Here is a 70715-nt window from a genome sequence, read left to right on the forward strand (position 1 = left end):
GATATGCTCTGTCAGCACTGTTGTTAAAATGTGCAGTTTTCTATGTAGGCTTCTACATTAATGTGGTCTGTCGGGTTTCTATGAGCTTTCCAACTCATGAAGTCCTTGCACCTTCATAGTTTGATGTTAGTTTACATGAATTCCCATTTGCGTGAAAATGGGGAAATTCATGATAGTTAATTCTTAATTATTTCCATTTGAAACACTGAATTTAAACACACATGTAATTTTCCGACACTCGGTCTCTCAATCGAAACAATGACAAAAGACTTTTGTTTTGTGATCTTGTGAACAAGCATGGGATGATGGGATTTGTCTTCACCACCACTGCCATCATTGCAGTCACGTTGTCCTTGTTAGGTTAGGTTTGTTTCAGTGTTTGTCATTTTTCAGGTTTTTACCGGGAGCCATAGAGGTCTCCTCTCCAAAACCAGTAAATACAATGAATAAGTGTTTCGCGTGAAAAATCAGTGTTTCTCTGACGGACGCGGGACGTGATTATAAATATCTCTGCTTCTCTTGAAAGAAATGCCTCAACCAGCGCTTTGGTTAAGGTTAGGCATTGACCTCAAGTAGTTAGGGTCAGGATAGCCCCTTGGTCAGGGTGTCGCACCTGAACTAATCAGGTTACCGGTACCTGGGCTAGCATGGATGCCTGGCCATAGCACTGGAATGCTACTGTGGGCATGTCTTGCTAAGGAAAGCAGTGGGATTCACAGTAACCCATCCCGGAGGGGCTGCAAACCGAGCTGCCGCTAACATCTGCTCAGCTTGTTTCTTTGAAAACTTCAGATCCAATCTGATGTTGGATGACTTAAATTATTCATCCTGTTGAAATGTATAGTTAGAAACCACCAAGATCAACCAAGAACACGTGTTTGAATTTGACCGGCGGCCCTTTGTGCACGTCGTCCCCCTCTCTCTCTTACTGCATCTCTCTCTCTCTCACGGCAAAAAGGCCAATAAATAACTAGAACAGAAAACACCCAGATCTTAACAGTACATTGAAAACTGTGGCTTACAACTGATAGACTTCTGGGAGATGCTGACGCCTGTGCTAAGAGGATATGATGCCGTTGACTGGCAAACAAATGAAACATTACCTTGACTTAAATTACAGATTTCTCTCGTTTTGAAAATTGTCTGAAACTTTTAGAATAATGTTAAAACACAACTCAATACAAATATATAGCTTTAAGTACAATAATTGTTAGTGAATAATGATGTTTGTCTTTCCATAAAGTAAAAGATTATTTTCCAATTTGTAAGCATTCAAGTCTTCTACACTGTTGGAGTTTCAGTCGGACTCTCTGATGGACCTCCATGACGGAGGTTGCTAGGAGATTTTTACGGAGCTCATCAATGAACCGCAGCTCAGACTTGTGTCAGCATGACGTATGATGTGTCATTTGTCACATTTGCACACACTGAGATGTTTCAGTGTGCAGCGTGGCCTCGTGCTCAGGGGTGTTTCAAAAGTTATTTAACATTACCAGCAGAATGAATCCCACAGAGTGAATGTAATGAAGCATAAAGGTGAATAAACAACCAAAACACTGCTGCGGAAAAGAGGCTGAGGGTTCTGACATGATCTAATTCTTGTATCTTGTAGTATTTTAAGATATTGACTTGGAATATCAAACTGGGAACGATGATAGTGATAATGATAATTTGAGGGTGAATTATCGGGCAGCTCTGTGTTATTAATTGTAACCTATTAGAAGTATTGTTACCTTAGCTGCTATATCTTTGCTTTGACTGACACTTGTTGAAGAACCAGGACAGACTTAGCGTCTTGGTTGTGTTGTCAGGAATGTAAAAAGAAGAGAAAAGCATCCTTCATTTTATCCTGTAGCATGTTATGCCCCCACCATCAGTCATGATGAGTTTAGACACCCGCCACACTTACCACCTCTTTCATTGGCTGAAGTTGTCATAGTTTGCTCTCCTTTTTTTTTTCTCCTTCTTCTGGTCTCATCATTCCTGGACTGAAAGAAACAAATGAGTCAAAAAAGGGTCGAATCAAAAGCATCTAAAAAACTCTTCTTGAAAAATCTGAATGAATCTAATAGTGCAGCATATTTACAGGAGCATAGTTACAGTCCTCTTTAAATGTTATTGTTTTAAATGCACTCCTTTTACAAAGTGGGTGGCGTCGTCAATTATAAAAAAAAAGGTTCATATTGATTTGCTGGATGTTTCTTGTAACTTAAGTTAAAGTAAAAATCCCTTTTGATCTCTTTAATTGTGAGGCCACGTTAAGTTAAGCAGTGTTTTTACGGTAATTATCTTAAATTGGTTGCTTGAATATCATCATCTTAAATAATCAGTGAAACGCCTCCACACACTAAATAGGATCAGATGCTGTTCAGCATGATAAAACACATCAGTGAGTGAAGATAGTTGGTTCTTTAACTGCTTACAACAACAACTAAAAAATGTTGAGTTGAATGATTTCCTCTGGCTCGATCAAGTCCATGTTCACCTGTAGCTCCTTATATCCGTCACATTGTGGTGCCTCAACTGACAGCATCTCTTTTTCCACTCCCTCTCTCTTAAGGATTCATTAGTCCCTATAGACTCCAGCAGCCTCAACATATTGCACCATTCATCTAGTACTTATGTGTCATCTGTTATCTATTGGACTGGTGTTTATGGTGGGCATATGAATGATAATCAGGCCTTTTGTGCGTCCATAGAGGTGCAGCAGGATCCGCGGTCTGTGATGTTGCCTCAGGGGGAGATTAGGAGGGGCAGCCGGCCCTCTGTGTCACGTCGACAGTCACAGCGCCCATCCACGGCCTGGGCCAAACCCCACTGGGACCTTAAATCCTGTTACACTGTCAGCTAAAACCATCATTTGTATTAGAGATGTGTGGGTGTTTAAGTGTGTGTACATATTAAGTGAGGGGGGATAGTGTCTTAAACTATGAATTATTCATACCAAAAAGAAAAGGAGATATTGACTACATCTCCATAAACAGACTGCTCTCTTTATGTCATCAGGCACGAGATCTTTGGGTATAATTGCATAAAAGCCCCTGAAATTGTGCTTCTCCAACAGCACAGCAGGCACTGGTCAGCGTTATCATCAGGGATGAACTTGAGTGATGGCAATTGTTCCAACTTAATATCTTATAAATAATTTACTATTTCAAGGGGATTGCTTTCTCCCTATCAAACATACCCGTTAAGAAGCTTTACCAACCCACAGCTGTATGCTAGTAACACATGCAGCTCTTTGGCTTGAGGGGGAAACACCGATATGGATGTGATGATGTATTCTCATCATAAGTGGCTATAAATGTATATATTTATTTATTTTTTTAGCTTGAGACCAGTGCAAAAAAAATGTAATAGCTTTGAAATAATAGGAGTGGGCTATTTCCCTCGATTATTTATCTCAGTAACAAGTGATTATGGAGAATGAGATTCTTTGCACTTCTGGCCCGCGCCTCCAGAGGGAGGTCAAAACTATTTGTCAGTCTCCAGTTGGGATTGCAAATTAGGATGAGCCTCCCTGCGTGACGACCCAGGAAACCTCTATTCCTATCCACGGGGTGACTGCTGTACATAATTTGAAAATTAGGGCCTTTGATAACATCTTTATGTTAAGGAATACATCAAGCTGCCACCAGCCGATCCACCGCTGTAAAAATAATATTCATTTTTTAAAATATCTGCATTGTTTCGGCGCTGAAAAAACACATTTTACTTCTATCATTTTGTATTTGAGTATATAATCTGACACAGCCTTTATGAAAAGAATAGTGCTTTAACGTATGATGAAAACATGTCATTAACTTATTACCTCATTAAGAACCGGAATAAAAGCCATAGATTTGTATTTACAGGTTTCACAGAGTGCAACAAGATTGACAGCCTAGTTAATGGCTAATTCCTGGCATGGAATGAAAGGGCAGACTAATAGAAAATGAAAATGGCTCTCGCAGATACAGCAGTCATTCGGGCAGATATTTTGTCTCGTTAAAGGGTTTAACTGCTCCTAATTTGTACCTACTTTAATGGCGCAGCCTAATTACAGGTCTGGCCTTTATGGAAGATTAGCGGTGTGAAGCTGAGCACATTAGGCCTCTTTATGAGGAGAAAAACAGATAACATCACACCCTCGCGTGGGCATGTTTTGGAGCTGAAGAGCCAATTCGCTGGACGTGACAATTTATGGGAATATGCCTAAACGACATAGAAACCTAAACAGACGTCAATATTCCAGTAATAAAACAGGCTGACCTCGATCTACTTCAGTGCACAGAGCATAAGAATACAGAATCCAGGTTAAACACATGATGTCGCTCTGCAATAACTCAGATGCATCTGACGTTATCTCAAGGCAATATAGCTGGGTCTGTTTTCTGACGTCTTATTGATCCTCAATTTTAAGATGTCAACACACTATTTTCAGTGTTTTAGAAAGAAGAAACCTCGCATTCCACTATTTACTGGCACATTACGGGTCCCGTCCCTTTGAAGGTCTTGTTCAGAGCGCCTTAAAGTGAAAGAAAATGTTTTCCTATTACTTAATTCAATCAGAGCGAGAGGCGGGGGCTTCACGCGCCGCGCGCATTGGGCTCCTCATGACAGAGTCGCCTTTGTTGCGTCTATCCGCCGCTGTCACACACTTTAATTCGACTCTCTTTCTCTCTCATTGAAAACCCTCCACAATGACATTCAATAAGGGCCGCAGAGTGAAAACCTGGTTATTTTTACATATTCTTTCCCCGACTCGGCAGGGGCCCGAGCAAAGGAATTAATCACTGCTCTTTAACAGCACTGCCTTCAGGCAATGACTTGTCCCTTTTTTTGTGCCCAGAAATGACACATTAACCTTAAAATGGATATGCATAAACTTTACATTCAGCTGTTGCGTTTATGTTTTTTCGCTCAACAGTAAAGTAGCCACACAAGTGCAGAAGATCCGTCACACAAATAACCACGGCGACACGAATACGGACGCGAGAGTGGTTGGCGTTTATTCAGGGGGGAAAATAAAGTGGCGAAAATGAAATGCATGTAAGCCCACAGATAGCTGACAGCAGATACCTTCTCATAATGTCACCAGACACGATGAACCACCAGTCTTAATGAAATGATGGGATATGATGCTGTAATTTAGCTGCATGTTATGTACAGTCAAGAGTTGTAAACCTATCTGAAAGTTTCTCCTCGTCCCGGTTATACAGACCCGACCAAGATTATACACATGGCCTAACAGGCAGCTTTGGGTCTAAGACGCATCTTGAATACACTGGCTTTTCCCGAATGTGACGGGAGCGAGTTTAAACTGTGCTCTATGATAAAATGAGAGTGATGATAAAAGGGAGAATGGGCAGTGCCGCCTCTTGCGGCGTGGGTGGGGCTGACAAGAATAGACTACATTATGCAGTTCATTTAGTTAACAAGTGAAATAATGGGGAAGCGTGCAGTGGGAATGCCGAGAGAAAGGCACAAAACCCTATTGAGAGCTACTTGGCCGCTTGCAGCGTAACCGTCACATGGCCGAACCGAGTCCGCGGCGGCTATTTAAGGAGGCGCGCTGCGCCTTCAGCACCACTTCGCTGTCCACCGTCCAGAGGAGAGCACGCTGACACGACCGCGCGCCGGCTTCAGCTTACCACCGCACCGCCAGAGCAAACCAAGTCCGCAAACATGCCGAGGTCTTTTCTCGTGGATTCCTTGATTTTAAGGGAAGCCAGCGACAAAGGGATCGAGAACAACCCACCGATATTCCCGTACGCCATGCACTCGCCGCACCACCCGCACGGGCTGCCGGGCTCCTGCCACTCCAGGAAAGCCGGGCTGCTGTGCTTCTGCCCGCTGTGCATGACCGCGTCCCAGCTGCACCCGTCCCCGCCGACGCTGCCGCTGCTCAAGGCGTCTTTTTCCCCCTTCACCTCGCAATACTGTCACTCGGCTCTGTCGAGGCAACACTCTTCATCCAACAGCCTCGGCCACGGACCGGGGATATACCAAGCTGCGTACTCGGTCCCAGACCCGCGACAGTTCCACTGCATCTCCATCGGTGAGTAGAGGCTCTTTGAACGTGTGCTCGCCTTGGCAAAGCCACTATTTCCTACGTGTTTTCAGACAAATCGCCGTGGCTGACAACTTCTCTTTAATTTGTTTCCCCAACAGAAAACAGCAACAGCAAACTTCAGAGCAGCAAGCGCATGCGCACAGCCTTCACCAGCACACAACTTTTGGAGCTGGAGCGAGAGTTCACCTCCAACATGTACCTGTCCAGACTGAGGCGCATCGAGATCGCCACATACCTGAACTTGTCCGAGAAACAGGTGAAGATCTGGTTCCAGAACCGCAGAGTGAAGCACAAAAAGGAGGGCAAGAGCGGCGGCCAAAGGACTGGATCACATAACTGCAAATGCTCGTCAACCGCGAGATGCTCGGAGGAGGAAGATGATGACATTCCCATATCTCCCTCCTCGTCCGAGAAGGAGGACGTGGACCTGTCCGTCTCCCCCTGAACTCTCCCACTCCCCTCCGAAAGATTTTGAATACAGCCAAAAAAAAAAGACTGTCCCCGTTGTGTTCAGTCGTCTGTACATAGAAAGAGAATATTTAATCAGGGAATTGCCCTGAGTTATTGTATAGCTGTATACATGTTGTACGTTTGTATGTAGTTTTTTTCTGAAAACGGTCCATTTGTTGTTGCCAATCCGATGAGTGTGGTAGGCATATTTGTAAAGACGACCCCCAAAAACAATAGCAGCATTGTTTATTAGTGTTTTGGGGGAGACAGTATTTTGTATACATGCTGACGGCTGGTTAGATTCATTCTTCGCGGATGGAACTGTGACTTCAAATATGGAAAGCTGGAGAGAAATCCCCCCAATGTCACATCGCTGAGATCACTCTGCAATTATATCTTCAGTGTAATTGAAACAAATATTTATTTATTTAAAAATGTTGATACTTAAATAAAAAATATTTCTGAGCGGCAGACTGTTGTGGGTTAAATGATTCGGTCTTTGCGCACCACCGAGGGCGCACAGTGGCGCACGTACACCCAAGGTTACCAGCAACTTGGACATTACATTATATTTACAGAAGATACTGTTAGAATCAGATCAAGTGAAATACTGTGTGATAGTCTTTGGTTAACGTGAATTACACCTCCACACATGGAAACTCTGGCTGCGCCTTAGTGGCAACATGCGCAGTTATTCTATTTGCGATTTAAAATATCATTTTCATCTCCGACATTAGACTACAGCTGCTATGGACAAGGAGTGTTTGTTGTATGGGGAGAAGACCAAAAAGTAATTTACACGGTTCATAATGTTTGCTCGGAGCCAAAGGGAAATTCAGATGGATAAATGGACTTTTTTCCATCCCACATTCCCAACATGCACCGCACACTTCCAGACAAACAAAACGCGCTTGTAGGAGGCAGCTGGACTCCATCCTGGCCGAGTAAATCAAATGCTCAATAATCTTTATCTCTCAAGGGTGATAAAGACTTTGTTATGGGGTCCTTTTATATACTTTCCCCGGGGGACACTCAACCCAGATATCACTCTCTATCCCCTTGGAGCTCTTTTCAAGTTTCCTCCCAGCTGAAATGATCCGTCTCGTGTGCCTGAGTTAATAATCACAGTGGGTGTATAATGGTGCATCATGAGTGTGCACATCTTAAGATATCGATGTAACATGAAAACAAATGAGGAACAGACACAATGTGGTGTCCATGACCCATATGGTTCTTATTGTTAACGCACCAGAGTGGTCAAGTTTATCCTCGGTTTTATGAGCTCCAGGTGTCTGAGACTTAGCACGAGCCTCACCAGCTCGGCCAATATGATCTTTGAAAAAAAAAACGTTTTATAAAATTAGTAGTTAGCATGTAATGTGATATTTTATGACAAATTATTAAATCCACAAAATGAAATAATGTGCCAAGTAAAATAATGCGCAGCATCCTGAAACTAAAATTCAGTATTTTCTGTAAAATACTTTTGTGAGAAAAGTAAAAGAGAAAAGAGTGTATGTGTATATTTTCACTCAAGTTAAAATAATATGTCATCTGATCACTAAAACATCCCCAGAAAGACCAAACCAGAAGTTTAGCGTATAATTCCATTTCCCCGTCCATTTTACGCACCACCACAACGGCCCTCTGACTGAAGCTTTGGCCTTAAAAAATATGTTTATTCTGTTGAATAGTCTTTAATTTATATTTGCTTCCTTGGGAACGTATCTCTATACTGTTTTAAATAGAGTAAAAACACTCAAAGTGCGTACAGCACATTATCTGCATCAGTTTGCCTTTTTGGATGTGAGGTTTCACTTGTACACTTTCATTGAATTGTTCCCTTAACCATTTTAACAAAACTAAAATATTTGCATTTGTTAAGATATGGGATTAGACTATTTTGTTAATTGCACCATAGAGCCCCATTTTGCTCACAACGTCCTCTGCAAAGCGCCCTTTATCCATTCAATAGCCTGGGGGTATGCGCCCTGGGGGAGCTTATACGCTCGCTGCTCCAAATGCTCAATTTATTTATTCTTAATTTTGTGCCGATCAATTCATTGAAGCAAAAAGGACTACGGTGTCTTTTTAAAAAGAAGAAAGGGGAATTGTGGACGTAACCTTGACGGAGCTGAGGAGAGGGCTCCCCTGACGCTGGAGAGCCGCTTGAGTCAACAGGCGCCCATCTAGCAGACTCGCCCTTGTCTTTATTCTGGCTAATTTTTTATTTACGGCTTTTCTTTGACATGTCTCTTATCTATCAGATTAAAAGAACAGCTTGTAACAAATCAGTCTGCACGATTTACAACAGCATTAAAAGGGGACAAAGGGAGCAGGCAGTCAGTACCTGAGAGTCTGGTAGACGGCGCGGCGCTGCAGCTGATTCGATGGTTTGAAAATACGCACGAAACAAAATACTTGAATCCTGAAAAAGAGCCTTTGTACGTTTCTTTAGAAATCAAGCAATTCTGCATGACAAAGGACAATTAATAAGCCGTCTTTTCACGACCAGCAGCTGGTTTCCCCGTCAAGGAAAGTTGGAAAAAATTCAGACTGAATGCGCGCAAAAGCCCTTTGCGCGCAGACAGCAACCCAAGGTGACCCATTTGGCACAGTTAAAATAACCAAGCCGAGGTAAAAGCGAGGGAACTGTCAAAAACATTTAAGCTGAAATATCTTGAAATTGCAAATCCCTTTATGTGGAGGGACGCTGCCGATGTGGGTTAGTCGTACAAAGGAGGTGGTTAAGTTGGAGAGGCTTTGGAAACGGACACGTGGCTTCTCAATGAGAGCCCTTTTGGAACCCGCGTGGCTTGCTGTGGCACTGCACATTCAACACTTTAAACGTTTCTAGCGTGGTAAATGTGTTTAGTAAACCCAAGATGTTAACCTACAAAACCTTTATGAAATAGTTTATGAACTTTTAAACAGTAAAGTACATTTATAACGTGTGTGTTTACACATTTCACAGGACAAACACCTTCTTCCCAGGGCTTCCAAGCTCACTTGCAAATGTAGAGTACTAAGTTATTGTTGGGAAACGGGAGGCTATTTTCAAGGGGATGTTTTTTAAACAAGTATTTTATAGTTGAATGCACTTTTATCTTCATATTTCAGAACTTTATGGTGTTTGGGGGCGTGTTTTATTTAACGTGCAGCTGTTTTTAACCCCCCCAAAAAATGTAAGGACATACATAATATGAATATTGTGTTTTTGTGTATGAATTGAAAATGGCAAATGTTTTACTTTTGCAATAACACCGGTGCAGCAACTACATATTAATTTAGTTCATGGTCTGTATAAAAGTGTTTTTTCTTCTACATTTTGGCACAGCTGCACCCAAACAAGTCGATGGACTGGTAAACAGTTTGAGTTCCTTTGTGGTTAAAGTGGTAAAAATGGAACAGCTACGTGTTTCATTGTGCAGCATGTTAGGGTGACAAAGTGTGTCCTGCCTACTGAAGTGGCAGCAAAGGAAACCGCTCGGCACCGCATTGAACTCCGACTGTTTTCTGCTGCAACATTTGAACCCATTCAGCTGTATATAATCTGTTTAACAGCTAATCAGTAATGTAAGATGAAGGGCCGGCACGCAGCCTCAACTTTTCCACACTTTCCCCCCTTCCTCTCTTCCTCTAATTGAATATTCAACGCGCGCACCGCGCTCTGCCTTTTTCAGTGTGCTGGAGAATGCGCCTTTCTAATTCTCGGCCCATACACAAGCGGTGTCAAAGGTCGAGAAATAATGAACTGCATACTTGGAAGTGACCTCTGCAAGCGTCAAACGCCGCTCCAAAGCAGATCCCGCGGGATTAGAACTGTGGTTGAATAAAATAAGTATATAAACTGACATGTGGATAACATTACAGTGGACTTTCCCCCACCATTGTTTGACTAGTGTCACCTCCACACAGTCCGCGTGTTTACCTGCTACTGATACATTTACTATACATTTAATTGGACTGTAGACAGTAAAAACATAAAGATAGTGTCAGTTCCTCTCTATTAGTGTATTAGTTACAACACACACTTGTTGTGCGTCATCATTCGTGAGTCCTACTCTGCATATAACCTACATGCATTGCAATACCGTATACTGTATTTCGTGATTTATGCCGTTTAATAACTGCAGTGTGGCCGTTTGGACTGTATTGTGGTTTCGCGTACGCGCACCAGGCAGTTAAAGGTAACGATCTATTTTGAAAAGGACGGCCGAGACACAAGTGCACGTCTGGTGAAGGGAAGCTGCTCGCGCGCACGAACCACGTGTATACGCGTGCACTGCACACGCGCGTGTGTGGATGAAGAAAGGGTGAATGTCCCTTCGTGGCTACAGAGTAAGATGAGTGTTCGGGGCCGTTTCTGGGTCGAAGTACGCAGACTCGCAGCGTGTCCGCCGGGTTAGTGGCTCGCTCAGAGGTGCAGTGTGGAGCAGGGGCGCCATCTGGTGGCAAACACCGGACATAGTGGATTTATACGGACCTGCACAACCACACTTTGGAGAATTTTGACAAAGAAATAGTAACAATAACGCTGTAGCCTACAGTGTTATTTCTGCAAACTATCCCAGATAGGAACACAGTAGCTTCTCTAGGTCCTATCCACAACACATGGAACCGGGTCCAGATTACACTACAGCTTTCTACAGGAAAGCAAATGATATAATACGTTGTAAGACTGTTATTGACAGGTGGACTAACAAACTGGACAGTCACTTTTTGACTGAACATAAATTCTACATGCGTTGGCTCAAATACTTGAAAAACTGAGACGAAGCATAAGCAGAGATTTATAGAAGGAGATGAAGGAGGAAGAAAAGACACGTCCAGAGGAAAGTTAAAAACCTCATAGGTTGCTTGTATGTTTTGCCATTGTTTCACTTGGCAAAAATACTGCCGTCAGTAACAAAGCTCATATTTATGGTGAGTAATCTTTGTGAGTATTGTAATCATTCATTCAGGTCAAAGATGAAGAGAATTCCTTTCAAATGACGCTAACAATGCCTGATACCTGTTTTTGGTCGCTGGCAGAACCACTGACTCGTCATTTTCATAACTTTTTATTCTCGTAACTTTTGGTTGTAACAAAACACTCAAGTGTCATATGTACATTACTTCAGGTGCCGCCATCAGATCCTCTCATCTCTCAGTTCTCTTGTTTTTCTCATGAATACAGACGCTTCATTGTCATTTTCAATATCAACAAGTATACAAAAGTTACAAAACAAATTCAACGACGCTTATATATCTCATTTCTCAAAACATTTTGGAATGAAACACTGAAGTCATTCATCCACTCCACCCACACTGAAGTATAAAAAGCACTTTGACCTCAATAACATCCACACTTATAGAAAATACACCGTAGCCTCCCGAAACGATGTCATGATCATTGGCCCTAAAGCTGAATACATTAGATCCCATGTTTGTTAAATGCAAAGAAAAGAGACAAATCCCGGAGATCACCTGACTTCCACTCAAACACCAGGAATACAGTCAGCGTGCACAAAGTCAACCTCCAGTCTACTGTCAGCAGAGCAGCTGCAGGGTTTTACTTCACACAATCACATACTCTTACTCTTGTCTGCAACACTGCTTCTAATTATTGCCAAAAAAACTAATAACAACAGAAAAATGGGCATAACAAAACAAAGCAATTACAGAAAATAAAGATACACATGATTTAAAGTTCTCCTGTGGGTAAATACTATCAATTAAGTTTGTGATATATTTAAATCAGAAAAAGGAATTTCCTTTTAAATATTAGTTTTAAAAAATCACATTGATATCAGCTTATCAATAGCTACATACAGTATATATGTATCAAGTTCATATCATTTGTATGTTAATAAAGGAATAAATAACATATCTTCATCTACATGATCAAAATCATGGCCGTTTAACTGTTTAACAGTTTCATTGTCAGATCTTCGGTTTACCTTTTTTTGTGAACTTTTACTGCACACTTCCTGTATTCACGGCCCCAAAATAAATGCACTGATATGAATATTTATGTGAAGAGGTCGTTCAAATCATTTGAATATGCCATCACGTCATGCTTGGCGTGTTTGTTTATTTAACATGACTTTATTCTGATTCTTCTCAAACTGGGGCTCGAATCCAGACATAGAGTAACTGTTTTCCAGTAATCCCAATAAAGGGTTTGGTGCTCACCAGAAACAAGGTGAGCTTTTTATTTCCACAAGAAAGTTATTTTAGAAAAGGACGATGCTTTTTTTTAAAAGGCCACTAAATAAGAGAAGAGAATAAATACATTTAATGTCAGCTTTTTGGGAATATTTCAACCACATCTTCCTGAGAGGATGGAGCTTGCACATTGTGCTATCTCCGTAGCAACTGAATAAACATGTTGGAACCTCCTGAAAAAGCAAGATGACCTCGAGTTAAGATGTCCCTTAGTTGAGTTTTGTAGAGTTTACTTGTTTTTGAAATCCTCAGCTTGGGCATTGGGGAACTGAATTACTATTTTCTGATATTTTATAGACCAGCCAAGGAATCGTCTATTTGAGAAAAAGAATCGGAAGTAAAAATCATCAGGTGCAGCCCTAGATCTCAGTCAAGCTTAAATGGCTTTCACATACATTATGGCTTCCTCAACTCTTTCACACTGACTTCAGAACCAGAAATGCTTTAATCACAGCGAACACAACGCTGTGATTTACATCATCTTCCTTTCGGTTTCCCTCGTATATCTATTTACACACAGCCAGTCCCGTAGTCAGTGAAAGCACCTCCAGTCACTCGATCTGTCTGTGGCTCCTGCTGTCGAATATCATCGACCTCCTCTGGGGCTGGTAGAAGCAGCTGGTTGACGTTTCCAGTCTCTGTCCACTTTTTGGAATAGTCATTTTGTTCTGGAGGGCGATCCCCTCCGCCATCTCTTTGGAGAAGACGTTCCCCGCCGATGAGTCGTTCAGGCTCCTGATGGACGAAAGGAGCTTTCCGTCGTCTCCCGATGGAGGATAGTCCATGATGGGAAAAGGAGGGCTGAGCAGGATGAGACTTTGAGGCCTCTGTCTGTTCCTAAAGGAGGGTCTTTGTAATACGTTCCCCCTGTTAGGTCTGGGACAGTCTACAAACACTTCCAGACTGGGCGCGTGTCTCCTTGTGATGACTGGCAGCTCTGGAGTAGACGTGGTCTTCACAGACTCAACATGTTTGGGTTCAGGCTCTTTATTCTCCAGCTCCTCCTTGAGGTCTGACATCATTGGAGGAGGTGCAGCGTTGCTTTTCTCGCCACTCATTTTCGGATGCTCCTTTTCTTGCTCCTTCGCTGGGTCGAAATGCTTCTCCTGTCTGGAGGGAGGTATCTGACTGTACTGCACCTTGGGAGGGACGACGGGCACGGCCTTGGCCTGGCACGTTTTTATCATGAAGGCTGTTCGCACCGACGACACGCTCACCGGGGCGGAATTCCGCCGCAGAGGCGCCTGCCGATCACTCAGGAACAAATCCAACTCTGAGGGCAGCCTGCTGTTCACAGATTCAGAGGAGGTCAGCAATCCTCTGTGACAAGAGGAGAACTCTGATGAATTACGATTTTGCTGATTAGAAATGTCTCTGATGCATCGATGCCCCAGGTCTAAGTTGAGTGAATACGGTCTGTGTTTAGAAAAGCATTTTTCCTCTCTTCTGTCCGCCTCATAAGACATCTGTCTGTAAAACCTATGAGATGATACTGTATTCTTCTGCTTTGCTGCGATGCATTTACCTGCCTGAGGTTGTGCTGTGTTACTGCTGTTGACACTGATCCCTGCTGGCAAATACGTCCTTTTAGTATCTGCTTTGCTGCTGGTGGTCTGAGGAATGTTTTCCACGCTCTTACCGAGCGGCTGTTTGTTGTCGTCGACTGAAGGAGGTGAAATCTGAGTGCTGAAGGGTGAGAGCTGTTTAAACAACTCCTCCACATCGGGCGAGTGGAGCGGACTGGTGACCCACTGTTTGGTGGAGCTAAAATCCTCCCAGGGCTCCACTAAGTCCAGCTCCTCTGAGTTTCCTCCGCATCCTTCGTCGTTGTCGAGTCTTGGCAGCTCCGAGGTGCGACGTCTCTCCTCCAAACACACAGACAGCCTCTGGATAACCTCCACCTCAGGAATGACCTTCTTCTTTGCACCATCACAGGAGACGTTTCTGTCTCCTTGAGGAATTTCATGTTTCTCTGGTGTTTTGACGGTGTCATCTGTCCCTGAGAAGCCTACAACCGTTGGAGTATCCTCTATTGTCAAATGATTCATAACTTTATCCAAACAGGTTTCCTTTAAAGGAAGGTAGCACGGTTTGTTTAACGGTGGCACTTTTAGATGCAGCTTCTTCTCTTTTTCAGCCACCACGTCAGCGCGGGCGCTGTCTGTGTTTTTGTGAAGAGAAAATAAGATGTCAGACTCTGAGGGTTGTTTCCTTGCAGAGTCTGATCCAGTGGTGATGACACGAGCACTCGGAGAGGTATACGAAGGCTGCTCCCTAAATAACAAAGTCAGAGACGGAGAGCTGCGGCTCCGTTTGGACTTAACATCCATTGTTAACTTCCTGCCCTCGAAGGTGCTCTTGGAGTCGAACACGGGTTTGAAAGTCTCATCCAGCAGGTCGATTTCAGGTTCGGTTATCTTGAGTTCTTGGTGGAGGTCGGACCACAGTTCTTTCCCAGTAGAAGATCCCTCGTCCTGGGAATATAAATGAGAAAACAAACAAAAACAGAAAGGATTATATGTGATCAATATGATTCCATCATTCATTTACAAACCAAACACAATGATATGCTTTGTTCTGGTTTGAGTCAAATATATGTGGACAGTATTCACAGCTCAGATTACCTTTCCAGAAATCATAGAGCGTTGGATAAAAGAAAACTATGTAAATATAGGATTACAACTCAGAAAGTTCCTTTTTGTAGCAGGAATATTTAGGATTACAGTTATTTTTACTTGTAAATCCCAGTTATATGACTTCCTTTATTCCTGAGAATTTAATGGACCAGTGATTAACCTGAGGGCACCTAAAACTAAAACAATACTGATACCATGTTCGGTTTTACTTGGTATGTTAAGCCATTGAACTTGAAGTACATGATTTACCAGTGGCAGAGTTATCTGCTGGTTGTGCGCTTCTTTCCCAGGAGATGGCGCTGTGTCTTTGATTTCTCTTGCATTTGTGAGGGACTCTGGTTCCAGTTCAGAAGTCTTCATCCCTCCTTCTTGCACCACTTCTTTCCCTACATCTGGATTTGAAAAAAAGTATGTTTTTTCATGCATCCTTTTACACATGTAGGACTTTGAAACGTAACAAGCCACTTTGAAATGTGATCACATGTCCTCACCCTCTGGCAGGACTCTGGAGTTTGCCTCCTCTGTGTTTGTCTTCTCTGTTCCTTCCTGCTTCTTGGGTTCCAGTCGGGACAAAGTGTTGCTCTTTCCACCGTTGCTGCTCTGCTCCGAGCTCTCTTTGCAAGGTTTCAGAGCAGCTGCTTTGTCCTTGGCGGGCCCCCTGCACGGCGTGCTGTTGGAGCTGATAACTGCCGACACACGCAGGGGTACAGAAACGGCGAAAGGCTCAGATATGTTGACGGCTCTGCGCTGATGCCGCGGTGAGGACTCCAGCGGGAAGAAGCTCCCCGGGAAGGAGGGCCGAGAGGAGCTGTTGTGTGAGGAGCCCGAGTACAACATCCTCCTGTTTTTCGGAGAGGTGGGCTTGTAGTCTCTGAGGTCATCGCCTTTGAACACCTTCAGTTGCTCTGGCAGTGTTTTTTGAGGGGTTGCTGAGGCATCCGGTGAGCCCTTCTGGTCCATGCTGGAGCCCCAGCCACCTGTTGCCCCGCCGGTTTTGGTCCCTTTAAACTCCCAGTTTTGGTCGTGCTCACTCAGGTCATAGAGCGAGTCAGATCCCAGCGTTCTGGATTTTACATCTGAAACAAACATGCTGCCGGATCCACCGGCTGGACTGCTTCCTGCTCTGTCATCATCTGCATGGTAAGAAAATAGCTTTACACTGTCACATTCATTCACTCTCACATTCATTCACTCTCACATTCATCATCTAGCTCCTTACCTGTTGGTAAGGAGCACAACGACTCCATGCTCCTGGATGGACGAAGAGCTGCCTTTTCTGTTGGAAAAACAATGACATGATGAGGCTTTGAGTGAGTTCAGAAGTTGTACAAAACATCTTGAAATAAAACGTGTATCGTCTGTTCATATTGTAAGGTCAATGATGGACACTCTACCTGTCCCTTGTGCTCTTATGAACACACTGCCATTCCGGCTCAGCTTTCCCTTTGAGTCCACAGACCGTCCCAGGTTGAAGATGGACTTCCACTTCTTGGATTTCCCAGAAAACTTCCTCCTAACGGACAAACAGAGATTATTAAGCCCAGTGCTATCCGACAGAAGGGATACATACAGTATTTCAATGGACTGAATCCAAAGCCGTCATACTTGCTGTCTGATAGGTCTATGACGGTGTGGTAGAGCGTGGCAGTGCTGGTATCAGGCAGGCTGTTCTCTCGCTGGCGTTCTTTATGCACAGGATGGTTCGGACCTAAGGAACGGGCCTGGGCTTCTTCCAAGCTCATCAGTTTCATCGGCCCACCCTGGCCACTTATCGGGAGCGTGGCGTACTTCTCCCCACACGTCACACTCGGCCCTGGAGAAGTATAATAAGTCCGCGTTTTCAGTGGTGAATTAGACCAGGGGTTACCAAAGTGGGGGTCGCGAGGCACCGATGGGGGGGTCGCAAGAGAATCTTACTTTGACTGAGATGTTCTTCTGGTAAGTTTGCACATGACAGCAACAATGTTACACTCATACGTTACATGGAGATTACTTTGACTTCAGTATCCTGTTTTTATCGGATCTATCTGTTTGTTTATGTAAAAACATATCGTGGTTTTCAGGCTGTTCTGTTCAGGCTGTTATGCCGTGTTTTGGATACACGCATTCTTATGTTTCAGTCGCCTCCGGGGTATTGGGGTCGCCAGTCTCTGTCACCGTTATTTTGGGGGTCGCAGACTGAAAATTTGAACATTTGTATGCATTTCTGTCATACCTTCTTTGGGTTTGATATGCACAGCATCACTGAAGATCTCCTCTGTGTGGTTTAAAATGAACTCCACCACTGACTGTTGTATCCGCACCTCCTGGAAAGCCATGTCTCCGTTACTACATGACGACTCGATATCTTTAGATCTAAGAAAATCAGAGATGAAAACAAGAAATGTTGAGATGCTTTACATTTATCCATATTTTCCAAAACCTTAAACATGAATAGTAAATTAAAGGAGCTAATGGATAACGTGTTTGAAGCACATCTGTGAAGCTAAACTCACCTTAACAGATTTGGAGCCCAAACCAGGGCCAGGTTACGTGTATGCATGTTTGTTGTGGTGCTTAAGGTGGCGAGGTGGGCCAAGTGCTTAGTGAGGTACTCCAGAGTCCTGAGGAGAGTGGACACACACCTCTTGTCACATCTTTCTCAACATAATTTGTAAAACCTGGCTCACAGGACTGCTGCCAGTTGTGATAAGAGTGTAAAGGGCTGGACTTCACCTGAAGTGAGGGGTCGGCAGTTCCTTGATGACCCCTTGAATGTGTAAAAGTCTTTCATGATCCCCCTGGATCAAGACAAATTGCTGCATGCAGAAAAGAAAGATGATGTGTTGAGTTTATGATTTTGGTTTAGAAAACCATAACATGATTCTGACTTCCAGTAGATACTTAACCCCAAGCATTTATTCAGTTCTCACACTCTGCAGCGCTCTTGAAATTCTGTCTGATGATCTTTAATGTGTCTGCATGCATAACATCTAACATCTGTTTTATCCCAGATCAGCAGTAAACACGGCACTAGCTGGTAAACTATGATCCGGCTCCATCAAGCCTCCCAACCAGTTATCTACTAAACAAATGTAAACCGTTTTAATGGTTTTAAACCGGAGTGCGTGCACTAATGTGACACACACTCATGTGATTGAGGCCCAAACAGCTGAGCATATTAGCTGCATTTCTTAGTCATGTGTGAGTTGGTCAACACTTGCAGTTGTTGAAAGTTCCTCCTGTGCAGTCTTCTGCCATAATGTGTAAAGGCCAAAGCACAAAGTCTAAATGACATTCTATCAGTCAACCTAGTGCCAAATCAACAGGTTTCATTTAAGACACTCAACTATTTAAAAGGTACAGATCCTGCTCAAGATGTTGTTAGGAGGTCATTCCTTCCAGGACAACTTAGCAAGAAAGAGAAACCTTGTTTTTTTTAAATATATCGCCATGTGAGGAACTAACTTTTCCTAAAACACTGCAGTACTGGGGTTTCAGGCTCAGCAGCACCACATGTATGAATGCCAAGGTATGCTAATGGCCGTCAAGGTACACAGAAAGTGACTGAGAAAGCATGAAACAACCACAGTTTAGTATTCCTTCGCTCCTGCTCCTCTCTAACGTCTCTTTCACAGCTTCTCATCCAGAAAACGCTTCGCTCTGGTATAACGTAGAGGTTGTGTCATCCACCGTTACCAGCTAAATTAGAACTGATCTCATTTAACTTTGAATGTTTTTGCTGTTGCTTCATTACAAAAGGACCAGAACCAAAATGGTTTCTTTGGCTATAAAGTGCAACATAACATGTTATATTATTTGTCAGAATAACCTGAGAATCACACAAAAAAAACACATAAAATATAAAATGGAAAATAAATCAATCTTTTACAATTCGTTTTGTCATACAATTTATGATTATAGGCAGCAAACTACTACTGTTAAGAACAGAGATAGTGAATGATAATGAATGATACTTTTGATTAAATTACACTAGACAGCATGTTGTTGCTTTCAGTCGTCCTGTATTCTCCAGGGAAGAGATGAAAACAGCTGATCAATAGTGAGCCAAAGCGATGTAGGCCTCACTCGTGAAAAATAATAATGAATAAGTTCTTAGTGCTGACGCAACTATAGTGAGGGGCCGTGCAGAACAAATAGTGCTCATCGGTGTTGGGGGTTGCCTTTCTGTCTGTTACTAATTACTCTTTGTAAAGCATGAATCTGCTATAAAAACACTTCAAGGACTCACAGGATGGTTTTGTTTTCCTCTTTAGCAAAACTGTAAATGTGAATGTACTCACAGTGAATTTGCTGTATAGCTCGTATGTGAGCAGAGGATTGGGTAGCTCCCTGAAGAACAGCTTACATAAGGAACCCACACAGTGGATGTCCTGGAGGTACACTTCCTTTGTAAGGTCAGGGCACGCCTCGGAGCTGAATTCCTGCCTGTACACACACACACACACACACACACACACACACACACACACACACACACACACACACACAGAGTTAGCTGAATGGTTTGATTGTTGCCACAACTGCAGCATGTGGCATGTTCGATTGAAGTCGACCAACTTTGTTGTGGCAAAAATAAAACATTGCTAACCAAGAAAAAACAACATTATGTTAATTGAAGAAAACATCCATTCGGCCCGCATGGATTAAGGAAAAAGAAAAGTAGCTGCACAGATGCTAATTTATGGGCATGATTTGATATAATATTTGATTTAAGGTAGCTTTAATTTTTAAATTAACAGGGCGTATACACACCAGTAATTATAGAGAATACAAGGTTCAAAAATCTTATCAGCTCATAATATTTCATCCGACATGATGTCTGATGCCTTAAAGAGCATTGAGTACCTGAGACGCTGGATATTTGAGGTGACCCCCGACAGTCTGTAGATCCCGTCCACAATCCCATGCTCCTCAATAAACTCTGCACATTTCTTCAGAACCTGAGGGACTGAAGAAACTGTGTTGGTCATGTGCTTTTATTTTCTGTCATATTCTGGACGATGATCACATTAAATCTCACAAGCAGAAAAGGAAACGACTGTAACTCTCATGCTTCAGTGGTAACAATGCATCCAAGCGTGACTTCATGGTATATAGGGTTTGTGTTTTCTATTCCTTAGGGCTGCTGATTGTAGGTGGACTTTGACAGGAAGTTAAAAATGGTTTGTTTGTTTCAGAGGAAGGTTGACACACCCAGTCCTTGTAGCTGGTATTACTTACGACATTTCCTCTAATAGAAAACGGCTTTAGCAATCTTACCACTGACCTATACAGCTTTCTGGACCACCTTCTCCACACAAGTGTGTTTACCTGCAGTTTAAAAAGAAAATCTGATTCATTTTTCCTCTAAATCATGTGCTTTAGTTCAGTCTGACCGCAACTTCACTTTAGCTAATAATGAAAGTTTGATTACAAATCAGCAAACCCGTCATGATTAGCTGTCTTTTACCCGTGAAGGTGGAAGTAACAGACCACAGATGAGAGGAAATCACATGGCGACTCCTCCTGGCTCCGCATTAATCTTAAATAAGTGCAGATATTAGGATCCAAGTTTGACCTCTAAGCTGTGTGTTCCACATCCTTTGAGAGTGCCATACGTTGCCTTACATTTTTAAACATTTTGGCTATATGAATTTGTTTATTCCACGATGTCTCAGTAGTAACTTATCCTAATGGCATTTCATTTTAACTTCCCTCTCATGTCCATGTCTTGTTGAGTACAAAACCAAAAAAAAAGAAGAAAACCATCCTCCACAAAATAAAAGAATAATTTCGGCAATGGTTCATTCTCAGTAATTGCTGCAGACACCAGGAATATGCCGTTTAAATTCTCATCTATTTGACTTAATTGGACTTTCAGTGACATGCCTGTGGTCAAATGCAATTCTGGAGCCTTAATTTAGCGTTTCTCCGTCTCTGCACTGAGGGAGGATCTTCTAGTAGACTGGCAACAAAAGTACCGTTTGGACTGAATTTTAAAGGTACTTAACGATGACATGTTAAATTAAATCACGTTGTGTGGCAAAGTTACAATTGGACTGTCAACGTATGCAACAGAGTCAACAGATGCAAGTTGTTTGTTCCTACAATCATGTTAAATGTTCCATTAAACGTTGAAAGTGCAGCTGCTGCTCAGTGTTAACAGCCCTGCAGGCTTTTTTTGGTCAGGTTTTATGAACGTATTTTATGGTAACATTGGTGTATGTTGATGTTAAAAGTGCAGGTCATAAAGTTGAAGTGGGATGATGAAGGTTTGTGTGTTCCCTCCTCATGTTTGACTGATTTAAAGTTGCTTTTCTGAAATTATTGTAATTTTAAAATATCAACATGAAATAGGCCTAAATGTTATTACAAATGTGTGAATTTCATACCTCCTTTTTTCTTTCTTTTTCTTTTTTTTTTTTTACATCCAACGCATTCATCTTCTATATATATATCTTTATTATATCAGTGTTCAATCATACAAACGTGAAGGTTCCAGACTATTATCTCTATTTAAAGACTTTTTGTGAGTAGAAATGTATAACTTTGCATTGTCTTTGTGGGCTTAAAAAAGAATCAACATTCTGCTGGATTTTCTGAGGTTTTGTTGCATATTTGGATCTATTTCAACACTTAACTTATTCTCTAATTCCCTGCTCACAGATAGATAATAAAATAACTTAGTTTTAATGGTTTTAATTTAACATCTCCTTTGTGTCTTGCTTGCGGTTCTATTCAAACACAGTGACGATGTCACCCTCTGACCAGTCTAAAAACACAACATGTCTGCTGGACATCCACGATGGAGAGGTCTGACTCAAACCTCCTCCCTCACTTCCTGCACGGAACGCTCCGCCTCACACAGTGTCCACTCCAACAGGTCTTCCTTAAACTTATCCTCAATACCGCTATTCATGTGCCTCTGCACGTGGGATCTCTTTTGACATATCATGGTGCTCCCCCACCCCTCCAGAAAAAATACCACAGATGACCGATGACCAAAAGAACGTACTATGGAGAAAGGGATAAATTAAGATAACGAGCCCGACACAGTTTTTCATGATACATTTTGTTTCTCTTCTGTTTTTATCTCGACTCATGATTTCCTCTCATCCATGGGCAGCAGCACCGCCCAGCCGTTTGTCACACACAAAACCAGTCACAGGAACTATAGTCACTGTAGGAAATTGACACAATAAAATTAAGGGCCACACCCTAAGTCAAAAATGACCATTTAATTTGGCCAATGTGTGAATGAATGACCTTACTACAGTGAATGTAAAACACGTGAATACCTGCTATTAATATATGCAATCTTTGAACAAAGTCTGTATTTGTTATATGGAGACACGTCTCTCTTCTGTTTGAATTTTACCACATAATGTGTATGTAAAAGTTATATATCATAATCTAGAAAACGACTTATTAACCTCAATTTTCAGTATAAATGTTATTCTGTCTGATTCAAGTAATCAATGAAAGAAAGTGTGTGTAGTTTGAAGAAGCTGCTAGAAAGGAGTATTAGATTTTAAAGAAGGCTAAATGAAAAGTTTACCATCCTGTCCTGAACTCTGGAGATGTTCTATCAGGTCACAGCCGAACGCATTTTCATTTCCTTTCTTTTTGGACTTCAGCTTAGTCCCTTTATTCTTCATGTGGCTCCAGTTAGTAGTCCCGATGATTAACACAAACAGATCCTTGGGAGCACGGCGATCGATCCATATGACCCCCGACAGAGGTTGAGTTAGTAGGTCAAAAAGAAAAGCAGCCACATAGAAATCCCAGCAATCGGCTCTGAAAATTCCACATCCGCTCACATTCTGACTAACCACGGTTAGAGGCTGAGAGCAGAAGTGACGTCACATTTTGACTTTAAAGTCCTTTAGATTGTCACAACTTGAAGTGATGATCAAAGAAAAGTCATGCTACGACTGCTGCCTTCCCGGGACGTGGCAGTCTGCTGCTTTATCTCTGAAGGATTTGCAGAAACAGCATTAGAATCGGTTGGTTTCCTGTTTTTTGTTTTTTTTTACCCCCAGCCTGTCTCTCTCTCTCTCTCTCTCTCTCTCTCTCTCTCTCTCTCTGCTGCTTTTTATCTCCTCCTCTTTTCCTTCTTTCCACACAGTCTCCCCTTTTCACAGGCTTCTCTGTAGCCGAGGAAGCATATCAAGAGGGGCAAATTCCCCACAGGAACATTAGTTTTTTATTTTTAATCTGGTTTCAACTTTGACGTTTATAGAATATTCTATGTTTAGAGATGGACTCGTGGCAAGAGGTCTTTGAAATGTTGAGACTGAAAAGAGGAGGGAATTGCTGGAGGGGAGGAGAACAGCTGACTTCTGTTTCTCTCCTGGTTTAGGAATTACTGACCTCTTTTATCCATTTTTTTTTCATGTGCCCAAAATTGGAGCTAACGGGAAAGCTGCTCTCTGCCTTCCTGAATGCTCCCAATGTATACAATTTCCTGTGCAAAGAGCCCGGGCTGGAAAACAAAAACAGACGGGTTCTGAAGGAAGAGGGAAGTGGGAGGTGACTGAAGCGAGGGCCTGAAGGGCACAGATGGGAAATGGGGGGGGTAACACACATGGTTCTCGTTACTAACCGCAATGCGTTTCATGTTTTTCTCCTTTAAACTTCCTTCGTCAGACCTAATCAATAAACGCATTAAACGTTCAGCCTGTAAGTCTTGTACTACAGTGTCTTTGCTACTTCCTGTCTTGACTAAATGTACAACCTCACACTGAGACACATGTACATGGAGAGGAAAAAACTCCCCGGAAATGATGATATATTCCTCATATCTGTCGCCTTTTAACCATTTCACATGAAACATTACAGATCCTCAAACTGAACAGCTTTCCCTGAGGTGATATTTTAAAACCTGATGAGTAACTGCAGTATGTCCACTGACCACAGTGATTTGCATTGGAGACATATTTTCCAATAAAAATAAAAAAGAACTCGGCAGAAAAGATACTCTGTTTGTAAACTTTGGTTTGTTGCTTGGCACACACACACACACGCACACACACACACACACACACACACACACACACACACACACACACACACACACACACACACACACACACACACACACACACACACACACACACAATCTATTCTTACTCATAACTGCGCAACAATTGTGGTTCCCAAAGTCACATTTCTGTCCTGAAAGCATATGAAAGCTTAGCATACGGCTCTAACGGGGGATTCAAGCTGTGAAACAACACTGACCAATGAAGTTGATTTAACTTGTTTGCTCACAGTTTTCCTTTTCGACAGATACAACCTTATTATTCAATCCAATATTCCTTCCCTTTAGCTCTGTTCTAGTCTCTAACCCTGGGAAATGTTTTGTCTCTTTGGCTCCTAGAAATGGTCTTTCTAATGTTTAATGCTGGGCAGGTATATAGTGTACAGTTGGTGTATCATCAACCCTGGACCTTCATGCTGGTCTTGAGGGTCCCACTATAATGCTGGGCTGCCCTGAAATAATTTGATGGCCAGGCATAACTTTAATTTTAAAAAGTAGTTTACTTTCCATCCAATAGATAAAGCCTTTTTTAACAGCGTGAACCACCATGATCCAAGTTTCTATTAAATCTAAAGCTCAGAGGCATTGCTTTTCCATGAATATTGCTTTGCTCTTGTTTTTGCAAATAAATATATGAACATCCCACTTACACATGAACACTCAGGTGAGCGTTAACTATATTTACAAGCAGCAACAATACAGCACACTTCTCCGGTGTGCTGTATTGTATATACCAGTGGCATTTGAACGTATCTAAGTGGACTAGTTTGTGTTCCGTTCTGCAGAGTTGATCATTTTGTGCTAAAAGTGTTTTGTGAATGTTGCATGTGATCTAGAAGACTAGGCTCGGCCTCAACAAGACAAAGCTTTCTTTCTGCACCATAGGAAGAGGAGATGACATCATTCTGTCCATACAAAGCCTCAGACACCCCGCTCTTTCTTTGCACTTGTAAAAAAACAGAAAAAAGTCTATGCTGAGAAGATATTTCATTGTATCTGAATAATAAGAGGTTATTCTTATCCTTACGTTTAGCACATGTCCTTTATGTCCTCAGAGAGATGCAGCGCTGTTGTATTTCTGTAGAGGTATTGTTGGGATATCGTGCTGACAAAACAGCTTTTTAAGGGAATGTGAGCAGCTAATTTGATTAACCAAGTGTTCAACTTAATCCAAGCAATTTTACAATTACAACACAACTGGCAGCATACATACTTGTGCATTCGTATAAAACTTATGGAGAATTTTAGTTCAGTCTTTTGTTGTTAAATCAGGGTAAAGAAAACTTGTGTGATTTGTAATCCATGCTATTCTTCCTGTTTATTTATGCGTGTGTGTGACGTCTTCTCACACTTCAACCAGACTTAAATAGGTTGTTATTTTGTTACATTGATGAATTAAGGCTACTGCTGCGCAAATTGCGGGACAATAAAACCACTCTTTCCATAGTAAACAAGGAGAAGAGACCTCACTAGAAGTGTTTCCAGTAGTGGTTGTTGTGCTTTCAAGGCCCCGTACTGGTCAGATCTACGTACTGCAGGCTGGTGCCATCTTGGTTACATGCAGCATACTACTCCACTCATACAGTAAACATAATCCCATTTAATCCAGTAATGCAGGGAATGATCTATGGGGTTAAAAAGGAGCAGGGTGTTTATCCTGAAACCATGTTCAAGTGCATATTCTATCTGTTGAACCAAAGTGGTTGTGATGTTTGGCCGGGAACACATAAAACCACAAGACAATTCATAAGAAAATACTATTTATTATTCAAGTGTTCTAAAGAGAAAATAACCCTTTTAGAAGTGAAATGCATAATCTTGTTCTCTACCACCATCTGGCCCAAACAAAACATGACAAATCATCCCAAACGGACATGCAGACATTCAAAATAAATCCACCAAAGGACATTCGGAAAGAGTTAATATGGCGTCACTTTGAATTTCATACAATGATTCATATAAAGTACAAATTTAATTAAAAATGTCAGTGAAATTTTTGATGCTACGATATTACCACGATTTTCTTGGTTGAAATCATTTTACAAAACCTTATTGAGAAGTTATAGTTATGTAGTTACATGTTTACATGTAAAAGTTTACAACCCACAGTAGAAAAACGATCCTAAAACATACATTCATTATTGAGATGCGACCATGAAGTGAACAGACGACCACCAACAGATTTAGATTTTTAAAATGCATAACTCTCATTGAATATGATCTTCTTCATAATGGCTGCAGCATACATTGTACATTATGAAGGGTTGTTCAGTTCACTGTGTGAAGTTTAGAGCAACCTATTATAAAACTCTACTCTAACAGTTATGAATATGAAAATACAAAGGAATGGCTCAAATAAGCTGTAATCAAATTTGTCACAATAGTTAGTAATATTGCTCAGTCTGGAAAGATGTATTTGCTGATCAGATAATAAAAAAGGAAAAACATATGGTAGTTGTAACATACCAGCAGCTACACTACCTTCAAGATATAAATTAAGTAAAAAACATCACTTATTGAACAAACCGATATGACTATTTGCATGCAATGATCAAAACAAGTATGCTTCACATCCGATAATTATATAAAGTTATATTGATCGGTCACTACGATTACCATTTAAAAATGTTAAGGTAATAAATAAAAACCCACCACCCATTACTTCCTGCTTAAAAATCAAGCTACTCTTCAAGACAAAAACATTGTTCGTCCGAAGATGTTTAAGGTCATTAAGTTCTGGAAATGAAGCCAGTTGACACGCAAGCATTTTATAATAATAATAATAATAATGTAGCCTGATTCTAGAGCAGCCGGATTCTAAATGACCAACACATTATCAATTTTCACAATAAGATATTTCACTTGATATGATCCCTCCATATATTATTATTGCTCGGTGGTTCTTGATGTTTTCCCTCTTTCTGCACACAAGGTTCATCTTTTGTCTTCTTTACTACAAACTATATTGACCTTCTGCATGACCGTAATATTACCAGCAAGTATTAGATGAGGAAGACCTCAGATATCTAGAATATAAAGATTACTAGGATTTCATTCATATGTTCACATTGTCCTCCATTAACAAACACCAGCAGTTTGGCTCTTTGTCTGTGGTTTTATTGTTAATGTCTTTACCAGAAAACATTACTGGGACCCCACATAATGTTTTATAAATAATAAATAGAGTATGTATTTACTAGTTTTTTATTTGGATATTAATCACTGTGCTTTAATGCTGGATAATAATAAAATATGACAAGTCTTTTTTTACAGGTAGTGTAGCTATTGTAATTATAAATGGATAAATTAAAAGTAAATCAAGGCCTTGTTGCTGTTTTATATCTGGGATAAAAACAAACAATCAATGCACATTACTCTTATGATTGATCAATTTAACATCATATTACCGTCTACAGTTTGTGAGGCGAACATGTCCGTGTAAACAAATCTATTAAGCTACCAGTCGACCGTCTTGTTGCTTTGAAGAGTCCTGGAATCAAACCTAAACATTAACTCAATTCCCTATAAACGGCTGTTCTCGGTTATCTGCGATCTGATTTGACTTCTGAGAAATATGTGAGGTCACGACATGCTATGTAGAAATATTAACGGCCCTGCACTAACGGAAGCATCAGAAGAGAGTTCAATCAGTCTGTGCCTCCCGGACAGTCCTGAGACAAGTTCCAAGTAAGTGACAACGCCTGGGTCAGAGGGGCCTTTAGTCAATGCAGCAACAGAAGCACACAAAACACACATTGTGCATGATTTGTAGGTTTTTATGTCAAAAATTAAATGTATTCAAATAATGAGTTGCAGCAATTTATATATTTGACCAAAGCCAAATGAATTGAAGGGAATGTTTTTTTCTTTGAGCAGGCTGTTAACAATGTGAAGAAATGAAATGAAGGCAGCTTGATATGCAAAGAAATGTGCAAATATGTAGTTTCCAGCTGAACATAATTCTAATATATTAACTACTCAATACAATGTGCATTCTGTGTGCTTCATATGGTGTCTTATACACATGTTGTAGCCTTTCTGCACTCAGTAGCCTAAAGACGCAGTAGAAAATATATCATAAAACAGTTTTTGGTCACAGCTTCCTGTTTGGAATCCCAGCTCTATGGCTTACCGATGTCCACAGTCACGTTCACATAAAGAGGCAGCCTCTCCACTGACATAGTCTTATATGAGCAGCTGTTGAGCCCGTCCTTTCTCCATACCAGTGGTGTTCGTCCTAACAACCTCATCCTAGGAAGCAACCAGAAATAATAATACGTCAGGAGATTAAATCTGCAGCACTAATCCGGGTGCATACATTTAAATGACCTATAATGTGCTGAAATAAGCATGACACCTCTTCATTTACTGACCTGTCTTTGTTTATTTCATTGCCACTGTCCCGTTTGTGAAACACCATGGTGTAGCGAGCTATGTCAGCAGGCGGCCGCACTATCTTCATTTTCTGCAGCTCAACTCTGCGAGACAGCAGAGCCACATGTGAATGAATGAGGGAATACGCTCCATTTGCTCCAGATGTCATCAATAGAAACACACAACACTGTCGCTCGTTCCTGTCTCACCTGATGCGAAGGTCATCATCTTCTCCGCCCCAACCCCAGTACGTGTTTGAGAATCCATTCACTTGAAGAAACTGGTCTTTGGTCATAGCTGTGACTCCTCCGAAGTAGCCTTTGTAACGCAGCCTGAGAGTGGAAGAATATGAAGAATCTTAGTTCAAATTCTGTATCAGAGCTTTGAAGATAATATCCTCGTTCATTCATATAGGTAGTATAAACATAAATATGACTCATGACTTGCAGTAAATGTACTCGTAGTTGTATACTTACTTGTATCCTGTGGCGTTGCGGCCGACCACCAGGTGTTTGGGCTGCTTGTCACAGAAGTATAAATTGTGATCATTTTCAGGAACCAGGTCCACATCATGGAAGATGAAGCAGTCCCAACTGTAGTCTTTCAGTGCCTCCAAATACCCGACATTGAGTAATTTGGCACGGTTAAAAGTCGCATCACCAGCCTTAAAAAAAACATAAAACACAATAAAAATCACAATCTGCTGTTTTTTAACTGAAGATTTCTAACAGATAGGAAGGTTGGAGTACGGGGTCACAACAGCTGCAGCTCAGAAAATGCTTTCATGCTACTTGTGTGGGACAGTTATTGAGTAGCTTTCATTGTGGCAGTGATGTCATCACATCCAGGCTATTATAGGAAAATAGACGGCTTAGCAAGTCAATCTGAAGGAGTTTATTGGGCTTTATTCTGATTTATTTTTACAAGTAACCACCATGAAAGCCAGACACTGCCTCCGTGGAACCAGATGATCAGAGGAACCAAAACATGATAAAGCATTTCATAAAAGGATACATATGAGGCTCTACCAGGCGTGGACCATATATTGCTATTATATTGATATTGAAATATGGTGTGATCGTTGTCTTTTCCTGTTTTGAAAGGCTGCGTTACAGGAAAGGGATGTCATTTTTTGAACTTACCAGACTGCTCTAGCTGTTATTTTCCCTCTCAGTCAGTGTATCCACATTACTGATGATTATTTATCAAAAAGCTCAATGTGTAAATATTTTTGAAAAAAGCGCCAATGGCATAATATGGTTGCAAATTTGACATCGAGGTATTTGGTAAAAAAAAATATTGTCGTTTATCTCCAAATAAAAAGCTCTAGGCTGTATAAATGTGTCTAAACACTGCATTCAAACTATAAACTAATACTTTAAACAGTGCCTCTCGTTATAACCTTACTGATAATCATTCTTCTTGTGCTCGGAACATTATTTGGTTGCAGATGATTTGCCTTTGGCATGTGAAAGTGTTTTGGTTCACTGGTTTCTTTGTTTTCAGTGGCGGTGTTTCCGTGCATCGCTGAACATGAGTTGTTGCTTTCATGACTTTAAAGTCACAAAGTGTTTTTCAGCAACGCACTGATAGTAAAACTGCTGCCCAAACAGATCTCAGTTATTTAGAAAAGAAAAAACAATTAAGCAACGAGACAGTTTGACATTTTTGTCATTTGAGATAATACGAGAACATGAATCCATTTTGCTCTACATAATATTTCCATAATATTTCCCAACATTTCTTCAATTCTTCATTGCTCTATTTTTCACCCGATGAGAGCCCTGATTAATTATAATCATATTCTATATTATCTATATTCTAAATCAATATTTTTTGTACTACAAGCACAAGCTGATTTAATAAAACAATGCATGATCTGGAGCCTGTATACCTGCTGGATGACATAAATGGCGTAATGTAGCTGCTGCCTCTGCAGAAAGGGGTGCAGGTGATGCAAGAGGTAGAGGAGGTGTCTCTCTCTGCTGCGATGAGGGATGAGGATCGCTACGCTCTGCTTCGCTGTGCAGTCGGAGGGCTTGTACTCGCCTTCAGCCACTTCTTTGTTGTCATTCTCCACATCCTTCAGTTTCAGAGAGGATTCAAAGGCTAGCTTCACAGCTCCCTCTGTGGACATTAGCACAAAAGACAAGCTGAGTGTTGGTGATCATTATATGACGATCATAAGTTATGACTCATAACGCAGTAAATATAATCATTTCAAACAAATAGTTTAAACCTGTAAACGACAGACAGTTCACAAGTATTTTGAGATTACTCTGGAGGTTCATATACAACAACTTCAGCATGTACGCCCAGATTAAGATCATCTATAATCATGCATAGCACAATCAACCTTTACTCTTGTTTTGATAAACTAATAATGTTCAAGGTGACATTAAAGGTTAATGATCGGCACAGAGCTTTGTCTAGTTTATTATTAGTTATCTGCGCTACTGTTCTTTCATCTACATGGCCATGGAGTCAGCAGACCGGTGATGAATTTAAAACAGAGCACAAAATCAAGGATAGATTTAAATTAAAAATGTAAACCCCATCAGCCAAAGCAAGAATACACACAGCAAGTGTGTCACCTCTTTTCCCTGCACTTTGCATATACCTACGTAGCAACGGTGACTCCTGAGGGCAATCGACTTCTGGCGGTGGAGTATTTAAGTGAACGGGTGCCGCTGTCCAAGTGTCGAGTTTCTCCCTCAGACTGTCTTCTTTGACAAGAGTTTGTGGTGAGGTGGCCGAAACGTGACCGAATTTCACCGTTTCCCCTGAAAAAGTTGTGATCCACACCAGCACCGACAGAGAGACAAGGAGCAGCAGAAAGTATTTCCCCCTCCGCAAAGTCTTGCACACAGGCGAGCAGAAGCCCATAGTTGTGTGACTGCGCTGATATGAGAAAGTAAAAGTGCTTTAGACGCTTGTTGGTCCTCGTTCAGGAAATTTCCTCTGTGCACGACAGCCGCGGTTTCACTATCCAGTCATCCCATGGTGAGGAAACATGCTGCCGAACTATACAGACAATCAGGTATATGATCACTGTGAATTAAGGGAAGTTACTGGTGAAAATCCATCGTTGAACCCTCAAAATCCAGTTTCAGGAGGTGAGGCCGAAGTTCTCCAGGAACTGTGGATTAATAAGGAGAGAAAGGATGTTACCGCCATAAACTGGCATACATCATAATCGAACGTATAGGTTATCCTTTTAAAAGAGATATCTCCATTCCATACAACTGACAAAACACACCTGAGAAACAAAACCAAGATACGGGTTACGTGTTCAGGTTCCTCCTTTTCTTTTGTTTGTATTTAGAGCCATTTATTCTGTTACACCCTGCACTGAAAGAGCTTCCTGAACGGTCGTTTTACACCCGGTAACTAGGTGTAACTATACACCTGTCTTTTTGTTTTCAACCTTGATAAAGGTTAGTGTCACATTGCAGAGCCTCACCTTTCTCCTCACTTGTACCAGTGTTATTGACTGAACTTAATCGACTGACTGATGAAATGATCTTCTCCAATGACTGGTTTCGTCTTACCAGTTATTCAGTTCACGACTACATTTTAGTTGTTGGCCATGAATCCCAACAATATACAAACACAAGAGGATAATTAAACAGGATGCAGACGATCAATACAGCAAGGCAAGGTTGTAAATCAGAGCAGTGACGTAGAACACGTGAACCGTTATATCCATACATGTTCACTGGCAGGTCTTGCCTGTTGTCTCGTAGACGAAAAAGACGAATTTCTTCCATTTACCCGCAAAACGCCTCCCGAGTTGCCGTACATTTGGGGGTACTGACAGTGACGAGCTAACATTGGCTAGCTCTGGTAACGCCTACAGTTATACACCGTTATTAGTGCCACATTAGACTCTTATTACAGGATATATATTACCTTTTACATCGCGGACGGCTCTTTCTTCTCCCGATGTTTTAAAACAGCAACGCTCAAATGTATGATGCGACCCGGCAGCAGCAGCTCTGCGCGGACAGTTAGCGTAGCTGCTGGCTAGCTGACGAATGCGGATGTAAGACTGTAGAGTTACTGTACAAAGTGCTGTAAAAGTTAAACATTAGCATTGATCTAAAAGTCGCACACCGGCGAGCCCAGCCTCACAGTGTGACCTTATATCAGTGAAACGCCGTCATTTCCTGATCTAACGTTAGATAACAATTGGCACATCTTACCTTTGACACAAGATAACGTTATTATCGGTTATCGACCCGGGAGCAAACAACACGGTGTCAAGGCAACACGAATACACAACACGTCTGCAGCTGCTGGGTGGATTTCATACTAAAAGCTTTCGCGTCGGGCTGCGACAAATACATAACTCTTGTGTTTCTTTTTCGCTTTGATTTTGAAGGTAGTATCAACAAACAGGAAGTCATTGTTCTTTGCGTGTCTTGTAATGGATACTTCCGTTATGTTGGATTTCAAAGTAAAAGTCGTCTGCTGATGTTTGAAAACGTTACATTATATTTCTGAATTACATTTTAACAGTATTATTTGCAGCGCTAATGAGGCAGTTTATATAGTGGCGGGGTGGCCAGGCTGGGACCATTTCACAGAAGCATTTTTTTCTGCGTAGCAACCCACTGTAGCTAAAGTCACTTTATTTTGGGAAGTAACTCTTAGAATTTGCATAAAGACCAAGTACACAATAAGGACTCATGACATGTTTTTTTATGCAACCCTCAATTGAAATAAACCGAACTCAAACATTTGTTACAGTTATGTTTTTTTTTCTTTTAATTGGTGACAAAGCTCACAAGATCAATTCGGCTACATAAGATAATTACACACAAGACAAACTTACAGAAGTTGCATTATTTTGCATACTAGCATTTGGCTGCCAAGTCTCGTGCAATATCTGTCTCTTCCCACCCTGCAGATCAAACATAGACAACATGCTGGCTCTCTGCTGGACGACGCTGGCTCTGAGGATAAAGGTCTTGTCCTCCTGCCAACAGAGGACGTTGGTTGTCCAGCTGCTGCTCAGGTCAGCCATGACACTGGAGGGCTCAGCATGTCATCGTCCTGCTGAGCGGTGTGGGAAGTCCTGCACTTCCAAAACGCCTTTTACTTACTTTTTTATGTCTCCTTCTACTTCAACCATTTTTAATAAGGATCAAAAGAGAAACAGTGGGATGTGTCCTGCTGTTGTTTTGCCCTGTCGACTTCAAATTCATTTGATTAATATCTTTTACTATATTGATTTTATTTCTGATTTTGATTTCACTCAAGATTGGTCTCCCTTTGTTTTCTGTATTGCAGTTGTATTTTGTGGTTAGGCCGTTGGGCTCATGTGTAAGACTCTACTCTCCCTCACTTAAATGGGGTGGATTTTACAGCAGATTTTTACTGAGGTATATTTCTTTAGTTGCAATTCCTAAGGTGGCATTATTGAGCTATACATGTTTAACTAGCCTTTAGGTACATTCATTTATTTATTCATTTAACCATACACATTCCCAGGGACCTGAAGGCACATTTACAGAGAATTAACAAACACTAAGTATTTCTCTTCTCAACTCCAATTACAGGAGCCTTTACTTGGGAATTATTTTTAAAAAAGTACTCGCATCCCTTTTTTTTTTTTACAGTTAGTTAAAGTAAAAATATACATAACAAGTAAATATTGAGTGTTTAAAAGTAGAATTTAATTTCAGTATACAAGTATTATCATCAAAATAACATGCAGAATGGTCCCCTTCCATATCGTAATAACAAATATGTATATTGTTTTATTATTAGTTCGTAAGCCAAGTGTCTTTTTTACCCAGGAAATAGTTACAGCTTAGTTTCTTCACACTTGACAATCGGACAGAGAAGATAACAAGAAACACGTCCCTCCCCTCCATACCTCCTCCATACTGTCTGTGTAATGGAGGCCTATTGCGAGGATGACATTACCATGTGAGATAGGTCTGCACTGTTTGCAGTTGTCAGAGACTTGTGATAAGCAAGCTGCAAGCACAGAATGTAATCTGAAAGATCTACCCCCAAATATCCCCCTCGACCGCCATCAGCATGTTCATTGCTTTGTTTCAATAAGGTTTTTACATTTATTCTGATCTATATTTCTGAGAGAATTTGGGTTATTTATACCGGCATGTTGGTTCATGTTTATCATAGATAATACAACTTGGTATGTCAGAGTAATTCAAGTAATTTCAGTCTTAGGAGCTCCATAATTTTGCTTTTGTGCTTGTATTACACCATTAGACATAATGTGGGAAGGAAACTTTGTCTGGAGGGGATCAGAGAAATACAACCCCACATTTTATACAAAAGTGTCTAAATTGGAGATGTTGTGATTCAGTCTGTGATACTGTGCTGGCAGCAGTGATGATTCCTTTATATAAAGAAAAAGAATAAAAATGTTTTCATACTTTGCAGTATAATACACCCTAAATACCGTGGCAAGAATTTGGCAGTGCCATGTGGATGGACTCTACTTCCCTTTCTTTTATTGTCTTGACCATAATAGAACGTAATTACAAAGTATGGAACATTTTGTCGACATCCTGTAATTGTGTATTTGCAGTGTGACTCATACATCCTCTGGTCTCGCATATCCATTTAAAGAGACTGTGCTGTCTTCTGGTCAAACATAGTACCAGTCAGGTCTTTGTGCTGAGCAAGGCGTGCTACCTACACAGTCAGTCTGTCAGTGTTAGTGTTAGATAGAAAGATGGATAGATGGATAGGACAACAAGACAAGACAGGATAAAATACCAGTTCACTAAAAAAAAAATCAACAATTTAAGGATCTAATGTAATGTTTTATAATTGTACAAAATCTTGCATTATTATTATTATTATGCTAAGTGTATATCAGGATTATGCTTGAGAAAAAAATGAGTCACAGGTTTCAGGTATAAAGCAGTATCTTAGTTGGACTGGACACTGGTTCTGAAAATGAGAAGATGAAAATGTACATGCAAACGCAAAGTCCAAAATCCCGTTAATGCACCCTATTAATGGGATTGATGAAGCTGATGTTTTCACACATCTGCTCTCACATCAGCGAACTCCTCCTCGACTCCTCGAAACTCAAGGACAGAGTAACTGTTCCACTGCCAAAGCTCACCCTTGGTTTATGCTTCCCTGAAGTCGGGTCACAGTCATTGCCGTTGGTCTTGAGGCTGATGGATGAGGATGGAGTTGAGGCGGAAGATCCGCCGATGCTGCCAGACTTCTTCCGTGATGCTGTGTTATGTTTCAGTGTTGCTTTGGCAGCCACTTTAAAAGCGTGGGCCGCTGTGCTGCATCGGACTTCCTCGATGGTGTTCCTTGAGGGTTTGAAGAGGATGATGTAGACCTTGTTGAAGAAGATACAGGCCAGCAGTCCAAAGCTGGATGCCAGTATAGCGATGACCTCCACAGCTGAAACAAACTTGCCATAAGTACTGAAGTACGCAGGGATAAAAGAGATCCAAACTATAAAGAAAATGAGCATGCTGAACGTTATGAACTTGGCTTCTGTGAAGTTTTCCGGAAGTTTCCGTGATTTGAACGCAAAGAAGAAACATATAGCGGCCAGGAGGCACGTGTAGCCAATAAGAAACCCAAGAGCCATCACAGATCCCTCATTGCAGGTGATGAAAATGATCTCATCGATGTCGTGATTTCTGTAGCTGGAAGGAGGGGCGTTGTAGAGCCACACCACACATATCATCACTTGGACAAATGTGCACAGAAACACCAAGAGAAACTGTAGGTTTAATCCCCACCATTTACGATGGAGACTCGTGGGGATCTTGGCCTCAAATACCAAAAGCACCCTGTTGGTTTTCACGAGGATGCAGGAGATGCAGAGCACAAAGCTGATTCCGAAGGCAGGTTGGCGTAAGCGACATGTCCAGTCCTGTGGCTCGCCGATGAAGATGAGAGAGCTGGAGAAGCAACAGATAAGTGAGAACAGGAGGACGTATGACAGCTCTCGGTTTGTGGCCTTCACGATTGGAGTGTTGCGGGATCTGACAAAGACCGCCATCACAAAGGCTGTCAGGACCACGCCCAGTACCGCACATATTGCCAAAGCTATCCCGAACGGTTCTGTCCAGGAGAGAAACTCGATTTCCTTCAGGAAGCAGAATGTGTGGTTCTCATTGGACCAGGAGTTATGTGGACACTTGGTGCAAACACTGGCATCTGTATGAATAGAAAAGCATCTGTGTTAGAAGTGCAACACTAGCCAGGTGTAACATTAGGAGATGTGAGATTGTGTATCTCAGTACCTCTGTTATTACTGTACTCTCCATCTGAGCACTCGGTGCATTCAAAGCAGCATGTGGGCATACTGTCTATGATCCCCTTCCTTGTACCAGGCTCACAGTCCTCGCTGCAGTTAGAGAATGGCACCTATAGGATGTAAACAGATAGAACAGTTGCAGGGGGGGTGGAATACATGAACGGACACATCATTTACTAAACCTTCGACTGACCTCAGAACTATGTCCGTTCCACAAAATCTTTGTCTTGTCGATGGAAAGTTTGGCTCCTCTCTTGACGTGCATGTTGTAGTATCCCACCTCCTCGAACTGCACAGAGCCGTCCTCAGCACATCTCTGCCAGTTTATAATGGTGTATTTGGCCGCCAGGTCTGCGTTCTCATCAAAGTGCATCTTTACCCCCATGCTGTTGGTGTAGTTCAAATGTCTGAGCTGCTTCAGGACCTGCAAGGCAGAACCATAGGATCAGATGCTCGGGGCTAAACGTGAATGATTTGGTAATTAATTGCTTTGGTTTTGGGTAAATGTGTCTTACCTGCCATGCTTCCATTTTCTTTATGTCTGCACAGGAATGGTTGGCAAAGAGTCCATGTCCAGGTGTGCAGGTGAGTATGTCCTGCAGGGCCTGTGCAATGGAATAAACTGCGACATACACATTATAGGAGATACGCAGGTGTGTGTAGTCCAGGTACGGGGTCTCAACACTTGTGATGTCTTCCTCACCCGTACACAAAGGCCTGAAACTAGTGCTGTCGTTCTCACTTTCTTGCTGCCTCGGGCTCTCCGCCAGATAACAGTTGAAGGTTTCTTCCCAAAACTCCCTGACAAATTCATTATGACTGTCTCTCTTTGGTTGGACTTGCTGTAAGAACTCTCTTAAGCCAGGTATGTGCCCTGCCTTTAGAGCGAAGCCAATAGTTCCCCCCACAACATCAAGATACTCTGGTTTAGCAATAAGAGAGGAGCTAGCCCACGCTTCGCTGGCTAACCAGATCCGATCCGTGATGTTCCTCCTCACCATCTCTTTGATCAAAGGCTCGATGTCGGGGCCGCTGGCAAACACAACGATGACTTTTGCAGTGGAGTTCTCAATCCTGTCCGCCAGCGCTTGGATTTCATGATCCTCGAAGTACTGAGAAATAAGTTCATTTAGGTGGATGCAGATGTCTCGCTCCTCCATCTCTTTCTCAAACTTTTCAATCCCGGGGCGTCCGTAGTCGTCGTCCGAGGCCACAGCGATGACCCAGTTCCAATCGAAGTGCTCAATGATGTCTGCCATGGCCGTGGCCTGGTACTCGTCTGTAGGGATGGTCCTCATGAAGGACTTGTACTGATTCTTGTTGCTCAGCAGACGGCTAGAGGAGGCATAGCTGATCTGTAACGGTAAAGATTTCAGATAATCTAGGTTTTCATTGTGTTCTGCTTGATCATCATTATTCAAAAATAAAGGTTTAATCATTTAGTTGATAAAAACAACTTGAGTATTGATGTAGCCACTCTTCTGTGACTCACCTGAGGAATATAAAAAAGACCCAGCAGGTTTGCGACTGCCGTGGAGACCGCGGATCCAGCTGCTCCTACCACTGCAATGGTAGCTGGGATATGATCAGTGCAGTTGCAAAACTCATCTAAATTCAGGGAGTCAATCTTGTTTTGGGCCACAAAACTAAGCGTAGCCTCCAGGGCTTTTGACACCGTGTTGCATGTGTCAAAGATCCTGTAGCCCAGGGTGATGTTGGGCAGGAGAGCGCTGCTGTTGTTAATCTCATCGATGGCAAAAATCATGGCCTGAAGCCAACGGAAACCACGGAAATTGAACCTGTAAAAGCAAAACAAGGCATGTATTTAGAAGAGGTGAGGCCACTCATTCTGGCAAATCATATAAACCTTAAAGTCTCAGAACGTTACCTGACACACTGTGTGGACTCGGGCCGAGCTGCGAGGTCTTGGTCTTTGGACGCGACTCCAAAGTGTATGGGGAAAAGACCTCCGAGCAAAATATCCCCCGTCATCTGTGCTCTCTGGTGGGGCCCATACGTTGAAATCACATAACTGGACCCCAACACTATCAGGTATCTCAGTACCAGTCTCATCTTGCTTTTCTTTCTAACAGGTAGGATTATTTTTCAACAACTCGCCAGACAAGTGTCCTCGGTATTATCTTCTCCTGTCGATCTGCCTGCTGTGCTGTTTGGTGTTAGTCATGTTTGCACTGACGAGATCGTCTCACTGTAGGGAAAATGGCAAAAACATGTTATGCTTTCGTAGTCAAAATCATTCAATATAATTTAATTAAAATAAACATACGTGTTCGAAAGAAAACTTTGTCTTAGTGGAAAGAAATCCAATAAACTCCACTCACACTGAGCTCACTTTCCCATACAAACAGGGTGAGAGTGGTGTTTGACCTGAGGCTATTATTACCTACTCCAGCAGGACTACCCAGTCACAAACCTTTTTTAAATTTTGGATACTTTTTTTGAAAGCATCGACTGCTCTAGTAATGTTTCCGAGAAGAGAATGAATTTGAACATCTCACACCTCAGCAATACTGCAGTCATGCTGCTGGAAATACCCGTCTCCAACTGAAATAGAATCTGGATTTACATGAGTGAAGTCACACTCTAATGACTCTCCTTCCTGCAGGAGCCCAGACTCACGCTGTGGCCAGTGAACCCAGTCGCCATGGAGAGAAGCCTGCTGCATCTGGCTAATACTGCTGGAAAAATGCTGGGGCAGAGCTGTGATAATGAAGTGACTAACGGCTGTAAGCACTACTGTTTGCCGTATTAACCGTTATTGTTCTACATGAACTCTAAAATCGATTTAAATTTCTTGTTGCCATCACCTTTGGATCTAACGCATATTTAGCATTAAAATATACATTTCAAACAGAACTATTGTAGAATATAATAATTAACAAGAGTCCAAGTTTAGAATTGAATGTCCCCTGTGGCTATTTTTGTAAATAATAATGATAAGCCAAATAATTCACACATTTTCTACCTGTTTCAAATTGCAAAAAAAAAAGTAGATTAACGCAATGTATGTTTTCAAAGCAACACCTGCATAGTATTTGACCATAATATTATCATCTGTTTAAAATGACTGATTAATCCTGAATCAAAAAGTAAGCTAGCATTGGCTGAACTATATAAAACAGTTATTCAGTTCTTTTTAAACTCCCAAATGAATAAAAATGAAACATCCAACGTGTCAAATAATACAGAATGAAACTCACCCGCTCGAACTCCTGAGTGTGTGATTTAGATGCACTTGAAATAGTTCATCGGCAGGTAAACGCAGATTTGAAGGCCCTTTTTCCTAAAATATCCGGGGTGTTGAATGAATTCACTGGACAATGATGTGAGCTCCTGAACCTCTTTGTGCAGATGAATCATTAACAGGGAGAGGGCTAGTCCATTTCCTTCAGCTAATGAAGTCTACTCACAGTTCACTCCTCCTGAACTAAGTCATCATAAACTAAAGTTGGAGAGATCTAGAGATTTCATGTCTATTCTTAGCACAACATCACAGGAATACAAACTTTCATTAAGAGTTAAAGTGTTGTGAAGTTTATCTGTTTATCTTCCCTCTTCTGTCTACGGCCTTTGTTAACATGTATTTCAAGTTGTTTAAATACTGGATGTTTGATTATATAATTAGGAATATAATAATTTTTCAAGCACAGCATCTTATGAAGGTATGTATTTAAAAGTACCACAGTGCTATTTGTATTTATATATTATAACTGATGACGTGATGATGTGACCTCATGCGATTGACATCCGCTGATCGGTTTTCCAGGTTTAAGTTGACTCTTTTATTGCATTTTGCCAGAAGAGCTGCAGCGTGATACCAGGAACCCCTAGAAGCAGTGGATCGCACCGTTACGTTCCTCAAACAATTAGCTGCTTCCTCATGCTCTGATGAACGAGTCTTCAATTCGTTGCCGGGCAGATGTCTCCTGTGGAAAACACTTTGCTTTACAACATGTTGACTTATCCGCGGCACAACCGGACGCCGTGTGTCCACGGAGCATCGGGTACATGGGATAAAACAAAAAGATGCATGTGGAGTTGTTTCAATCTTCTTCACGGCCGGAAGGAAGTCGTCAACCTCTCCATCAGTTACCAGTTAAATTGAGTAAACAGAAGCACAGCTGGACTGCAAAAAGAAGACATGTTTAAGTTGTTTGATTTGATCAGCAGCAGGACATTCATAAAGTACAAAATGTTTTCAGAACATGCATTAGAAGAACTGCAAAACGGCCATTATCAATCCCAAGCAATCAATATGCAGTAGACTAGATTTTGTGTATTAAATATTACTGAAAGGGATTCCAAGATTTTGTAGTTGCTATCACCATTCTTTGCAAAGATACTATACTTCAACTATTCTACTTTCTAAAGATAACCATAGAGGTCTAATAAAGACGGTTTTAGTCCAGAAAAGCATGAAAATGAGACGTTGGGAAAGGTGATAGAGAACTGAGTATTCAGGTTTCTTGAGATAGAAAATGCAATGAACTGAAAATTACATTATTGAGTGAAACACATTACACCAGCTTTGTTTTCACCCATAATCGATTAATTTCAGCTCAAAGTAGAATTAAAAAAAATCATCTTAAAAGGGCTTAAAGATCACACCAACAGCCTTTTACTTATTGTTTTAATTAGTTTAATTAAAGTGTAAAGTGACGGCATCACCTCATGCTGTTCTCAACAGGTTTAAAATGAAATGCCAGGAAGTGGCTATTTTGTCAAATGTTGTTGTATTATGGTTTTTTATAATGTATAACAGAAAATGTTCTATGTAAATACTGTTAACTATTATTTGTTTTGTTTGTTTTCTTCTAAAAATCTAAATCACAAATTAAAATGATTCAAGTAAAATTTGGCGTCAAGGCCTTCCCGCTTTATGAAATTGTCTTTTATTGTTTGACATTGCAGAAGTGCCCTCCAATAAATCGTTCTCATCCCGTCTTTTTTCAGAAATGGCACATATGTCTGAAATGTAACATAATGTGTCAAAAATGTTGAGCAGCAAAGAGTTCACAGTGAATGGATTTATCCTCAGAAGTGTACGCTGCAACGCATCAAAACAGTCACACACACTGCTGCATTCAGCTGAAGAGGTAAGCTCGTCTTTCTTATATCAATGAGTGTTTCATAACCATTTACTTATTAAATGGTAAGCTGCAAGACTTCCTGCGTTGCAGCAATTTTACAGCACAAACTGTGAAATGACACGGTGGCATTTTGAGAATGTAATCACCTTTTCCCGTATGCCTTCCACACTCAATTTTAGTTTCTAAATATTTGCAGCATTTGTTTTTAACAAAAGCTGAACCTTCGATTTCTGCATTGCAATTCTGATAGACTTGAATTTAAGAGACAAATGGTGTAAGTGAGTATATATGTTATGTTTTGAATTGTTGTATATTAAATCTTTATGTAAAATCACAATCTGTGCTATTTTTAAACCACTGTCTGGGGCGTTTACTGGTCTTTAAGTTCAAAAGATTAGCTTCAGGCTTGTTTGAGCCATTTGTGTGCTTCTTTATCTTGAGCAATCAATGATACCCAACGTCTCGATTAATAGGATGCCTGGTGCAAAGATACTGCTGTTCCTGCAGAGCCTGTCGCGTAGGAAACCTCTGGAGCCCGATGGAGAGGTGTCCAACTTTAAGCGATGCCTGACCACCCTCGACCTGGTGGCCCTCGGGGTCGGCAGCACACTGGGGGCCGGCGTCTACGTACTGTCGGGAGAGGTGGCCAGAACGGTGGCCGGGCCGAGTATCATAATCGCCTTCCTGATAGCAGCGGTGGCCTCCGTCTTTGCAGGACTTTGCTATGCCGAATTCGGAGCTCGTGTTCCCAAGACTGGCTCTGCCTACCTCTACTGCTACGTGACCGTGGGAGAGATATGGGCTTTCATCACTGGCTGGAACTTGTTGCTGTCTTATGTCATAGGTAATGATAGGGCCACACGCTGAGTACATTTACTGCATGTGGTGAGTGTTTATCGTCATCTTGGAAAAGGTTCTTTTCTAAATACTTCCATCCTCTGAAATTTTGTCATGGTATTTTTTTCAAATGAGCCTCAAATCTAAAATGTCCTCAATCCTGATTTTCTATGAATCTAACCTTTTGTATGTCCTTTTTTTTAATATAAGGGACGTCAAGTGTTGCCAGAGCATGGAGTGGGACCTTTGATGATCTCATTGGAAATGCCATTGCCAACTCTCTGGGCAAACATGCAGCAATGAATTTACCTGGATTAGCTCCCTACCCAGACTTCTTTGCAGCTGGCCTCATAATGCTGTTGGCAGGCAAGTTTCATAATCTAATAAACCATAAACCCGTGACTCGTCATGAAATATTTGAATATATGACTGTTAGTCACATGTGAAATTGAATGGAATAACAGTAGATAACCCCATTTTATAATATTTTATCATTACACATTGAGTTTCTGTTTCATAAACAAGGGGCCTTTGTATTCACGATCAGCCTCTTTCCTTTCTAGGGATTCTTGCATTTGGTGTTAAAGAGTCGGCTATTGTGAATAAGGTTTTTACAGCAGTGAACGTCCTCGTGTTGCTGTTTGTTATCGTCTCTGGATTCATTAAGGGGGACATCAACAACTGGTACATTGGTGAAGATTCTTTCCTAGATGGATATGAGTAAGAGCTCTTCATTTATCATCACAGTATTGAACAGTAAGGTGACATTTCTCACTACATGTGGGTTCAAAATATGTATTGTTCAGTCTGTCAATTATTGTTTACAGAAACTACACATCCCTGAATGACACCTCCACATATGGCAGTGGAGGATTTTTCCCTTTTGGCTTCGAGGGAACATTAGCAGGAGCAGCCACGTGCTTTTATGCATTTGTTGGTTTCGACTGCATCGCCACAACGGGTAAACTAACACTGATGCAGCACACTGCAGGACTGAGAGAGGATGCAGGGGCATAGCACGATATAAGAGACAAAGGTTACGATATTGTAGGCTAACCCTATCTGTAAGCACAGGCACAGCCCTCTACTGGACTCTGGTAACCCTAACCCAATTATAATGTCTGTTTTTCTTCAGGAGAGGAGGTTCAAAACCCCCAGAAGTCGATCCCACTAGGTATTGTGGCGTCCCTCCTCATCTGCTTCCTGGCTTACTTTGGTGTGTCTGCAGCCCTGACCCTCATGATGCCGTACTATATGCTCAGTGCTCACAGCCCGTTGCCTGTGGCCTTTACGTACATCGGTTGGGGCCCTGCAAAGTATGTAGTGGCAGTGGGATCCCTCTGCGCGCTTTCAACAAGGTATTAAACGCAGTGGTGTCATTTACATACCCAACTCAACCCTTCAATTTCTAGGGTATTTAATTCTGTACAGTAAAGGTCCTGTAAATGAAGATCATTGAAATCACGTTGGCAGATTAAAACAGAAGTAAATAACATGTTTGAGCTTTTCCCCACAGCCTTCTGGGATCAATGTTCCCGATGCCCCGTGTCCTCTTTGCCATGGCCAGGGATGGACTTCTCTTCAGCCCTCTCAGTAAAATGAGTGACAGACAAAGTCCCGTTATAGCCACGCTGGCTTCAGGGGTGGTAGCAGGTAAAACTGCCCATACATGTAGCTTTTCTTTGTATTTTTATGAGTCTTTTTGAATATGTTTTTGTTACTAAATCCAGTCACACTACACTGAAAACATGTAATTATTTATTTGAGGGGCAATATTTGGTGAGAGGCTAATGTTGTTCCTTTACAAGCGGATTGTAGATCAACATAAAGTGAGAGTTGAAATGTGATTTATTGAAATTTGTATAAGAGGAAATATTTACATGCATTTAAATGAATCTCATCATTAATATTCATATCTTTTCAGCTATTATGGCGTTATTGTTCGACCTGAAGGCGCTGGTTGACATGATGTCAATTGGAACCCTCTTTGCCTACACGCTTGTTGCCATATGTATCCTCATATTAAGGTATGATTCATGTCTATCATTAATAATGGTTAATGAGCTAATAGAACACTCTGATCAACTGTAACAGCCGGCAGATACTCTGCTGTTTTCTTCCATGTAACTACCTTCACTGATAATGGCAAAAACAAAAATGTATGAATAATATAACATTAATCTGCATTATAGACAGGGATTCAAACAAACTGATGTGAACCAGGAAACAAAAAAACCACTCAACCCGTTTAAATCACAGCTTTATCAATATGTAGAAATAAATGGTATGTAAACCTTTCTGTGCATTCATTTACATGTTCTTGCTTTCACAGGTACCAAGCAGAACTCGGTGAGGATTCAAGCTTCAGCAAACCAGAACCCTTTTCTGTTACTGGAGTATTATTCCCTCCTTCACAAGCCACCTCACGGACATCCAAAAATGTGTCTCTTTTAACCGTTTTTATTAGTAAGGGATCTTAACATCATCCTTAAATAGTTAACGTTTTACATTTAGATGATTTCCATCATTCATTTTCATTGGACCTTACATTGTCCTCTTCAGTCTTTTTAGCTGTCGTCTTGAGCCTCGTCATCTCCGGGTCCGTAGACTCCCAGCAGACCTTCGCGTGGTGGAGTTTACTTTGTGTTTCTGTCATCGTGCTGATCCTGGTCTTCGTTGTCGTGATCATCTGGAGACAGCCACAGAATCCAACCAAAGCTGCTTTCATGGTACGTCTCATCTTCTCCAAGTCCACGTGTAATGAAAATACATAGGAAATCAGTCTCAGCAGAAAAAAATACCCAACCAGTAACTTTTCCTATACTTCTTGACACTGTAAGCCTTTAACAGGGATGTTGAGCATGTTTTCATTGCTTGGATGTTGTTGTCATAATATTTTGTGTTGCTCTTTCATATACGCAGGTTCCTTTTGTGCCATTGCTTCCTATTTTCAGCACGTTTGTCAATGTGTATCTCATGGTTCAGCTTGGATCAGACACCTGGATCCGCTATGCAGTGTGGATGGCAGTAGGTATGTGGAGAATATCACTCTAAAATACACGTTTTCATTCAAGCTAAAATGTGTCCAGGCTTCAAATAGACTTGACCATGGGAGATGTAACTTGTCTACAAACAGGTTTGATCATCTACTTCTGTTACGGTGTCCGGCACAGTGTGCAGAAACAAAGGCTCCAGAATTCACACAACCACGTCAGCATCCACAGCATCACCACGACTACGGAGCAAAACGTCGATCCGGGTGAAGACTGTAACGGCTAAATGATGGGACCGGCTGATTTACTGATACAAGCACGCAGTGGGCAAATCAAGAAAAGCTGAATGCTTTCATTTTAACAAAAACATGGCCAGTGTTCATGTACTCATAGTGTTTGTTTCATGAAATTCAAAGTTAAATAAAGTAATAATAAGGCATTTCAGTCATATATATATATATATATATATATATATATATATATATATATATAAAGTGAGCCACACTTGTATATAAATGACACATACAGTGTGTAAGAAATTTTGCATTGCACAACTCCCAATGTAGCCTAATCCTCCCAGTCCACTGTTATAAATCACTATAGCTTATATATCATGTCAAATGTAACAATGTGTGTGGTATGCACGTACAATAAACACACTATTTTAATTTTGGAATAAGTCTCCACTTTTTTCCTCCCATCTTTTCTTCTACTATTCTTAAAAAAGAGTAACTTTCTCCTCCCATCATACCAAATGATGTCCCCATGTTTTCTTTCTTTCTGACTGTTTCTTTCTTTTCCTTTAAGCAACACTCGTGTATTTCAATAACTCTCATGACAGGCACCATTAAGTTGGGCACTTTAGTATCTTTAGCTCGTGATGTGGGAAACCTGAAGCATTTGGTTTCAGGGAGTGTATTTGATTATATAATTCAACAATTGCGACATCTGCTGGTCAAACCTTAGCAATACCAAGCGTTTGTATGGATGGATTAAATCTGACCCCATGGTGAAGATCAGAATGAATCATAATACCAGTCGTTCTTCCAGAGACAGACACCCCACTGGTAGTATGTCTTGCATGTCAAATGGTTTCGCTATCCAGTCCCGAATCACCACAGAATCACTGTCGTTGAACCTAATCCACCCTTATGTATTTAGTCTGTGTTTCCTTTCTGTCTTGGCTTGGTCGTCTGTTTTATCCCGGATGTGTGTCCACCACCTGATCTGTCCTGCCTGTGTCCTGGTCTTTGTCTGGATTATTGTTTGAGTTTTGTCCACGCTTTGGATTGGATCTTTGTTTTATAGTGTTTTTGCCCCTGTGGCCTCCCTGAGTTTTTGGACTTATCATTTAAATAAACATTTTAACTGCATTTGGGTCCATACCTCCTTCAATCATAGTACATCCGTGACAAAAACACAACAACATTAACAAAAACACGACCACATTAACAAAAACACAACCGCGTTAACAAAAACACAACCACGTTAACAAAAACACAACCACGTTAACACATTGTGGGAGTCTTTGGCCAAATCCCAAAGTCCCCCTAAGGTCTAAGTCCTGAACCCTCAGGGACTTACCTGATGTCACCTGGTAAACGGTTGAGTGTGAGAGGCTGTGAGGACTTGAAATGGTAGAAATACAAATGGGACAGCACTCGGTATGTCACTTTACTTTGATGACACAAAATATATGATCTAAAAGTGTTGGGTTTTATTTCACGTTTTACAGCCTGATCTGAACCTCTTCCAGACTCTTATCATCCCAGACCAGACGTCACTCAAATAATGTGTTTACTTCAATAAGCTAAATTAAAATAACTGGTTGATGATTAAACCAGGTGTGTAGGCTATGATGACATGCCTATGATTTCAAGTGTTTTAGGTTCCATATTAAATCTCATACATACATTTAAATGTAACTTAAATCTAAATGTAACTTCCTTATTACACAGAGCTTTAGTCTTTTTATTATTTCAGTCGTTTGTTTTAAATCGACACATTCTCTCATCTTGATCTTAATCAATTTCCTTTTGACGGAGGTTCACTGCAGCAAAGTCACCATTTATACCCAGACACGTTCACATGCATCATGCAGCCGTCTTCATCAGCTGGTCTGTGTATCTCCAACATCACCCAAGAGCAAGCGTTATAAAGCGTTGATGAATGGAAAATCACAGCTGCAGCATCATCATAGTTTATAATTCCTCAGTGGATTTAACAGGAGCATTTTCTCCAACAATGAAGAAACAGTTTAATATGTGTTTTTATTTGTAATATGTTAAATACATTATGTTTTCTATTCTAATCTGTGTGTGCTCTGTGTTTCATGTTGATGGTTTTCACTGGACAGCAACTATTTGCTCCAGTCACTAATGCATGTTCCTCAACACGACAAGGTTCAGTCTAAAGACAAAGCCATCCCGATATACTCCATTCATTTAAGTACATTTACACAAGCATTAATACATTTACAACAAGTACAAGGAGGAATGAACCTGACTGATTACAAACTGCTATGTTTTCATTCACATCTTTGCATCGACTCTGAATGTAATCACAACGCTTTGTGTTTGTTGTGAACAGTTTCAGAGACACAGAGACACTGATGATCCAGACCAGACTCTAAACCCAGGATAAAGAGGTTCAGTGAATGTGGTGTTGAAGGTGTGGAGGTGGATCAGTTTGTCAGAGGAGACTTCGTAGAAGGTCAAAGTGCCAGCAGGACAGTCCAAGTACACTGCTACCACATCAGAGGAGGAGGAGGAGGAGGAGGAGGAGGAGGAGTAGGTGATGTATGTTTCTTTGTTTTTGTGCCAGACAGAGTAACCACCACCATAACAATCCAGACTCCAGGACTGATCATTCCCTCCAAACTCAGAGTCTTTTCCTCTCCTCTTGATTCCTCTGTAACTCACTGATATATCAACCTCTCCTCTCCACTTGACCTCCCAGTAACAGCGACCAGTCAGACCGTCTCTACACAGCAGCTGAGGCTCTGAGACAAATCTGTCTGGATGATCTGGATATGACTGGTCGTCGTCCACACCTGTCACCTTCCTGTTGGTGTCGTCCAGTTTGAGGTTTCTGCTGACTGTGTTTGTGTCCAGTTCCAGTTCACATTCATCTGATGGAGAGAACAAACACAATGCAGCTAAAGGTTATTGTTGGAGACAATTGGGTGTGTTTGTTTGTGTTTAAAAGCTTAATAAATATACTTTGGGTATTAGTATATGACATCACAAGGGGGCGGTAACTTGATGGTGATGGTCACGTCATACATCTCATTGATAAATAGGACACCGGTGTGTAGTGGTGTGTGTTTTGTTGGATGGCAGAGAAAAACACAGTGTTGGGGAACTAGCAGGAGCAGATTCGGTTATTAATAGATCATTATTAATATCAATACTCAGTCTCAATATTAGGGAGTTTGTACTCAAATGCCAATAATTAATAACTATTAGAATATGAGTACAAACAGTTGAAGGATTAGTGAATTCTTCACAGAGAAGAGGTTGATATCATTCATTCTTATACAACATTAATAAACACAGCAGTATGTTCATAAGGGGTTTATTAACAATAAACAAAGAAACATACACTAAGTCCAAGTGGCCTATCTAACTAAATACTATACAAGTGTGTGTGTGTGTGTGTGTGTGTGTGTGTGTGTGTGTGTGTGTGTGTGTGTGGGTGTGGGTGTCGACCAGTCAGCCATGTGGAGTGGGGGTGTTCTTTGTGGGAGGCCGTGTGGTCCTGCCTGGAGAACAGGTTTCTATATATGTGTATAATTAGTGTAATATATGTAGAGCCGTTAGGAAAGTTGGATTAGTGAGAACGCAACCTGTCTGTTCTGGATCACTGACGATCAACAGACTAAACAAAAACACGACAAAATTACATCGTTGGTCCTAAAAATATCACAGTTTGGCCTTAAATTACTAAAGATTGTGTCTCTGGACTAATGTGAGCTACTATCTAGACCTCTAGGGGACCACAGGCAGTCTCTGGTTCCTCCACATAGTCTGGTCTGGTCTCCTAGAGCTACTATCTAGACCTCTAGGGGACCACAGACAGTCTCTGGTTCCTCCACATAGTCTGGTCTGGTCTCTGGACTAATGTGAGCTACTATCTAGACCTCTGGGGGATCACAGACAGTCTCTGGTTCCTCCACATAGTCTGGTCTGGTCTCTGGACTAATGGGAGCTACTATCTAGACCTCTGGGGGACCACAGACAGTCTCTGGTTCCTCCACATAGTCTGGTCTGGTCTCTGGACTAATGTGGTCTACTATCTAGAGCTCTGGGGGACCACAGACAGTCTCTGGTTCCTCCACATAGTCTGGTCTGGTCTCTGGACTAAAGTGAGCTACTATCTAGACCTCTAGGGGACCACAGACAGTCTCTGGTTCCTCCACATAGTCTGGTCTGGTCTCTGGACTAATGTGAGCTACTATCTAGACCTCTGGGGGACCACAGACCCAGGAGACAACATCTGGTTCCTCCATTTAGGATTCAGGGATGTCAGGACGACAGGAGGACGATCTCAACGCTGAGACGCTTTAGAGACACAGAGGAATTTATCTCTTGAGTTGAAATATTTAAACTCACACAAACACGACTACGTGAATTTTGCGTGTTTGTCTCCGTTGCCGTCCGGCAGGAATTGCCGTCCGTTTGTGTCTCTGCGTTGACTTTGTGTGTAATTGAGTGTGAAAATGTGGCGTTTGGTGTGAACACAACACGACATCTTTACAGCCACGAAGAAACAAACGCTCCATCCTGATAGAAACGTGATCATCGGATTTCAGTCATGAACACGTTCAAATCTGGAGCAGCTGAGTTACTGAAAACATACTCACACTTCCTCACACCAGGTCTCAGTCTCTGCTGTCCCCCATGGTCCACCCTGCAGGAAGACATTCAAAGACCTCAATCAGGTCCACCATTAAACATGAACCCCAGTTCCTCAGTCAGAGACGGAGACACAGTCTGGAGCTGTTGTCCATCTGTCCTCACCTGAGCATCCAGTCTGATGTCTGTCCATCTGTCCTCACCTGAGAGTGTCCAGTCTGGTGTCTGTCCATCTGTCCTCACCTGAGTGTCCAGTCTGATGTCTGTCCATCTGTCCTCACCTGAGAGTCCAGTCTGATGTCTGTCCATCTGTCCTCACCTGAGAGTGTCCAGTCTGATGTCTTTCCATCTGTCCTCACCTGAGAGTGTCCAGTCTGATGTCTGTCCATCTGTCCTCACCTGAGAGTCCAGTCTGATGTCTGTCCATCTGTACTCACCTGAGAGTGTCCAGTCTGGTGTCTGTCCATCTGTCCTCACCTGAGTGTCCAGTCTGATGTCTGTCCATCTGTCCTCACCTGAGAGTCCAGTCTGATGTCTGTCCATCTGTCTTCACCTGAGAGAGTCCAGTCTGATGTCTGTCCACCTGTCCTCACCTGAGAGTGTCCAGTCTGATGTCTGTCCATCTGTCCTCACCTGAGAGTGTCCAGTCTGATGTCTGTCCATCTGTACTCACCTGAGAGTGTCCAGTCTGGTGTCTGTCCATCTGTCCTCACCTGAGTGTCCAGTCTGATGTCTGTCCATCTGTCCTCACCTGAGAGTCCAGTCTGATGTCTGTCCATCTGTCTTCACCTGAGAGAGTCCAGTCTGATGTCTGTCCACCTGTCCTCACCTGAGAGTGTCCAGTCTGATGTCTGTCCATCTGTCCTCACCTGAGAGTGTCCAGTCTGATGTCTGTCCATCTGTCTTCACCTGAGAGAGTCCAGTCTGATGTCTGTCCACCTGTCCTCACCTGAGAGTGTCCAGTCTCCAGTGTGGACCCTCCAGTCCAGCAGACAGCAGCTTGACTCCTGAGTCTCCTGGATGATTGTAGCTCAGGTCCAGCTGTCTCAGATAGGAGGGGTTGGAGTCCAGAGCTGAGGCCAGAGAAGAACAGCCGTCCTCTGTGATGAGACAACCTGACAGACTGAAGACACACACACTACTGTCACTTCTGGGGACTTTACATAGACTTATGTCCATTTGTCCACCTTTTTTAAAATGAGAGAAAGTGATATTTGTCTTTTGCTGCGTTGATGTTGTACTGGGTGGGATAAGCGCGGCTGAGTGATGGACAGAGATGGACAGAGGAGGAAGTTAAAAGAAAGACAAGAGACGAGCTGAAATGATTGAGAGAGAAATTGAAGCGTTAGAAAGAGAAGAAACAACAGTTGAAACAGTCTATGTGGTCTGTCTTCAGACCTGGTGTGCCAACAAAGATCTGGTATTGATTTTAAACCATCGAGCAAAGAAAAAAGGCTGTAATTCAATAACATTTCAACAATGTTTATAGTTTTCATATTGAACTGGAGGAATTATGAATAACAAGTACTCTGATAATAACAGTAAAATACAAAACACAGCTTTGAAAATGTGCTTCTTAAGAGTCTCAGAACATATGAGGCATTCAGGTGTTCAACTGCCAGTTGGAAGAAAAGAGTCTGTCTTGATTCAAAGCTCTGTTCTCACTGTCAGCGTTCCTCTTTGAGAGCAGCCGTGTGAACTTATCTATCGGCTCTAGATCTCACCGACCTGACTGACGTTTATCACCTCCACTCTCTGATCCATCTGTCAGCTGTCAGTGAGTCTCCTCAGTTGTCACCATAGAAACGTCACTCACAGAAACTCCAGTTTGCACAGATTTGATTAAGTTCAGAGTTAACGTTTCACCCCGTTGCATTACTGGGTAATTTAGTGTTTGTGAGTAGCAACCAGTGAGATGATTTAGCCTCCAACCATCTGAACCAGTGTAGTGATGCTAACGCTGCAGCAGTAAAATGGAAACGCTCCGTCATCATTTCATAATTCTCAATGATCTATCAGTTATGGGTCTGGGTCCAGATAGGACGGGGTCTGGGTCTGGATCTGGGCCAAGCTCCACCTCTTAGTGACCCTTGCTATAGAGTGCCGAAGCGGAAGCAGGAAGTAACGGCGCCATGGGTCCTTTCGGAGCGAAAAAAATGAATGGTGTTCAATGGACGGAAAATAATTATTATCTGATCCCCCGGTCGTTATGCCTTGGATTACACAAATGTTGTTTATAGGCTTAAATTATAATTTTCCATGTCAAGAGTTTGACCGTTTATTGTGCAATTCTTCAGTTAAAATTCATTGAGAAAACACAATGATAAAGACTACATGTTGTGTCGCGTATGTGACGTCACGTCATCGCCCTTTCCCCATCGGCGAAGTTGAGGCTCTCCACATGACCCGACTTATAGTGGTTCTCCCCCCTTTCGATACTTTTATTCTGCCCTTGGAAAAAAGCGGTGAAGTGGAGCAGAGAAACAGCCATCTCGGCGGACTTCGGACTCGGCGGGTGGTGACGTATATCATTCGCGACGAGAACAGCGAGGAGCTGTAGTTCACAAAGCGGCTCACACAAAACCTAACTTTATCAAAACTCTTCGCGCTTAATTGTCGTCTTCTTTGCGTGAAAAATTTTCTTTAAATATCACAAAGAACATATGTGAAATCCATGGCACAATTCAAACGGGACCAGAAAATAATTTGTATCTACCCATTGAATCGCATTGATATTTTTTTGCTTTTGAGGACCCATGTCCCGGAAATGGAGGGGCGGGACTTCACCACTCTATAGAGCCTTTTACAGTCATTGTCATCATAAATGTGTGTGCACATGTTGGTGTTAAAATGGCGTTTTGTCTCCGCCGTGCAGACGAGTTAGAAGCTTTAAACTTTGAATTAAAACTGTCAGCAGCATCAAAATGTCTGGTTGGTTCATGTTCAGTTGTCAGAGTTGATATTCCAATCAGGCATCAACCTCTGGTTCAGAGAAGTGAAGTCAAGCCTGAAGGTCCTTAAAGCTGCATTCTCTCTGCTGGCCACTAGGGGGTGTTTCCATGAATAATATGTCTTCATTGCATCTGCATAGCTTTGAGTCTGCATGTGGGTCCTCCCTGCTGCTTCAGCCACCGTGACAAGAATATTAGTTCATTTCATATAAAACTCAATAAACTCAACTGTATAGAAAGTGGTTCAAACTGGCTCCACCTTGACAGCAGAGACAGTCTGGTGTTGTAGTTCAGGCTCACATGTTCATGGAGTGACGTTCACAAACGTAGACTGACGTTTGCAACAGCATTTATAAACGCCAGGTGGATTTATAAAACTATTAAAACATGGAACGGCAGGGAAAAGATAAACAAGAGGTTTGGTTTTGACAAAAGTTTTGTTTTGTTCTTTTGCTGGCAAGTCGTTAGCAGCAGAAACAGTATTTCATCAGCCATGTTAACAGATTAGTAGCAAACGTGTCTTTTTAGGAATACGTGAATATAAATAAGTGAATATTTGGTGCATGTAAACACATCATTGAAAGCTTCATAGGTAAACTTCTCAAAGTAGTTGAATCTGACCTGAGAGTTTCCAGTCGACAGTGTGGACTCTCCAGGCCAGCAGACAGCAGCTTCACTCCTGAATCCTGCAGGTCGTTGTTACTCAGGTCCAGGTCTCTTAGACTGGAGGACTGGGAGCTGAGAACTGAGGACAGACCTTCACAGCTTCTCTCTGAGAGGTTACAGTCACTGAGTCTGAAGAGGAACCAGAAATTAGTGATGAAACAATTACAAACAACTGTTCATCCCCTCAGGTTCTAACTGACATTATTATCATAATTAAGTTATTCACATATTCTTATTCTATGACAACTTAGTAACATTATGTGAGGTGTTTTATTTAGGAAACTAAAAGGTTCTATTTCCAAAGTCAAACCACCTTGGTTTTCTAAGGTTCTACTTGTGAGCCAATCAGCAGGTCAAATGCACACAGGAGGACCAATGGGGTTGTGCTTCTTTGTCATGTTGCTGTGGTTGCTCAGTGGCAGCAGCAACAAGGAGCAGAGGAAATGTCACGCCAACACAACGCTTAGAAGAAACCTCAAGATCAAGCCTTGTGAAAGACAGCAGGACAAACACCAGACTAGTTCAGTCTTACTAATAAGTTTATTTTCATTGTTAGCTACCATGCTAGCCAGCTAACACTGGCTTCCTATGATTAGTATGGCAACATTAGGAATATATAGGAAGCTAGCATTATCTGGCTAGCATTAGCATATGAAGCTGGGAACCCAAACGCCGTCCTGTCTGAGATCATAGCCTCGTCTCCACAGAATGAGAATCTCAACACTGACACACAAAGCGTCACACAAGTTCTTGGTTCGTGAGACTTCTGTGAATTCACCTTGTATGTGTTATTTGTGTCATTTGCGCTGCCCATTGTGAAATGGCTTCTATTCACGTCTTTGATTGACTTTGTATGCAATTATGCTGCGTGACAAATTCACTTTGTGTCTTGTGTGAGCAGCATTGGGGTTAGAAGGTCCTGTTTGCATTAAACCCAAGAAGAAGAACATATTTGAATCTTATGTATGAAAAGGACTTGTTCTCATATAACTTTAGCAGTTGCAGTCTGATGTCTGTCCATCTGTCCTCACCTGAGAGTGTCCAGTCTGATGTCTGTCCATCTGTCCTCACCTGCAAATCTCCAGTCTGATGTCTGCCCATCTGTCCTCACATGAGTGTCCAGTCTGATGTCTGTCCATCTGTCCTCAACTGAAAATCTCCAGTCTGATGTCTGTCCACCTGTCCTCACCTGAGTGTCCAGTCTGATGTCTGTCCATCTGTCCTCACCTGAAAATCTCCAGTCTGATGTCTGTCCATCTGTCCTCACCTGAGTGTCCAGTCTGATGTCTGTCCATCTGTCCTCACCTGAAAATCTCCAGTCTGATGTCTACCCATCTGTCCTCACATGAGAGTGTCCAGTCTGATGTCTGTCCATCTGTCCTCACCTGAGAGTGTCCTGCTGATGTCTGTCCATCTGTCCTCACCTGAAAATCTCCAGTCTGATGTCTGTACATCTGTCCTCACCTGAGAGTCCAGTCTGATGTCTGTCCATCTGTCCTCACCTGAGAATCTCCAGTCTGATGTCTGTACATCTGTCTTCACCTGAAAATCTCCAGTCTGATGTCTGTCCATCTGTCCTCACCTGAGAATCTCCAGTCTGATGTCTGTACATCTGTCCTCACCTGAGAGTCCAGTCTGATGTCTGTCCATCTGTCCTCACCTGAGAGTGTCCAGTCTGATGTCTGTCCATCTGTCCTCACCTGAGAGTCCAGTCTGATGTCTGTCCATCTGTCTTCACCTGAGAGTGTCCAGTCTGATGTCTCTCCATCTGTCCTCACCTGAGTGTCCAGTCTGATGTCTCTCCATCTGTCCTCACCTGAGTGTCAAGTCTGATGTCTGTCCATCTGTCTTCACCTGAAAATCTCCAGTCTGATGTCTGTCCATCTGTCTTCACCTGAAAATCTCCAGTCTGATGTCTGTCCATCTGTCCTCACCTGAGTGTCCAGTCTGATGTCTGTCCATCTGTCCTCACCTGAGAGTGTCCAGTCTGATGTCTGTCCATCTGTCCTCACCTGAGAGTGTCCAGTCTGATGTCTGTCCATCTGTCCTCACCTGAGTGTCCAGTCTGATGTCCGTCCATCTGTCCTCACCTGAGTGTCCAGTCTGATGTCTGTCCACCTGTCCTCACCTGAGAGTGTCCAGTCTGATGTCTGTCCACCTGTCCTCACCTGAGAGTGTCCAGTCTGATGTCTGTCCATCTGTCTTCACCTGAAAATCTCCAGTCTGATGTCTGTCCATCTGTCTTCACCTGAAAATCTCCAGTCTGATGTCTGTCCATCTGTCCTCACCTGAGTGTCCAGTCTGATGTCTGTCCATCTGTCCTCACCTGAGAGTGTCCAGTCTGATGTCTGTCCATCTGTCCTCACCTGAGAGTGTCCAGTCTGATGTCTGTCCATCTGTCCTCACCTGAGTGTCCAGTCTGATGTCCGTCCATCTGTCCTCACCTGAGTGTCCAGTCTGATGTCTGTCCATCTGTACTCACCTGAGAGTGTCCAGTCTGATGTCTGTCCATCTGTCCTCACCTGAGAGTGTCCAGTCTGATGTCTGTCCACCTGTCCTCACCTGAGAGTGTCCAGTCTCCAGTGTGGACCCTCCAGTCCAGCAGACAGCAGCTTGACTCCTGAGTCTCCTGGATGATTGTAGCTCAGGTCCAGCTGTCTCAGATAGGAGGGGTTGGAGTCCAGAGCTGAGGCCAGAGAAGAACAGCCGTCCTCTGTGATGAGACAACCTGACAGACTGAAGACACACACTACTGTCACTTCTGGGGACTTTACATAGACTTATGTCCATTTGTCCACTTTTTTAAAATGAGAGAAAGTGATATTTGTCTTTTGTTGTGTTGATGTTGTACTGGGTGGGATAAGCGTGGCTGAGTGATGGACAGAGATGGACAGAGGAGGAAGTTAAAAGAAAGACAAGAGACGAGCTGAAATGATTGAGGGAGAAATTGAAGCGTTAGAAAAGAGAAGAAACAACAGTTGAAACAGTCTATGTGGTCTGTCTTCAGACCTGGTGTGCCAACAAAGATCTGGTATTGATTTTAAACCATCGAGCAAAGAAAAAAGGCTGTAATTCAATAACATTTCAACAATGTTCATAGTTTTCATATTGAACTGGAGGAATTATGAAGAACAAGTACTCTGATAATAACAGTAGAATACAAAACACAGCTTTGAAAATGTGCTTCTTAAGAGTCTCAGAACATATGAGGCATTCAGGTGTTCAACTGCCAGTTGGAAGAAAAGAGTCTGTCTTGATTCAAAGCTCTGTTCTCACTGTCAGCGTTCCTCTTTGAGAGCAGCCGTGTGAACTTATCTATCGGCTCTAGATCTCACCGACCTGACTGACGTTTATCACCTCCACTCTCTGATCCATCTGTCAGCTGTCAGTGAGTCTCCTCAGTTGTCACCATGGAAACGTCACTCACAGAAACTCCAGTTTGCACAGATTTGATTAAGTTCAGAGTTAACGTTTCACCCCGTTGCATTACTGGGTAATTTAGTGTTTGTGAGTAGCAACCAGTGAGATGATTTAGCCTCCAACCATCTGAACCAGTGTAGTGATGCTAACGCTGCAGCAGTAAAATGGAAACGCTCCGTCATCATTTAATAATTCTCAATGATCTATCAGTTATGGGTCTGGGTCCAGATAGGACGGGGTCTGGGTCTGGATCTGGGCCAAGCTCCACCTCTTAGTGACCCTTGCTATAGAGCCTTTTACAGTCATTGTCATCATAAATGTGTGTTCACATGTTGGTGTTAAAATGGTGTTTTGTCTCCGCCGTGCAGACGAGTTAGAAGCTTTAAACTTTGAATTAAAACTGTCAGCAGCATCAAAATGTCTGCTTGGTTCATGTTCAGTTGTCAGAGTTGATATTCCAATCAGGCATCAACCTCTGGTTCAGAGAAGTGAAGTCAAGCCTGAAGGTCCTTAAAGCTGCATTCTCTCTGCTGGCCACTAGGGGGTGTTTTCATGAATAATATGTCTTCATTGCATCTGCATAGCTTTGAGTCTGCATGTGGGTCCTCCCTGCTGCTTCAGCCACCGTGACAAGAATATTAGTTCATTTCATATAAAACTCAATAAACTCAACTGTATAGAAAGTGGTTCAAACTGGCTCCACCTTGACAGCAGAGACAGTCTGGTGTTGGAGTTCAGGCTCACATGTTCATGGAGTGACGTTCACAAACGTAGACTGACGTTTGCAACAGCATTTATAAACGCCAGGTGGATTTATAAAACTATTAAAACATCGAACGGCAGGGAAAAGATAAACAAGAGGTTTGGTTTTGACAAAAGTTTTGTTTTGTTCTTTTGCTGGCAAGTCGTTAGCAGCAGAAACAGTATTTCATCAGCCATGTTAACAGATTAGTAGCAAACGTGTCTTTTTAGGAATACGTGAATATAAATAAGTGAATATTTGGTGCATGTAAACACATCATTGAAAGCTTCATAGGTAAACTTCTCAAAGTAGTTGAATCTGACCTGAGAGTTTCCAGTCGACAGTGTGGACTCTCCAGACCAGCAGACAGCAGCTCCACTCCTGAATCCTGCAGGTCGTTGGTACTCAGGTCCAGGTCTCTCAGACTGGAGGACTGGGAGCTGAGAACTGAGGACAGACCTTCACAGCTTCTCTCTGAGAGGTTACAGCGACTGAGTCTGAAGAGGAACCAGAAATTAGTGATGAAACAATTACAAACAACTGTTCATCCCCTCAGGTTCTAACTGACATTATTATCCTAATGAAGTTAAATGATGTTTAACATGTTTGTTCATCAGGTTATTGTTGCAGCTGGGTGGCGTATTAGGCTCCATGGTGAGGTTAACGTCACACTGTGCCATCTGTTTATTTCTGTCTGAGTCTTCTTTCAAGACTCTCTGACTCCGTTTCACCAATCAAACGCAGCCAGGCAGTCACATGACAGCACACAAACTCTCCACGCCCGGTTATAGATAGAACTCTTTTAACGTTTTTTAATTCTAAATCCTTGTCATTCAGAGACAAATGTGCATAAATATGCAAGTGTATGTGCAATCATTTATGGAGGAGTCACAATATACCGCCCACTTTTTGAAATCCCCCGACTTTTACCGTCTAAAGTCAGTGAATCTGTCGATCCTATTTAAGTTTCACTTTCAGTTGTGAATCAGTTCCTTTCTGAATGTTTCTGATGTGAGATTCTGTTTGTAGCTGCTCATCACGCAGATTCTTGTGGGTCGAGTCATTCTTATGTCGACAAAACTCAGAGAAAATTTAGAATAAATATCTTCGACATGACTATCCATCACTGTGTGTGTGTGTGTGTGTGTGTGTGTGTGTGTGTGTGCGTGCGTGTGTGTGTGTGTGTGTGTGTGCGTGCGTGTGTGTGTGTGTGTGTGTGCGTGCGTGTGTGTGCGTGCGTGTGTGTGTGTGTGAGTGTGTGTGTGTATGAAAGTAAATCGATGTCAAAACACTTAGAAAGACGCGCAGCAGCGTGTGTGTGAACGCATGGTTATTTGTTATGCGTGCGTGCGTTGTCGTGCGCAGGTTGCGTAATGTAGTTGGCCTGTTCATTTCAGTCAACCAGGGGAGGCAACTACATTACGCGTTCAAGTTACGCGGAGTAGGTGCGCACAGCAGATCAATTCCGGCCGCGCAGCATCAGAATCTGCGACCGCACGTGCGTGTGAACGCGTAACAACATTTGTCAAACAGTGAGAGACAGACGTGCGCACGCTGCTTCATATGTACGCAGCTTCTTGTTACGCGTGACAGAGTCTGCGCACGTCGTTTCCGCGTACATGTGAGCGCCTGACAAAAATGTTCAATTATCTTCATGCGAGCGTTAATGCGTGCGTTCGCTAAAAAACGCATGAATGTTACGCGTAGTTACTCCGCGTAATGTGATCACAGGCGTGCAGCAGCCATCACGCGTGAACGTGCGCGTGATTCTGACGCCATAGTGTGTGTGTGTGTGTCGGTGAAACAGACAGAGAGGAGAGACGCTGGATGAAGCGGTGAGCTGTGTTTTTTCTTTTCTTTCAGCTGAGGTAACAAACGCTTCATGTTAGAGAAAGCATTGGTTTTTATGTAACTGGGGTTAGCTGCCCTTCCAACGTCTATGCCTCCTGGTAGTCTCTCAGATCACCAGGTGCGGGGCCACAATAATCAGAATTTACTCAGAAGTTACTCAGTACTCGAGTAGTTTTTTCACTAAATACTTTCTTACCTTTCTTCAGTAACTATTTGGAACTACTTTTTACTTTGTTACCTTTTGCAGTTGGGAAAACCAATCAAATGGTTCAGAATGCAGATAGAACCTTGTAATTCCAAGATGGATTGTTGTTTTCTGAATCCGTCCATCTATTTTCTACCGCGTATCCTGTATTTAGGGTCACGGGGGGGCTGGAGCCGATCCCAGCTGTCATTGGGTGAAGGCAGGGTACACCCTGGACAGGACGCCAGTCTATCACAGGGCTAACATGTAGAGACAAACAACCATTCATACTCACATTCACACCTACAGGCAATTTAGAGTCATCAATTAACCTATCCCCATCCTGCATGTCTTTGGACTGTGGGAGGAAGCCGGAGAACCCGGAAAGAACCCACGCTTACACGGGGAGAACATGCAAACTCCACACAGAAGGAACCCGGGCCGACCCGGGAATCGAACCCAGGACCCTCTTGCTGTGAGGCGAGAGTGCTACCCACTACACCACCGTGCAGCCCTTGTTTTCTGAATGAAAAACTATATTTACAGAGCTTTGCTGGAGGCTTGGACCACCGGCAGCAGCCTCAGAAGAGCCTTCTCTGAAGCAGAGTATTCCTTCAGGTCAAACACGTCCAGATGTTTTTCTGATGACAGTAAGATGAAGACCAGAGCTGACCACTGACCAGGAGACAGTTTACGGGAGGAGAGACGTCCTGAAGTCAGATACTGTTGGATCTCCTCCACCAGAGAACGATCATTCAGTTCATTCAGACAGTGGAACAGATTGATGCTTCTCTCTGGAGACAGATCCTCATCAACCTTCCCCTTGATGTACTGGACTGCTTCCTGATTGGTCTGTGAGCTACTTCCTGTTTGTGTCAGCAGACCTCGTAGGCGTTTCTGATTGGTCTCTAGTGACAGACCCAGAAGGAAGCGGAGGAACAGGTCCAGGTGTCCGTTTGGACTCTGTAAAGCCTTGTCCACAGCTCTCTGGTGCAGATGTGTTAGTTTAGGTTTGTCTCTGGAGACTTTAGACCACCAGGAGGTTGTTGGTTCGTCTGCCATCAGATTGACACCAGACTTGATGAAGGTCCGATGGACATGAAGAGCAGCCAGAAACTCCTGAACACTCAGATGGACGAAGCAGAACACCTGGTCCTGGTACAGTCCTCTCTCCTCTCTGAAGACCTGTGTGAACACTCCTGAGTACACTGAGGCTGCTTTGATATCGATGCCACACTCTTTCAGGTCTGATTCATAGAAGATCAGGTTTCCTTTCTGCAGCTGCTCAAAGGCCAGTTTTCCTAGAGACTTAATCATCTTCCTGCTCTGTGGACTCCAGTGTGGATCCGTCTCAGCTCCTCTATCATACTTGATGTTCTTCAGTTTGGACTGAACCACCAGGAAGTGGATGTACATGTCGGTCAGGGTCTTGGGCAGCTCCCCTCCCTCCCTGGTCTTCAACACGTCCTCCAGAACTGTAGCAGTGATCCAGCAGAAGACCGGGATGTGGCACATGATGTGGAGGCTCCGTGAGGTCTTGATGTGGACGATGATCCTGTTAGCCTGGTCCTCATCTCTGAACCTCTTCGTGAAGTAGTCCTCCTTCTGTGGGTCAGTGAACCCTCTGACCTCTGTCACCATGTCAACACACCCAGGAGGGATCTGATTGGCTGCTGCAGGTCTTGTGGTGATCCAGAGGCGAGCGGAGGGAAGCAGTTTCCCCCTGATGAGGTTTGTCAGCAGCACATCCACCGAGGTGGACTCTGTAACATCAGTCAGGATCTCGTTGTTGTGGAAGTCCAGAGGAAGTCGACACTCGTCCAGACCGTCAAAGATGAACACAACCTGGAACCCTTCAAACCTGCAGATTCCTGCTTCTTTGGTTTCGGTGAAGAAGTGATGAACGAGTCCCACCAAGCTGAACTTCTTCTCTTTCAGCAGGTTCAGCTCTCTGAAAGTGAATGGAAACGTGAACAGTATGTCCTGGTTGGCTTTGTCTTCAGCCCAGTCCAGAGTGAACTTCTGTGTTAACACTGTTTTCCCGATGCCAGCCACTCCCTTTGTCATCACTGTTCTGATTGGTTCATCCCTTCCAGGTGAGCCTTTAAAGATGTCTTCTTGTCTGATGGTCGTTTCTGGTCTGTCTGGTTTCCTGGATGCCGTTTCAATCTGTCTGACCTCATGTTGGTCATTGACCTCTGCAGTCCCTCCCTCTGTGACGTGGAGCTCCGTGTAGACCTGCTTCAGGAGGGTTGGGTTTCCGGCTTTAGTGATGCCCTCAAACAAACACTGGAACTTCTTCTTGAGGTTAGACTTGAGTTTACGTTGGTACACTGCACCAGCGGTTCCTGGATAAACATCAAAGGAACCCAGTTAGTGGATCCTACAGACCCTTTTACAGTCTATGAACAAGCCATGTGTTAGAGCCATGTATCCCTATAGTCCTCAGTAGTAGTGACTTCATGAGCTTCTTTCATGATTAAATCAGAACTATTGGACACAAAATCAATCAGGTGCACCTGATGAAGCCAACAGAAGTAAAATAAAAGACATTTACAGGACAAACAGAACTGGAAGGATATATAACCCTTTGAACTGCAGCTGTAAAGCTCAGTGAGTCAGTCTAGAAATAAAGAGCCTCTTGTATCGCCTCAATGTGCAGTTTTGGTTTTGAAAGGAAAATTCACCAGAATGAGATTTTTAAGGCAACAAAACATTAACACTGACCTCTGGTGGCGTCTGCTGGTCACTACAACACATCACAATACAGCATCATAGAAAGAGACGTTATTGATGACGGTGTTGAAAATAGTACCGTTGGGATTTTTAAATATCCTGGTAGACCGTAATCCTCCACGCTGAGACGCCACCATTGAAAACATGGAGGTGTCCTCGTAGAAGCCTGTTTTAAATACATTTTTGTTTTCATCTACCAACACTGGAGTTATACGAGCTGTAAGTCACCAGTTAACACGGTCACCGGGTGAAGTGAAACACCTGTTCCTCTGAAACGGTCGTGATCCTGTCTGAACTCTGTAGAACTTGAGTCTGTTGGAATATCGATTCTGACAACCGAACACGTAACAAGCAGACATTTAGATGCTACTAACAGTTTAAATTCACTGTTTAAAGCTTCTAACTCGTCTGGATGGTTGAAGCAAAACAACATAAACGTTGACATCATGCGTACGCATATTTATGATGACATCGGCTGTAATCGGGTCTGTAGACAACCAGAGAACCTAAACATTGAAGTTGTGTGCAGCCTATTAGGAGAAATATGAAGTTCTTCATATTGAATCCTTCTCTTCTTTCCACCATGTTGAATCTGTTAAAATCCTCTTACCCATCAGCACACAGTCAGCCAGCTCCTCCTGCTTCATTCTCCTCAGGAAGTGCACTGTGATCTTCTGAAACGCCTCTCTGCTCCTCCTCTGCTCTTCATCCTCACCGTCCAACAACTCCTCGTCCTCACTCTCCAAGCATTCTGGGTAATCTGGACTCAAGACCTTCTGGATCTTCTTCAGCTCGTTCTTCACAAAAGTGCTGATGTTCTCCTCCAGCAGCTGGAACAGAAGGATAAACTGAACATGAACTCTAAAGAACCCAAAATGGGATTCATGTGTGGGTCTGAGCAGCATGGAGACCACTAGAACCTGTTCAGCATTGAGTCTGTAGTTGATGTGGTTAATAGTGAAAGGTGAGCTTGTACATGTACTCACCATAAATATGGAGTCCAGGTGTGTTTGATGCTGCCGGGTCAACGGAACCTCTGAGATCTGCTGAACTCTGTGGAGAAAACCAGTTTAAAGAATCACTAAACCACAGACTGGAGATCAGAAGTGGATGTCCTCATGGTGACATTGCCTGTTGGTTTGTGGACTACGGTTTTGAAGCCTCAGATTCTGCACAAAGGGTGGATCTGATGAACACAAGCGGCAGAGCGGAACCCAGAGCAGCAACCTTACTGGATCTGGATCCATCTGGATTCTGGTGTGAAGCTGCTAACAAAGTTAGCTTCATAATTCAAGGTCAACTTTACAGCTTAGTGTTAAAGTCATCTTAGTAGCTTACCTGCATCGGTAGCATGGTAGCAACCTGCCAATCAGCAGGTAAGCCCCGCCCCCTAAAGCATCCCCTGCTTTCTGGTCTGTTGGACTCTAAATGGACCATAATGTACTAAATGAACATCATGCTGGATTAAAGAAGACTTGAAACTAGAGATTGAGACCATAAACTCATGTTTACAATGTAGGAACATTTTCTCATAGACTTCTATACAACTAGAGAGGAGTCACCCCCTGGTGGCCAGCAGAGAGAAGTAGGACCATTTTCTCATAGACTTCTATACAACCAGAGAGGAGTCGCCCCCTGGTGGCCAGCAGAGAGAAGTAGGACCATTTTCTCATAGACTTCTATACAACCAGAGAGGAGTCGTCCCCTGGTGGCCAGCAGAGAGAAGTAGGACCATTTTCTCATAGACTTCTATACAACCAGAGAGGAGTCGCCCCCTGGTGGCCAGCAGAGAGAAGTAGGACCATTTTCTCATAGACTTCTATACAACCAGAGAGGAGTCACCCCCTGGTGGCCAGCAGAGAGAAGTAGGACCATTTTCTCATAGACTTCTATACAACCAGAGAGGAGTCGCCCCCTGGTGGCCAGCAGAGAGAAGTAGGACCATTTTCTCATAGACTTCTATACAACCAGAGAGGAGTCGCCCCCTGGTGGCCAGCAGAGAGAAGTAGGACCATTTTCTCATAGACTTCTATACAACCAGAGAGGAGTCGCCCCCTGGTGGCCAGCAGAGAGAAGTAGGACCATTTTCTCATAGACTTCGATACAACCAGAGAGGAGTCGCCCCCTGGTGGCCAGCAGAGAGAAGTAGGACCATTTTCTCATAGACTTCTATACAACCAGAGAGGAGTCACCCCCTGCTGGCCAGCAGAGAGAAGTAGGACCATTTTCTCATTGACTTCTATACAACCAGAGAGGAGTCGCCCCCTGGTGGCCAGCAGAGAGAAGTAGGACCATTTTCTCATAGACTTCTATACAACCAGAGAGGAGTCGCCCCCTGGTGGCCAGCAGAGAGAAGTAGGACCATTTTCTCATAGACTTCTATACAACCAGAGAGGAGTCACCCCCTGGTGGCCAGCAGAGAGAAGTAGGACCATTTTCTCATTGACTTCTATACAACCAGAGAGGAGTCGCCCCCTGGTGGCCAGCAGAGAGAAATAGGACCATTTTCTCATAGACTTCTATACAACCAGAGAGGAGTCGCCCCCTGGTGGCCAGAGAAAAGAAGTAGGACCATTTTCCATACTTTGCACTTAAATGTCAAAATCTGGACCTGAATCCACCAACAACAATACTAAATACCAGATACATTGGTTATGTGAATGTTGGCTTCTCAAACCTGCAGTAAAACTCATTCAGGTCTTGGACCAGATGGTGTAGTTGGTGGTGTAGAATGTCTCTCTGGTTGCTGCTTGCTTGCCTTGAACGGCCTTTTTGAGGGATTAAAGTCAGAAAAGATCAAAGTTCCAATGTTGCCTATGCCTTTGCTTCCCATGAAAACCTGAATCCTGGCCTGATCCAGTACCTGACATGTATCCATTTCTCCTTTCGTACCTGTTCCTGGACTTTGATCTGTTGCCTGTTCCTGATTCCTCTGGATTTCTTTACCTGTTTGGACCAAAGCGGTCTCATTCCAAATGCATCAAGTACCCAGTTTGGTCAGAGCCCCTTGGAGTCTGATGCCGGGTTTTCTAGCAGCTCCGATGTAAACCCAGCTTAGCATATTTTAGCTTAGCTTAGCTTGCAGTAGCTGTCACGTTAGCCAATTTAGCGTCTCACTGACTCTTAACTTTTCTCTGGCTGGTCTAGACCTGATTCATCCTCTAAGGAGGGTTCAGGATTAGTTCTTACCTTCCATCATCAGCTTGTTCAGTTTTAATTTCAATAGGGGGATCCATAGACCAGTCACTCTTCATGGACACACAGCTGGGTCCAGGTCCAGGTCCAGGGGAGTCCAGGGGAGTCTGCATGACCTGCTGCATGACCTGCTAGCATCCAGCTTCCAGCCACCTGGCTGACCTGCTAGCATCCAGCCTCCAGCCACCTGCATGACCTGCTAGCATCCAGCCTACTATCATCTCAAGACCCCAAAGCAGCACTGCTAAAATCTCCAGGCCTACAATCTGCAACCCATCTCAAGTACTGTGACATATACTAACCATGTCAGGTAAAATGTTTGCCCTCCTGGCCTTGTTCTTTATACCTGTGTGTGAACATGAAAGAATTGGGAAAAGTTGTGAGAGTGTGTCTTTGCATACAGTGTACTTGCTAGATAAATCAAAGGTGACCAGTGCACAGGAGCTGACAGGCTCCCAGGGGTGCTTGGTATCTTGTGTATGCCCTATCCTTAAACAAGCAAACTTTCAGCATCTGTTAAGCCTCCTCCTGTTAAATGACTATTTCATCCCATCCGAAAACTCTTGGCCTGTTTTCTTAAACAGATCTGATATTATAAAAAACACAAAAAATGACAGACACACACTTAGGTGTGTCATCATGCTTCTGTTATTATCAGGGAATGTGCAGCCTAATCCAGGGCCTGCCACCACAACAATGTGTTTACAGACCCCTGCAGACTTTTTAGATAGAACTGGTATTGGTTTTATCCATATGAACGTGAGAAGCCTATTGCCAAAAATGGACATGGTTAAAATTTGGGCAAATTCTACAAATGCTGACATTATGGTTATATCAGAGACATGGCTGAGTAGACCTATTCCAGACAGTCATGTAAATCTGGATGGGTATAACCTCTTTCGTGCAGATCGCCGCGCTAAAGGTGGAGGAGTGGCAATCTATACAAAAAATACATTTCAGACAACAGTTCTTATATCAAAGTCAGTTCCTAAACAATATGAATTACTTGTGTTGAAAGTTGAATTTACTAAAGGTTGTGTTATGACAATAGTGGGATGTTATAGACCTCCGTCTGCATTAAAAGATACATTAACCTCAATATCAGAGTCCTTGGCTAATGTTAAACACAATGGACTGGTTTTCATAGGAGATCTGAACTGGGACTGGTTGTCTCCGGTCTCGGATCCTTTTAAATGTTTTTGTGATGATGCACACTTGACACAAATGATAGAATCTGCGACAAGGCCTAACCCTAAACACCCTGAAAAGTCATCGCTTATTGACCTGTTTCTGACAAACTGTCCTCTCAAATACAAAGCCACTGCTGTATTTGCAAATGACATCAGTGACCACTGTGTAATTGCTGCAGTGAGAGATATGAAGCTTCCAAAAGTAAAACCACGTATCATAACCAAAATGAATTTTAAATATTTTTGTGAGCAAGCCTTTTTACATGATCTTTATTTATGTGACTGGGTAAAAGTTGGTCTGATGCCCGACTCTGATATGGCTTTGTCTTACTTTAAATCCCTTTTCCTAGACATTACAAATAAGCACGCTCCTCTTAGAAAATACAAGGTTAAAGGCCGTGTCAATCCATGGTTCACTGATCACCTTTCTGATAAAATTCATGAGCGAAATCTAGCTTGGGCAACTGCAAGAAAATCCAAAAGGCAGTCTGATTGGATTCATTTTCGACATCTGAGGAATAAATGTATGTCCTTGATACGTAAAGCTAAATCAGACTACTATATTAAAGAAATGTCTGACATGAAAAATACATCTAAATTCTGGAAGGTTTTTAAGTCCATGTCATCAAGCACAAGTGACAGTGTGTTACCAAAGGAAATTCGGGTTGAAAATGAAATCATTACAGACAAAACAAAGATGTTATATATTCTAAATCAGCATTTTATCGCCTCAGATAAGCTGTTTGAGAAGGTAATGCCACTTAAAACGGCACAAAACTCCTCTTACTCCGAGCAAAAGCTCCCTTTTGACTTTAATGTTACTCCCATTACAATTAATGAAGTACGTGATGCTCTGAAAAAGATAAACATTAAAAAATCAGCTGGCCCTGATGGATTGGATCCACATTTGTTGCAGATTGCTGCTGAGATTATTGCTGAACCATTAACCCACATTTTTAACCTGACTATAGAAAATGGTCAAATTCCGAAAATTTGGAAGGCAGCCAACGTTGTTCCATTGCTGAAGGGTGGTGATCCAGCAAACGGGGTTTGCTAACCCTAACCCTAACAATTATAGGCCTATATCCAAACTCTCAGTGCTTGGCAAGATTTTGGAAGGACTTATTAGTAATCAGTTAAAGGAGTTTCTATCGAAAAATTGTATTCTAAATGATCTGCAATCCGGGTTTAGAAAGAAACATGGTACTGTCACTGCTACAATGAAGGTTCTAAATGACATAATAACAGCAATTGATGAGAAAGAACACTGTGCTGCACTATTCTTAGACTTATCAAAGGCTTTTGACACAGTCGACCACTCTGTTTTATTACAAAAGCTAGTGAACATAGGATTTTCCTCAAAATCAGTTAAATGGTTTGAGAACTATCTGAGTGATAGAACACAAAGTGTCCAAGCTGACGGTTTATCGTCTAGCTGTAAGAATATACACTATGGTGTCCCGCAAGGATCCATTTTGGGTCCTATTTTATTTATAGTTTATATTAATAATTTGTGTTGCAATGTTACAAATACAAAATTCCATTTTTACGCAGATGACACCATTATGTATAGCTCTGCTTCATCCTTAGCAAGTGCAACTAAGGACCTCCAATCGGCTTTTAATGTTGTTCAGCAAAACCTACATGGATTAAGACTTGTACTAAATATTGACAAAAGCAAAATGATCTGCTTTACAAGAAGTAATATAAAATCAGATATGGATGACAACCAGATTGTTACTCTAAACAACAAAGTGATAGAGCGAGTCGCAACCTACAAATACCTGGGCTTTTTTCTAGAAGAAAATCTCTCTTTCAAACACCACATTGAGTGTCTTACTAAAAAGCTAAGAATTAAACTGGGTTTCTTGTATAGAAATAAATGTTGTTTTTCTTTTGGTGCCAGGAAGAAAATTGTCCAAGCCGTTCTTTTATCTGTTATTGACTATGGTGATATTTTATATATGCATGCAAATTCATCATCTCTGAAAATGCTAGATTCTGTGTACCATGCAGCATTACGGTTTGTCTCAAACTCTGGCTTCCGAACACACCGTTGTAAATTGTATGAGAAAGTTGGTCTGTCTTCCTTATACACCCGTAGGATGGAACACTGGTATATGTTTCTTTATAAGGCAATATTGCACGATCTGCCTCCGTATTTGTGTTCTCTAATGGTTCCTAAAACAAACAGTGCTCGTATCACTCGGTCTAGCAGTTTGATTATGTATAACGTTCCTCGGACTCGCACTACGTTTGGTGAAAGTGCTTTTAAATCTTTTGCCCCGTCATCATGGTGTAAGCTACAGGAACACCTTAAACTGGAATACCTAATCACCCTGAACAATTACAAAAGCAGGATCAAGGACTATTTAACCACAAACAGTTCTTACCTTCCATCAGCAGCTTGGTCACCTTTAAAGACAAAAGGGGGATCCATAGACCAGTCAGTCTTCATGGACACACAGCTGGGTCCAGGTCCAGGTCCAGGGGAGTCTGGTCTCTGCTGCTGCATCCTGATACATTAAATACAATTTAAGAAATACTTTTACTATGATATTATCCCAATACAATATTATCATGATACATAGGTCACGATATGGAGGAAACCCCCCTTCCTATCTGCAATGTCATGAGTGGTGCAAATAAACATAAAATGATCCTGCTGTCAAACTAAGTAGTGTGAGGGGCAAGTTGCATTGTGGGAGATGTTTGGCAGTTCAGACCATCACATTATTCATTCAACAAATGTTTCATGTGTGTAAATTACAAACCACTCAGGTGGAAGATTCCATCAGCTGTTGTGAGTTATTGTTGATCGACACTGTGTTTTTGTGGTCCAACAGACCAACAGAGAAAAGATCTGAATTTCCAGTTAAACTTTCATTCCTATCATATCAATATTTGAAGCTGATCAGCTGAAGTGTCAGCAGGTTACAGCGTCAGGTCCAGGTG

General features: G+C 42.3%; 6 protein-coding genes across 10 annotated transcripts in view; 2 read left to right on the forward strand and 4 right to left on the reverse strand.

Moving 5' to 3' along the window:
* Nucleotides 1–5593: 5593 nt before the first annotated feature.
* On the forward strand, nucleotides 5594–6853 carry gsx1 (GS homeobox 1). Its single transcript, XM_084029881.1, has 2 exons — nucleotides 5594–6040; nucleotides 6154–6853. The coding sequence occupies exons 1-2, from the start codon at nucleotides 5668–5670 to the stop codon at nucleotides 6498–6500; spliced, it is 720 nt and encodes a 239-aa protein (XP_083886007.1). The 5' UTR covers nucleotides 5594–5667; the 3' UTR covers nucleotides 6501–6853.
* A 4702-nt stretch (nucleotides 6854–11555) lies between these two features.
* arhgap31 (Rho GTPase activating protein 31) lies at nucleotides 11556–23285 on the reverse strand. The gene is made up of 12 exons (XM_084029401.1): nucleotides 22892–23285; nucleotides 20200–20302; nucleotides 19635–19779; nucleotides 18067–18149; nucleotides 17847–17954; nucleotides 17567–17706; nucleotides 16957–17164; nucleotides 16746–16864; nucleotides 16571–16627; nucleotides 15843–16484; nucleotides 15601–15743; nucleotides 11556–15189 (listed from the first exon to the last, which is right to left on the reverse strand). The coding sequence occupies exons 1-12, from the start codon at nucleotides 22989–22991 to the stop codon at nucleotides 13267–13269; spliced, it is 3771 nt and encodes a 1256-aa protein (XP_083885527.1). The 5' UTR covers nucleotides 22992–23285; the 3' UTR covers nucleotides 11556–13266.
* A 2834-nt stretch (nucleotides 23286–26119) lies between these two features.
* b4galt4 (UDP-Gal:betaGlcNAc beta 1,4- galactosyltransferase, polypeptide 4) lies at nucleotides 26120–33091 on the reverse strand. The gene is made up of 7 exons (XM_084029894.1): nucleotides 32956–33091; nucleotides 31375–31889; nucleotides 30645–30877; nucleotides 29227–29414; nucleotides 28960–29082; nucleotides 28750–28854; nucleotides 26120–28627 (listed from the first exon to the last, which is right to left on the reverse strand). The coding sequence occupies exons 2-7, from the start codon at nucleotides 31634–31636 to the stop codon at nucleotides 28498–28500; spliced, it is 1041 nt and encodes a 346-aa protein (XP_083886020.1). The 5' UTR covers nucleotides 31637–31889; nucleotides 32956–33091; the 3' UTR covers nucleotides 26120–28497.
* Nucleotides 33092–35668: 2577 nt separating this feature from the next.
* Nucleotides 35669–39101, reverse strand: casr (calcium-sensing receptor; the record flags this gene model as incomplete). The annotated part of the gene is made up of 6 exons (XM_084029021.1): nucleotides 35669–36928; nucleotides 37015–37138; nucleotides 37222–37452; nucleotides 37544–38383; nucleotides 38521–38827; nucleotides 38917–39101. The coding sequence occupies 6 exons, from the start codon at nucleotides 39099–39101 to the stop codon at nucleotides 35793–35795; spliced, it is 2823 nt and encodes a 940-aa protein (XP_083885147.1). The 3' UTR covers nucleotides 35669–35792.
* Nucleotides 39102–42613: 3512 nt separating this feature from the next.
* Nucleotides 42614–46255, forward strand: LOC311025595 (cationic amino acid transporter 2; the record flags this gene model as incomplete). The annotated part of the gene is made up of 11 exons (XM_084028566.1): nucleotides 42614–42983; nucleotides 43187–43342; nucleotides 43540–43696; nucleotides 43804–43937; nucleotides 44112–44334; nucleotides 44493–44629; nucleotides 44901–45003; nucleotides 45309–45442; nucleotides 45539–45705; nucleotides 45899–46007; nucleotides 46113–46255. The coding sequence occupies 11 exons, from the start codon at nucleotides 42614–42616 to the stop codon at nucleotides 46253–46255; spliced, it is 1833 nt and encodes a 610-aa protein (XP_083884692.1).
* A 962-nt stretch (nucleotides 46256–47217) lies between these two features.
* The window catches only part of LOC311026170 (NLR family CARD domain-containing protein 3-like), a 26513-nt gene continuing 3015 nt past the window's right edge, over nucleotides 47218–70715 (reverse strand). The window contains exons 3-12 of one of the 5 annotated variants that reach the window (XM_084029544.1): nucleotides 70154–70276; nucleotides 64362–64428; nucleotides 63986–64205; nucleotides 61184–62987; nucleotides 58928–59101; nucleotides 57005–57178; nucleotides 54398–54571; nucleotides 51775–51948; nucleotides 50834–50880; nucleotides 47444–49099 (exon numbers count right to left, since the gene is read on the reverse strand). In XM_084029544.1, the coding sequence (XP_083885670.1) occupies nucleotides 48561–49099; nucleotides 50834–50880; nucleotides 51775–51948; nucleotides 54398–54571; nucleotides 57005–57178; nucleotides 58928–59101; nucleotides 61184–62987; nucleotides 63986–64205; nucleotides 64362–64428; nucleotides 70154–70276 (3496 nt within the window). In that variant the 3' untranslated portion in view covers nucleotides 47444–48560. Of the gene's footprint in view, nucleotides 49100–50833; nucleotides 50881–51774; nucleotides 51949–54397; nucleotides 54572–57004; nucleotides 57179–58927; nucleotides 59102–61183; nucleotides 62988–63985; nucleotides 64206–64361; nucleotides 64429–66564; nucleotides 70131–70153; nucleotides 70277–70715 lie in introns of those variants that run through there. The other 4 variants (XM_084029545.1, XM_084029546.1, XM_084029547.1 and 1 more) reach the window with 4 other exon arrangements.

This window comes from Eutrigla gurnardus (assembly GCF_963514095.1).
Source record: "Eutrigla gurnardus genome assembly, chromosome: 15".
In the NCBI taxonomy this organism is placed as follows: Eukaryota; Metazoa; Chordata; class Actinopteri; order Perciformes; family Triglidae; genus Eutrigla; species Eutrigla gurnardus.

Bases quoted from the DNA above. Each gene is read 5' to 3' on its own strand.
- gsx1 (XM_084029881.1), top strand. From the start codon at position 5,668: ATGCCGAGGTCTTTTCTCGTGGATTCCTTGATTTTAAGGGAAGCCAGC. The intron at 6,041-6,153 runs GTGAGTAGAGGC...TTTCCCCAACAG, and splicing joins GTTCCACTGCATCTCCATCG to AAAACAGCAACAGCAAACTT.
- arhgap31 (XM_084029401.1), bottom strand. From the start codon at position 22,991: ATGAAGAATAAAGGGACTAAGCTGAAGTCCAAAAAGAAAGGAAATGAA. The intron at 18,150-19,634 runs GTGAGTACATTC...TTCTGCATGCAG, and splicing joins AGCTATACAGCAAATTCACT to CAATTTGTCTTGATCCAGGG. The intron at 15,190-15,600 runs GTAAATCATGTA...TTATATTCCCAG, and splicing joins AGCAGATAACTCTGCCACTG to GACGAGGGATCTTCTACTGG.
- b4galt4 (XM_084029894.1), bottom strand. From the start codon at position 31,636: ATGGGCTTCTGCTCGCCTGTGTGCAAGACTTTGCGGAGGGGGAAATAC. The intron at 30,878-31,374 runs GTAGGTATATGC...TAATGTCCACAG, and splicing joins TCAGGAGTCACCGTTGCTAC to AGGGAGCTGTGAAGCTAGCC. The intron at 29,083-29,226 runs GTAAGTATACAA...TTCCACTCTCAG, and splicing joins CGCAACGCCACAGGATACAA to GCTGCGTTACAAAGGCTACT.